Consider the following 72,089-nt stretch of genomic DNA (forward strand, 5'->3'; position numbering starts at 1 on the left):
CACTGGTGAGGGCATACCAGCCAACTGGTTTTACTTTTTCATTCTAGCTACATTTAGTGACCAAAAGTTTTTTTTACATGGTCCATAATTTGGTCCATAATTTCTCCGGATTTAGCGACCAATCTCTCCAGAATAAGCCAAATGAGTTTCTATGGGTTTAATATGAAGAGCTAAACTTCTTGCCTGCACTCCTGCCTGCCTGCCTTTGGGACAACGACTCCCATTGTTAGGGCGGAGACATGAGCATCCCGCCATTAAATACATATCTCTGATTAAAGTAACGCTGACATTTTAGTCATTTAGCAGACGCTCTTATCCAGAGCGACTTACAGTAGTGAATGCATACATTTCATACATTTTTTTTTTTGTACTGGCCCCCCGTGGGAATCGAACCCACAACGCTGGCATTGCAAACACCATGCTCTACCAACTGAGCCACAGGGAACCTGACATCTTTTAGGGAGCTGTAATGAGGTGACCAATAATGGTTGCAATTAAGATCAGCTGTGCTGGTGAATTTAGCGCATATTGATGGTTTAACGAGACACCAGCTGCCGATAATCTAGTGCCATCGATGGTTGCAATAGGCCCCTTGTTAATTTGATTATATTCAAATAAGCTAATGTATAGCCTACAAAATGTAGCCTATCATATTATTAGCCACATATTGAAAGGTGTGAGAAACGGTAATATGCTACAGTTTTTCCCCCCCTGGCTGAGTTGATGAGCTGATATGGACCATTAGTTGATTAACAGAAGTAGGCCTACGGTAGAATGATACATTTAACTCCAGTGTGGATGCTCGCCCACATGTTATAGTTAGGCTATGTATAATTTGCACAGATGGGTAGAGTACTGAAGATCTATACTTCAATAAAAGCTCTCTAAATAAGATGCTTATTTTTACTTGAGTAAATTACACTCTTGAGAAACTACTCAAATAAGACTAAAAAAGTATCCGGTGAGAAAACTACTTAAGTACTAGTTACAAATTTCTTTGGGGTATTTTTGTTGTAGACCTTATGGTAAACTGTGACAGCAAACAAAAAGAACAACAACTTAATGCAATTGATTTGACATTAATTTATTATTTAAGTCTGCCAGCACCATCTTGCAGATGTCCTCCAGCACAGGTAGTCTCCAATGACAAAAGACATCGAAACAAAGTCCGTAGGCTTTACAGTTTCAATTAAGGTCTTATTCAAAATTGCCTTAATATCTATCATTGTGCTCACTTTCATAAAAATGTAAATGTTACTCAAGCCATTGGAATCATTTTGCAATTTTAATAGCATTAAAAATGTATTTCAAGTACATGTGATGGTGAATGCGTACTAAAATAATTTAAACCAAGTGATGTTTCATTTTTCACTCAGACCGACGGATGAATCTGGGTTTGGTGGATGCCAGGAGAACGCTACCTGCCCGAATGGAATGCCGACTGCAAGCCAGGCCTAGTCGTCCAACATCAGTGCCCCCGACCTCACTAATGCTCTTGTGGCTGAATGGAAGCAAGTCCCAGCAGCAATGTTCCAAAGCCTTCCCAGAAGAGTGGAGGCTGTTATAGCAGCGAAGACGGGACCAACCTCATATTAATGCCCATGATTTTAGAATGAGATGTTTTGGTCACTTTTGGTCATGTAGTGTATCGTACTAAATGGATGACGAACATCCACAAATTAATACAAGCCATATGAAATGGGAAAATATAGCTATTTGGCCAAGCACACCAGTGTTGGGTTCGGTGTTAAAATGAGAATGCATGAGCAGAAAATAACCCCATACCATACCAACTGTAAAATACTGTGGATCTTTGACGTTATGGGGCTATTTTGCTTCCACTGGTCCTGGGATCCCTTGTTAAGGTCAACGGCATCATGAACTTTACCCAGTACCAGGACATTTTATCCAAAAACCTGGTTGCTTCTGCCAGGAGACTGAAACTTATCCTCAAGTGGATCTTCCAGCAAGACAATAACCCAACGCAGACATGAAAATCCACATTTCTGTTTTTTAATTGGCCACAAAATCAACATTTTGCAATGGCCATCTCATTCTCCAGACTTGAAACCCACTGAAAACGAACTAATTGCATTAGTATAAAATAATCTAATTTCCAAATGTTCTTAAGCGTACAATATAGCTCAGTATTTGAATTATTTATTTATTTTCATCTTTATCAAGGGTGTCAATAATTCCGGACCCCACTGTATATCGGATTTGTAGCAGGTCAGTCTCACTAGTCAACAGCCCATTCTTGTGCCTACTATGTTGTTGGATATGAAGTAGGAAGTCTCTGAAGCTTCTTATTTAAACAGGTTTCCTTTTTACACAGCAGTCTTAACTTTTGTCTCAAGACCATAAGGGTTTAGTCATTTAGACTATTCTCACACAATACACAGCCAGCAGGTGAGATACAAATGATATCTAAGGATGTGGGGAATATCCAGCTATTGTGAGATTATTGTGTATTGTATTAATTTTGTGAAAGGAGAATAACCTCTGTTTCATAAGCAAACATATTTTGTAAGGTCAGGAGCAAGGTCCTATGGGGGACCTAAGGGTTTAGCTACATTGTTAATTTAGAGTAACGTCACACAACAACGTTAGAATAAAATCTCACGATATGGCAGTAAATAAAATGAGTTACAGTAGGCTATATCTTGTCAAACATTTCCTCCTTCGTCCTTCGTCTCCCTGGTGTATTATAAATATGTATGACATGCCAAGACTGAGTGCAATCCCTTCTCATTAGGAGTATGAAAGTGTTGGCCTAATCAACGATAAGATGTTCATATGCTATCCCCATTAGCCCCCGTGTATCTATGTGAGCACGTAATCAGAGGGGCCGGAGACACCGCCAGGCATCCTGACCTGAATTCAGTCATTTCAAATACTTTAGTTGTGCTTGACTGAGTTTGGCGGATGCAATGGAACCAATGGGAAAAGTCCCAAAAGTGCAAACCCAGCCCACCTGGCACTCAAACACCCTAAAGCAAATGCTCTGCACTCAAAGGTGTCTCTCCTAGCCAGTGGCTTACTCTGTGGGGAAGGAGGCACCCCCTGTGTCCCCCAAGGATTTGATTGCCACGCATCCATTTTAGAAGGCCGTCATCTGAAGTTGATGTCGATGTTTTTGCAGATACGTAGCTAACCAACCAGGCATGGAGCAAGAGGCTTTGAAACCCGACACTCCAGTTCCGGAAGGCTGTGGGTTCCTGGGAATATCCTCTTCTGCATTCTACATTCTATCTCCTCGGCTCCCCTTCATGCTCTGTCCGAGAATGATTTCACTGCTTGATCATATCAAGCCCTTTTTTTAGTAGACAGCATTGGCGGACGGCAGCTTCCAATCCAAACATACCTGGGTTCAAAGAGTATTTGAAATAATTGAACATACTTTCTCTGTGCTTGATTGAGCTTACCTGGCTTTAATCGACCAACATAATACTCCCAAACTGCAAACGCTGCACGAACTTACACTCCAGGCAGGCAAAAGCAAACGCTTAAAGTGTTTGAAAGATTTCAAATGGTATTTGAACCCATGTGTGAATCCAAGCCCTGCCTGGCATCTATAGAGGGATCAGTTCCAAGACTGAGATGCTGTCCTCTTCACGGTTGTTAATCAGGGAAAGACATCAATGTTCTTCTGGAACATTCATTTTTATTTGAGTAATAACTCATGTTATGTATAGTATATAGCAGGGGCGCAACTTTCACTGGGGACGGGGGCGTTATGACCCCCCCCCACACACACATTCTGAAATTGCAGTTTTGGTCCCCCCAGTTTTATCATTGCACTGTGATACCAAAAATGGCATTGATGTGCTTTAGGACCATGCGGATGTCTCAGAGTGGTCGGACAGGCTGTGTGAAGGCAAAGCTTCTGAAAGATTGGCTGGACCAGCACAGGAGAGTTGAACTGAGGCAGCTGCTGTCAGTCTGTATGTGTTGCGCTCATTCTCCAAGTTGTAAAAGCAAGCAGAGCAGAAACTGGCTACACTTTAGATGACTGATGTAGCTGGTAAGGTAACTGCTGTTTAACTTAACAGAAAAAAAAGAAACTAGTGTTTATTCCCAGTGCTGAGCTAGTAGTGTAACTTACATGTAACGTTAGCTAATGTTTCATCCCCTCTTGACTGAGGTGAATGAATTAGCTAGCTAGTAGCTACCACAACCAGTTCAGCTCCAGCTTGTAGCTATCTGTCAGATAATGATATGAAGTGGCCATTATTACTATCTAACAGCTGTTGTTTGTAGCCTTTTTGTCCTGTTTCAGCAGAAGTAAATTAACTTAGCTAGCTTTCGTCAGTTGGTGTACCGTTTGAGAGAGAGCTGGCCAAAAGTAGGTATTCTTTTTGCCTCATTCACACTACACCTGAATCAAACGATTAAACCAGAGGCCAAATTAAGCGATAATTCAGATGGTTTTTTTGTGCATTGTGAGTTTTTATTAGAATCAGTATAGCAATGTAATGTTCTTGATTTGTCCGTTTTCCTAGCTAATTCCCTACTTTTCACACTGACACAGTGTTAAACAGCTCTACAGGCTTCACTGTCATGGTGCACCATCAGTACACAAATCAAATTTTATTGGTGACATACACATATTTAGCAGATGTTATTGCGGGTGTAGCGAAATGCTTGTGTTCCTAGCTCCGACAGTGCAGTAATATCTAACAACTCACAACAATACACACAAATCTAAAAGTAAAATAATGGAATTAAGAAATATAGAAATATTAGAACGAGCAATGTTGGAGTGGCATTGACTAAAATATACTGCTCAAAAAAATAAAAGGAACACTTAAACAACACAATGTAACTCCAAGTCAATCACACTTCTGTGAAATCAAACTGTCCACTTAGGAAGCAACACTGATTGACAATAAATTTCACATGCTGTTGTGCAAATGGAATAGACAACAGGTGGAAATTATAGGCAATTAGCAAGACACCCCCAATAAAGGAGTGGTTCTGCAGGTGGTGACCACAGACCACTTCTCAGTTCCTATGCTTCCTGGCTGATGTTTTGGTCACTTTTGAATGCTGGCGGTGCTTTCACTCTAGTGGTAGAATGAGACGGAGTCTACAACCCACACAAGTGGCTCAGGTAGTGCAGCTCATCCAGGATGGCACATCAATGCGAGCTGTGGCAAGAAGGTTTGCTGTGTCTGTCAGCATAGTGTCCAGAGCATGGAGGCACTACCAGGAGACAGGCCAGTACATCAGGAGACGTGGAGGAGGCCGTAGGAGGGCAACAACCCAGCAGCAGGACCGCTACCTCCGCCTTTGTGCAACGAGGAGCAGGAGGAGCACTGCCAGAGCCCTGCAAAATGACCTCCAGCAAGCCACAAATGTGCATGTGTCTGCTCAAACGGTCAGAAACAGACTCCATGAGGGTGGTATGAGGGCCCGACGTCCACAGGTGGGGGTTGTGCTTACAGCCCAACACCGTGCAGGACGTTTGGCATTTGCCAGAGAACACCAAGATTGGCAAATTCGCCACTGGCGCCCTGTGCTCTTCACAGATGAAAGCAGGTTCACACTGAGCACGTGACAGACGTGACAGAGTCTGGAGACGCCGTGGAGAACGTTCTGCTGCCTGCAACATCCTCCAGCATGACCGGTTTGGCGGTGGGTCAGTCATGGTGTGGGGTGGCATTTCTTTGGGGGGCCGCACAGCCCTCCATGTGCTCGCCAGAGGTAGCCTGACTGCCATTAGGTACCGAGATGAGATCCTCAGACCCCTTGTGAGACCATATGCTGGTGCGGTTGGCCCTGGGTTCCTCCTAATGCAAGACAATGCTAGACCTCATGTGGCTGGAGTGTGTCAGCAGTTCCTGCAAGAGGAAGGCATTGATGCTATGGACTGGCCCGCCCGTTCCCCAGACCTGAATCCAATTGAGCACATCTGGGACATCATGTCTCGCTCCATCCACCAACGCAACATTGCACCACAGACTGTCCAGGAGTTGGCGGATGCTTTATTCCAGGTCTGGGAGGAGATCCCTCAGGAGACCATCCGCCACCTCATCAGGAGCATGCCCAGGCGTTGTAGGGAGGTCATACAGGCACGTGGAGGCCACACACACTACTGAGCCTCATTTTGACTTGTTTTAAGGACATTACATCAAAGTTGGATCAGCCTGTAGTGTGGTTTTCCACTTTCATTTTGAGTGTGACTCCAAATCCAGACCTCCATGGGTTGATAAATTGGATTTCCATTGATTATTTTTGTGTGATTTTGTTGTCAGCACATTCAACTATGTAAAGAAAAAAGTATTTAATAAGATTATTTCATTCATTCAGATCTAGGATGTGTTATTTTAGTGTTCCCTTTATTTTTTTGAGCAGTGTACATTAGAATATAATACAGTATAAACAGTTGCAGTCGGAAGTTTACATACACCTTAGCCAAATACATTTAAACTCCTTTTTTCACAATTCCTGACATTTAATCCTAGTAAAAATTCCTTGTTTTTAGGTCAGTTAGGGTCACCACTTTATTTTAAGAATGTGAAATGTCAGAATAATAGTAGAGAGAATGATTTATTTCAGCTTTTATTTCTTTCATCACATTCCCAGTGGGAATGTGATGAAAAGTAATTTCCTCACCATCTTAAATAAGCATGCCCCTTTCAAAAAATGTATAACTAAGAACAGATGGTTCACTCCAGACCTGACTGCCCTTGACCAGCACAAAAACATCCTGTGGCGGACTGCAATAGCATGGAATAGTCCCCGCGATATGCAACTGTTCAGGGAAGTCAGGAACCAATACACACAGTCAGTCAGGAAAGCAAAGGCTAGCTTTTTCAAACAGAAATTTGCATCCTGTAGCTCTGACTCCCAAAAGTTTTGGGACACTGTAAAGTCCATGGAGAACAAGAGCACCTCCTCCCACCTGCCCTCTCCACTGAGGCTAGGCGACACAGTCACCGATAAATCCATGATAATTGAACATTTCAATAAGCATTTCTCTACGGCTGGCCATGCTTTCCTCCTGGCTACCCCAACCCCGGCCAACAGCTCCGCACCCCTCTCAGCTACTTGCCTGAGCCTCCCCAGCTTCCTCTTCACTCAAATCCAGATCGCAGATGTTCTGAAAGAGCTGCAAAACCTGGACTCGTACAAATCAGCTGGGCTAGACAATCTGGACCCTCTCTTTCAAAAATTATCCGCCGCCATTGTTGCAACCCCTATTACCAGTCTGTTCAACCTCTCTTTCATTTAGTCCGAGATCCCTAAAGATTGGAAAGCTGTCGCGGTCATCCCCCTCTTCAAAGGGGGTGACACTATAGACCCAAACTGTTACAGACCTATATCCATCCTGCCCTGCCTTTCTAAAGTCTTTGAAAGACAACTTAATAAACAGATCACTGACCATTTCGAATCCCACCGTACATTCTCCGCTGTGCAATCCGGTTTCCGAGCTGATCACGGGTGCACCTCAGCCACACTCAAGGTCCTAAACGATATCATAACTGCCATCGATAAAAGACAGTACTGTGCAGCCGTCTTCATCGACCTGGTCAAGGCTTTCGACTCTGTCAATCACCACATTCTTATTGGCAGACTCAATAGCCTTGGTTTCTCAAATGACTGCCTCGCCTGGTTCACCAACTACTTCGCAGATAGAGTTAAGTGTGTCAAATCGGAGGGCCTGTTGTCCGGACCTCTGGCAGTCTCTATGGGGGTACCACAGGGTTCAATTCTCCGGCCGACTCTTTTCTCTGTATATATCAACGATGTCGCTCTTGCTGCGGGTGATTCCCTGATCCACCTCTACGCAGACGACACCATTCTGTATACATCTGGCCCTTCTTTGGACACTGTGTTAACTAACCTCCAAACGAGCTTCAATGCCATACAACACTCCTTCCGTGGCCTCCAACTGCTCTTAAACGCTAGCAAAACCAAATGCATACTTTTCAACCGTTCGCTGCCCGCACCCGCCCGCCCGACTAGCATCACTACTCTGGATGGTTCTGACCTAGAATACGTGGACAACTACAAATGCCTAGGTGTCTGGCTAGACTGTAAACTCTCCTTCCAGACTCATATCAAACATCTCCAATCTAGAATCGGCTTTCTATTTCGCAACAAAGCCTCCTTCACTCACGCCGCCTAACTTACCCTAGTAAAACTGACTATCCTACTGATCCTCGACTTCGGTGATGTCATCTACAAAATAGCTTCCAATTCTCTACTCAGCAAATTGGATGCAGTCTATCACAGTGCCATTTGTTTTGTTACCAAAGCGCCTTATACCACCCACCACTGCGACCTGTATGCTCTAGTCGGCTGGCCCTCGCTACATATTCGTCGCCAGACCCACTGGCTCCAGGTCATCTACAAGTCTATGCTAGGTAAAGCTCCGCCTTATCTCAGCTCACTGGTCACGATAACAACACCCACCCGTAGCACGCACTCCAGCAGGTATATCTCACTGGTCATCCCCAAAGCCAACACCTGCTTTGGCCGCCTTTCCTTCCAGTTCTCTGCTGCCAGTAACTGGAACGAATTGCAAAAATCGCTGAAGCTGGAGACTTACATTTCCCTCACTAACTTTAAACATCAGCTATCTGAGCAGCTAACCGATCGCTGCAGCTGTACATAGTCCATCTGTAAATAGCCCACCCAATCTACCTACCTCATCCCCATATTGTTTTTTTTAACTTTGCTGCTCTTTTGCACACCAGTATCACTACTTACACACCATCATCTGCTCATCATCATCTGCTCATCTATCACTCCAGTGTTAATCTGCTAAATTGTAATTACTTTGCTACTATGGCCTATTTATTGCCATACCTCCTCATGCCATTTGCACACACTGTATATAGACTTTCTTTTTTTTCTATTGTGTTGACTGTACGCTTGTTTATTCCATGTAACTCTGTGTTGTTGTTTCTGTTGCACTGCTTTGCTTTATCTTGGCCAGGTCGCAGTTGTAAATGAGAACTTGTTCTCAACTAGCTTACCTGGTTAAATAAAGGTCGGGTTGCATCACTGCCTGGTATGACAACTGCTCGGCCTTCGACCGCAAGGCACTACAGAGGGTAGTGCGTATGGCCTAGTACATCACCGGGGCCAAACTACCTGCCATCCAGGACCTAAATACCAGGCAGTGTCAGAAGAAGGCGATAGAAATCGTCAAAGACTCCAGCCACCCTAGTCATATATGGTTCTATCTGCTACTGCACAGCAAGCGGTACCGGAGGACCAAGTCTAGGTCCAAGAGGCTTCTAAACAGCTTCTACCCCCAAGCCATAAGACTCCTGATCAGCTAATCAAATGGCCACCCAGAAAATTTGCAGGCGGTGCAGTTGCCGTACCAGGCGGTGATACAGTCTGACAGGATGTTCTTAATTGTGTATCTGTAAAAGTTTGTGAGTGTCTATGGGCCAAGCCAAATTTCTTCAGCCTCCTGAGGTAGAAGAGGTGCTGTTGCACCTTCTTCACCCCACTGTCTGTGTTGGTGGACCATTTCAGATCGTCAGCGATGTGTACTCCGAGGAACTTGAAGCTTTCTACCTTCTCCACTGCGGTCCTGTCAATGTGGATAGGGGCATGCTCCCTCTGCTTTTTCCTGAAGTCCACGATCAGCTCCTTTGTTTTGTTGACGTTGAAGTAGAGGTTATTTTCCTGGCACCAATCCCCCAGGACCCTCACCTCCTCCCTGTAGGGCTGTCTCGTCATTGTTGGTAATCAGGCCTATTTGTCACGATTGTCGTAAGGAGTGGACCAAAATGCAGTGGGAAAATGAATACTGGAGACACGCACCCCAAGGCTAGTGCGAGGAGCGGGAACAGGACGTACTGGACTGGGCTGATGCACTGGAGGCCTGGTGCGTGGTGCTGGCTTTGGAGGCGCCAGACTGGAAACACGCACCTCAAGGCTAGTGCGAGGAGCGGGAACTGGATACACTGGGTCATGAGTAGGCACCGGCGGTCTGGAGCGCACCGCCTGCTCAACGCGTCCTGGCTGGATGGTAACAGTAGCCCTGCACGAGCGGAGTGCTGGCACAGGGCGAACTGGGCTGTGCAGAGGCCTGATGGCTGCCGTGCGTAGAGCAAGCGTAGGGTAGCCTGGGCCTAGGAGGCGCACTGGTGGCCAGATGTGCTGTGCAGGCATACTCCTACCCGGCTGGATGCCCACTCTAGCACGGCACTTGCGAGGGGCTGGGATCACTCGCACCGGACTGTGCGTGCGCATGGGCGATATCGTGCGCACTTCCGCATACACCGGTGCTCTCATGATCCGTTGCTCCCCATAATAAGCACGGGGAGTTGGCTTAGGTCTATTACCTGACCTAGCCACTCTCCCCGTGTGCCCCCCAAAAAATGTTTCTTGGGGCTGCCTCTCGCACTTGCCAATCGGCGCGTATAACGCCTCGTAATGGCGCCTTTCTGCCTTGGCTGCCTCCAGCTCCTCCTTAGGGCGCTGGTACTCCCCAGCCTGGTGCCATGGTCCTGCCCCGTCCAGGATCTCCTCCAATGTCCATGAATCCTTATATTCCTCCTGCTGCTCCTTCCTCCGCTGCTTGGTCCGTTTGTGGTGGGTAGTTCTGTCATGATTGTCGTAAGGAGTGGACCAAAATGCAGCGTGAAAATGTATACTCATCTTCTTTTTTTATTTTGAAGAAGGAAAAACAAACTAAACACGTATACAAAACAAACGACTCCAAACAGTCCTGTCAGGTGCAACAAACACTAAACAGGAAACAACTACCCACAAACCCCCATAGAACAAACACCCCTATAAATAGGACCTTCAATCAGAGGCAACGAGAAGCAGGTGCCTCCAATTGAAGGTCAACCCAAAAAACACCACATAGAAATAGACCAACTAGAAATAACATAGAAATAGAACATAACCCAAACAACCCCGAAACACCCTAAACAAACACTCCCTGCCACGCCCTGACCAAACTACAATAACAAACAGCCCCTTTACTGGTCAGGACGTGACACTACTATAGTTGTGTCATCTGCAAACTTTATGATTGAGTTGGAGGTGTGTGTGGCCACGCAGTCATGGGTGAACAGGGATTACAGGAGGCGGCTGAGCACGCATCCTTGTGGGGCCCCTGTGTTGTGGATGAATAAAGTGGAGGTGTTGTTTCCTACCTTCACCACTTTGGGGTTGCCCATAAGGAAGTCCAGCACCCAGTTGCACAGGACAGGGTTCAGACCCAGTTCCCCGAGCTTGATGATGAGCTTGGAGGGTACTATGGTGTTGAAGGCTGAGCTATAGTCAATGAACAGCATTCTTACATTCCTCTTGTCCAGATGGGATAGGGCAGTGTGCAGTGTGATGGCGACTGCATCGTCTGTGGATCTATTGGGGCGGTAAGCAAATTTACTTCTGTTTTCAAACTTTTCCCTTGTGATTAAAAACAAATAAAAAGTTGGGGGAAATTTTGGGGGGGAGAGAGTTGTGGTATTGACTAGGCTGCAAGGTCTGGCTGAAATTTGAAATAGAGGATGTCTTAATAAACACAGTTTTAAGTATTGTTAGATTTGTTAGGCTATTGGTTAAAGGTGCAGCACAATATTGATTATTGAGTTACCTTTGATCTAGTTTTATCAATCACTTACCTAGCTTGATGACGGTGGGCAGTTTTGCTTACCCACCCACTTCTAAATCCAAAGTTGCACCCCTTGCATATAGTTCCGTTTTTAAGAAACTGAAAACGTATAATGTCGTAAAGGACATTTTGGTTGTGTCACTTTAATTAACTTTTATGGATCATGATCGGCGAGCAAGCCCATCTCATCTGGATGGTTCAGTAATGTACTATAAGTACTTGATCTCAAGTAACTATGGTAGGCGGGATGTACTTTATTCCACTATGTGGCTGATGTGACTCCAGAGTAACTGTATCGTTAGTAAGCCACAGAAGAACTTACAGAGCATTCGGAAAGTATTCAGACACCTCAACTTCTTCCACATTTTGTTATGTTACAGCCTTATTCTGAAATGTATTAAATAATTGTTATTCCTCATCAATCTACACACAATACCTCATAATGACAACGCGAAAACAGGTTTTTAGAGAGGTTTGCAAATTAATAAAATAAAAAACAGAAATACCTTATTTACTTAAGTATTCAGACCCTTTGCTATGAGACTTGAAATTGAGCTTAGGTGCATCCTGTTTCCATTGATCATCCTTAAGATGTTTCTACAACTTGATTGGAGTCTACTTGTGGTAAATTAAATTGATTGGACATGATTTGGAAAGGCACACACCTGTTTATAAAACCCAATCGAACATTTAAGGGCCTCCCGAGTGGTGCAGCGGTCTAAGGCACTGCAGTGCTAGAGGTGTAACTACACGCCCGGGTTCAATCCCGGGCTGTATCACAACCGGCCATGATCGGGAGTCCCATAGGGCCCAGCATCGTCCGGGTTAGGGGAGGGTTTGGCCGGGGTAGGCTGTCATTGTAAATAAGAATGTGTTCTTAAATGACTTGCCTAATTAAATAAAGGTTAAATATAAGGTTCCACAGTTGACAGTGCATGTCAGAGCAAAGACCAAGCCATGAGGTTGGAGGAATTGTCCGTAGAGCTCCGAGACAGGATTGTGTTGAGGCACAGATCTGGGGAACAGTACCAAAACATGTCTGCAGCATTGAAGGTCCCCAAGAACACAGTGGCCTCCATCATTCTTAAATGGAAGAAGTTTGGAACCACCAAGACTCTTCCTAGAGCTGGCCGCCAGGCCAAACTGAGCAATCGGGCAAGAAGGGCCTTGGTCAGGGAGGTGACCAAGAAGCCGATGGTCACTCTGAAAGAGTTCCTCTGTGGAGATGGGAGAACCTTCCAGAAGGGCAACCATCTCTGCAGCAGTCTACCAATCAGGCCTTTTTGGTAGAGTGGCCAGACGGAAGCCACTCCTCAGTAAAAGGCACATAACAGCCGGCTTGGAGTTTGCCAAAAGGCACCTAAAGGACTCTCAGACCATGAGAAACAAGATTCTCTGGTCTGATGAAACCAAGATTGAACTATTTGGCCTGAATGCCAAGCGTCACGTCTGGAGGAAACCTGGCACCACCCCTACGGTGAAGCATGGTGGTGGCAGCATCATGCTGTGGGGATGTTTTTCAGCGGCAGGTACTTGGAGACTAGTCAGGATCGAGAGAAAGATGAATGGAGCAAAGGAAATAGAGATCCTTGATGAAAACCTGCTCCAGAGCACTCAGGACCTCAGACTGGGGCAAAGGTTCACCTTCCAACAGGACATCGACCCTAAGCACACAGCCAAGACAACGCAGGAGTGGCTTCGGGACAAGTCTCTGAATGTCCTTGAGTGGCCCAGCCAGTGCGTTGACTGAAACCCAATCGAACATCTCTAGAGAGACCTGAAAATAGCTGTGCAGCGACGCTCCCCATCCAACCTGACAGAGCTTGAGAGGATCTGTAGAGAAGAATGGGAGAAACTCCACAAATACATGTGTGCCAAGCTTGTAAGCGTCTTACCCAAGAAGACTCGAGGCTGTAATCGCTGCCAAAGGTGTTTCAACAAAGTACTGAGGAAAGGGTCTGAATTCTTATGTAAATGTGATATTTGAAGTTTTTATTTGTAATACATTTGCAATTAAAAAAATGTATTAACTTTTTTGCATTGTTATTATGGGGTATTGTTTGTAGATTGATGAGGGAAAAAAACTATTTTATCCATTTTGGAATAAGGCTGTAAGGTCATTTTTGGGGGGGATAAAGTCTAGGGGTCTGAATACTTTCCGAATGCACTGTATACTGAATAGACAATATTGTCCTCGTGTAGCACCGACATTTACTCTGTGCTCTGCTGTACTCTACATTCCCTTATTCTAAACAATAAAAATAGAAGATACAATCCAATTCAAAATCTACTGAAATCAGTGGACACAACCATGGGTGTCACAAGCTGGCCTGTGTAATGAATGTGGTCAAGGGTTAACATCCAGGTCACGATTGACCTTTTATAACATTGCCACAGTCTGAGTAGCACCTATGCCTGTGGCTTCCACCATGTTGGTTCAATTATTTATATATGTCTAGTTTCTCCACTTGCAAACAGTCGGTTAATTGCACACTTTTTTGTAAGTGTACTGTTGTCTGGCAACACTATTTCTTGCCATGCATGCAGTCTGCATAGTAACACCACCTATACATGCGTCTACTGTCATGTCTATTACATGACATCAGTTACCATCATCTTATCTTAGAATATCGGGCACAGAAAGTCTTATGAAATCCCACCTATAGATCTCATGTTATAGTATGTCACATAGAGTCCTCTGTGTGTGTGTGTGTGTGTGTGTGTGTGTGTGTGTGTGTGTGTGTGTGTGTGTGTGTGTGTGTGTGTGTGAGAGAGAGAGAGAGATACATTTTCCAGAGCAGTAGGTTGTAACTGAAACCAGCTCAGAAAGCAAACCACTGCTAGGGAACTTTAGCGACACCTATAAATAAACAGACGCACATTCTAGTGGCTTTTATGGAACTCATGGAACACATGGAGTGATGAGCTCATGGCAACAGGCTTCTTCTGATCCTCCAGGATGTATCTATAGTCTGGATCCTAACAGAATTGTTCCGTTTCACTTCATCGTGAAGCAATTTAGTTTGGGTCCATACTATAATGTTAATGGTTGTAACTCTAAACGAAACAAAATGACAAGTAGCCTAATTCATAGGCTATAACTTTGTAATAAGCATTTTACCAGGTGCTGTACAAGTAAATACCTGGAAATATATGTCTCCAACCCTGGGTTTAGTGTTCCTAGAAGAGGTTGATCATGTTACAAATAAAATGAATAACATCAACCAATCAATCATTTAGAGTGGTGCAAGTTACATACAACACAGGTGTGGCGTGCGTGTGTCAAAGTCTCTTTATCTTCTCTTGGCTCAGGACCCCTGATAACAACCACCTCTTCCCTGTCACCTGGCAGGCCATTACAGACCATTACCAAATGAACACCGTGAGTGTAGCAGTGTCTGATGAACAGGAAGGCCTCACACCACAAGAGATAATGAATGTAAGAGATAAATGAAGATAATGATGATGGTATGAGAATTCTAACGTTACCCTTCTTTGTCTGTAGTAATTGACCTTATCTCTTTACCCTCATTGATACCTGACACTATCCTCCTGGTTCTCTGACAGTTTCAAGTAGGCCTATATCACTGGCTGGCCATGAGGCTCATTTTTATAGTGTGTTTGAGAATTGACCACAACTCCAGCAAATAACTTAATGAAAGTATGTTTTGGGAAAGGGAATCATCGCTATAGGCCTGCCCACCAGTAGAAATATATACTGTGAAGGCATACTATTCTGCAACAATGGTGGTTTTGGGTGGACAACCTCCCCAGGACTCGTTTAGTTCACTTGATTAATTCGACCATTTAAAAAAAAAACAAGCACACATAAAACTTGACAAAGACATAGATGTACATGAGTAAAATCATTGAAGATAACTCACAAAGGCTTGGACTTATTTCCATTGTGGTCCTCCTATCAAATTACTACTGCCAGATAATTAGTCATTTGTTGTCACCACAATACATGTTTAACATGAGATGACACCCAACACCTTCTTAATAAAAAAGAAACAGAAATAATGAATTTTCAACAACCATAAATAATATTGGAATTTAACAGAATGCTTTTCTTCACATATCAGTTTTTTTTTAAAGTTAGTGCGACTCATTCAGGAGGATTTTCGGTGCGGGGTTCAATACATTTTTAATGAGGCATTTGTATACATTAACAACAATTTGATACCTGTTGTTTTTATGTAACATACTGATTGATTGGTATACATGTGATACAGTGTAGCCGTTCGTCCTAAGAAAATATTGTATATTTCCACTAACAAGTAGAAGAATGTGTGGGATTTAGTTGTCACGGTGACCGTGTACAGTAAACCGTGTATTTTCCTCTCCGCTGTCTTCACCTGAAACAACACGCTGCGGATGATGCTGTGGCAGGCAACAAGCTTGAGTGAGGCATGATGCTTTTCTACTATGCGGTAGGTAGCTAATGCACTCACTTAATAATTGCATAGGAAGTATATTGATAACCTAGCTATTGTTAGTTTTACCCAAACCAAACGGTAACGAAGACGTTAACTAGCTAGCCTAGCTAACGTTAACGTGCCACTGGCTGGTGTGTGTTGTGTTTTGTTCTTTCACAGGGGACGATGTGTGTGTGTGTGTGTGTGTGTGTGTGTGTGTGTGTGAGCTGATCAAATCAAATGTGTCACATACACATATTTAGAAGATGTTTTTTTTGCGGGTGTAGCGAAATGCTTATGTTCCTGATGTTGATCAAATCCTGACCTGAATGAATAAAACGTCAGCATTATTTTTGCTATCTTGAATTGTTGGCTAAACCAATTAAACCTAGTTATCACGATATTAATGCATTTTAACGTTACCTGTTGTTGTTTTGTTTGTTTTGGATTTAATACACGTTTTTGTTGTAGAAGTTTATTTTTGCTTCGTTCATTGGTCAATGAAACCAAACCACGACGGGTGATGATGTCACAGGAAAACGTCTGTCAGATTGTAATTCATTTAGCTGGCCTCTGACTTTCTGGAGAGTGTGTCTCATCTTTTTGAATGTACAACGCTGCTAAATGAGATCAGGCCAGCAAGTTTTAAGTGACGGTGTGAATTTCTGTGCAGTCAGATTGAATTACAGTCTGGTTGACTGGCTGCAGCATTCCAAGGAGAGGTATTTTGGAAATCTGCCCTCAAACCACTATGGAAATTGATATTGCAACTGTAAAAAAAAAGTGTGTTCTGCTGGGTTTACCTGACTCATGTTTATTATGCTTTTTAGAAGCAGACTTCACAATCATAACCTATGTGTGACTATTTCAGAAAACTATATTCATGATACCAACAGTTCCATGGGCAACAATACGAAGACACAGACGTAGAAACCGTTCTAAAAGGACATGCATCTACGATGTATCCTCTCTACAACAGGCAATATGAGGGTTAGTATGATCTTGACACTGAGATTATGGCATGAGATTCATGCATGTTTATGAAAGCTTGCAGTGAGTGAGATTACCCTGATGTGCATTAAAAATTAGATCAATTATCCTGCCGTTCCACAGGATTTACAGGGGATGACAATGAGATGAGGGACAGCATTCATAGAAGAACATGTCACAGCTCTTTCAGCTACTCATCTTTTGATGATGAAGAGGAGGAGGAGTTGGAGGATGAAGAACAGGTGAAGGCACCTGTGGAGGAGGAGTGTTCCCACAAGAGTGAAGGTAAGATAGAATCCAAGTACAGGAAGGCACATAGCACCGACCATAGCTTGGTTGTTCATTTTCACTGTCAAAGGTAGAGCTGTAAGAAATGTTTAAGTCTATTGTATCATTAAAGTTTCAAAGAACAATGAAATCACTGAATTAACTACATGGTTTGGAAATTAGTTAAACTAAACCAATGGAACTTGTAGTTAAACTAGTCGTGAAGCTACAGGTATTGTAACTGCTTCCCAAACTGCTCACCATATTGGCTAAAACCCAAACCTCTTCCCACACAGATGTGTCACGTGTTTCTCCACTACCCAGAACCACCCAGGTGGTATTTGAGATCCAGTCGGGAAGGGCTGTGCCTCGCCTCAGGGAGCCCCGACACCTGTATGGTGTGTCTGGACATGTGTCCCAAACACTGCCACGCTGGCCCCACGAGTGGGAGGTCATCCCGGGGGAAATTCAGCATATTGGTGAGAGTACTACAGACTTAAGAAAAATGGGAGGTCTCAAGAGATGTATAATCATTTAGAGGAAAGCTAGACTTTAGACCAGAGTCCATATCACATTACAAGAGCACTTCTTGTACTGACAAGAGATTCAGGAAAAGCTCTCTTGTAACGGATGTCGTAAGGATGGGACCAAGGTGCAGCAGGAACGTGTATACTCATCTTCTTTATTTAATAAAAGAAGGAAAAACGTATACGAAACAACAAACGAAACTAAGACGGGAAACAACTACCCACCAACCCCCATAGCACAAACACCCCTATACATAGGACCTTCAAATCAGAGGCAACGAGGAACAGCTGCCTCCAATTGAAGGTCAATCAACAAACCGTAAACATAGAAGTAGAAAAACTAGACTGAACATAGAAAAACACTAACCTAGAACATAGACCAAAAACCCCGGAACACTCTAAACAAACACCCCTCTTACATAATAACATAGCCCAACAAACCCCCGAAACACTGTAAACAAACACCCCTCTTACATAATAACATAGCCCAACAAACCCCGAAACACTCTAAACAAACACCCCTCTTACATAATAACATAGCCCAACAAACCCCGAAACACTCTAAACAAACACCCCTCTTACATAAGAACATAGCCCAACAAACCCCGAAACACTCTAAACAAACACCCCCTGCCACGTCCTGACCAAACTACAATAACAAATAACCCCTATACTGGTCAGGACATGACATCTCTCAATCTTAGATCCAAAGAGCACGTTTTTTATTTATATTTTTTACAAGCAAAGCAGCACTCTCTATTTTGTCTTCTCTTTTCCCTCTATCTTTTGTCTGTTGTCAGAGTGGGTTCCTCCCTTCCCAGAGCCGCTGTGTGCTCAGATGAACACCAGCGAGTGGCTGAGACCGGAGTCTGAAGAGGAAGGCACCGTTGTGTATGACACACAGAGAGGTAACTCAAATAAAATAAAATGTCCACTCTGTCAATCACTGAGCTCTACCACAGACCTGCCTGGGTCCAAGTAGAAGGCTGTTTGTCTTGTTTGGAGCTCCAGATGGGCGGCGGTGGGGGGGTACTCTACTGATTCCATTTCTCCAGTCAATATAAATCAAGTGCACATGGAAAGAAACAAATGCTATTTGCACCCAGTTTTGCTCATCCCCAGGACACTTCATGTGTCTCTTTGTTTTAAATGTCTGTGCAGATAAAGATAACTACTTCCTGGGTTCTCGTGTGGGGGGCCGTCGCTCCTCCCTGACCGCTGCTGCTGTGTCTCTCTCTGGCCCTGATGACATCACTCTGCTGTTCGAGGGACGCTTCGAGAGTGGCAACCTGCTGAAAGCAACAAGGGTGTGAGTACAGAGCATCCATAAGTATTGTAAACCATTGAAAGTTACGAGTGAATGAATGTTCACTCACCAATAACTTATTTTCTGTGTTGTGTGATCCGATTTCAATCCTCGCATGTTGTCACACATCCTAGTTCTGAGTGAATGAATGTCCCCAGTCATTTTCATTCTGTATAATCTTATTTCATTTAATTCCAGTGGTGAATTTGATTATGAGCTCTCCCTGCGGACGGACCTGTACACAGAGAAGCACACTCAGTGGTTTTACTTCCGGGTGAGGAACACGAGGGCGGGGGTTCGTTACCGCTTCACCATCACCAACCTGCTGAAGGTAGGTAGTTACTACCATTTTTACTGGGACTCTTTTCCCTCACGTCTATTCTCTTCTCTTTTTCTGTAGTAAAGTATTTTACAATATTTTCATGTGACACACAGTAGCTTAACAATTAATAAATAATAATAATGAATAGATGTTGATTTGAAGGTGACCAGTCTGTATGAAGATGGGCAGCTGCCACTGCTCTATTCTGAGGAGGAGGCCCGGATCCAGGGGGTGGGCTGGCACCGCGTGGGCCAACAGGTCTCTTACCAACGTAACGGACGGCAGCATGCCAACCAGCCCTGCTACTCCCTCTCCTGGACCTTTTGCTTCCCTTATGACCAGGTAAAGGGCAAGAACCGCAGTGCTCAACTCTTATCCTCTTGTCTTGTGTAAATCAATGAAACGGTGCTTGGAGCCAACAATCAATCACATCATTAAATGAAAAGGGCCAGCACTGACTTTAATCCTTTGTCCACATTCTGATTGTACCCACAGTTTCAGAAATATGTCTACGCATGGTATTAAAATATGTCTCATATCCGTCCACTGTGTCCGCATTGTGAATACATTTCCTGCTCCGTCCCTGTATGCAAATGATTTGACAAGTATTATTTCAAAATAATATGGATGTATTTATTTACATTTTTCATATTGATGCCATAAGTCAATAGTGCCACCTGTCAATGATTTTAGAAGGAGGGATAATAACTATTTAAATGGTTTGTCCAGATCTGTTTACACTTGTAAGATATCCAGACATAATGCCTGTCTGACTACCTCCGGAGGTGGTCAGGAAGATCAGATCACAATCAGATCACAATGCATCTTTTAATCGTCTACACGTGTCTAAAAATGTGGGCACAATCAGAATGTGGACAAGATCAGAACAAAGGATGCATGTTAGAATCAGGTATAAATGGTGCTTTTGTTGTCATTTTCTTTGGCTTATTTAAGCAACATGTTACAATATATCAATATATATTACACTTCTTTTCAAATACACAATATAATGCGTTGTATTTACAATACAGTGAAGTTGTTATTATTGTTGTCTTGATCAGGACACCTGTTACCTGGCCCACTGCTTCCCTTACACCTACTCCAACCTGTGGGCCCACCTGTCCGAGATCGAGCGGGACCCCCACCGCTCGCGGTTCTGTAAGGTGCGGACTCTGTGCCGGTCGCTGGCGGGGAACCTGGTTCCGGTGCTGACGGTGACCAACCCATCCCACCGTGAGGACAGGATTCACAAGCCTGCTGTGGTGCTGACCGCCCGGATACACCCCGGGGAGACCAACAGGTAGAGACCAATGGGTAGAGACCCAACGGGTAGAGACCCAACGGGTAGAGACGGGTAGAGACCCAACGGGTAGAGACCCAACGGGTAGAGATGGGTAGAGACCCAACGGGTAGAGACCCAACGGGTAGAGACCAACGGGTAGAGACCCAACGGGTAGAGACCCAACGGGTAGAGACGGGTAGAGACCCAACGGGTAGAGACCAACGGGTAGAGACCCAACGGGTAGAGACGGGTAGAGACCCAACGGGTAGAGACCCAACGGGTAGAGACCAACAGGTAGAGACCCAACGGGTAGAGACCCAACGGGTAGAGACCAACAGGTAGAGACCCAACGGATAGAGACCCAACGGATAGAGACCCAACGGGTAGAGACGGGTAGAGACCCAACGGGTAGAGACGGGTAGAGACCCAACGGGTAGAGACCCAACGGGTAGAGATGGGTAGAGACCCAACGGGTAGAGACGGGTAGAGACCCAACGGGTAGAGACGGGTAGAGACCCAACGGGTAGAGACCCAATGGGTAGAGACCCAACGGGTAGAGACCAACGGGTAGAGAGCCAACGGGTAGAGACCAACGGGTAGAGACCCAACGGGTAGAGACCAACGGGTAGAGACCCAACGGGTAGAGACCCAACGGGTAGAGACCCAACGGGTAGAGACCAACAGGTAGAGACCCAACGGGTAGAGACCAACGGGTAGAGACCCAACGGGTAGAGACCAACGGGTAGAGACCCAACGGGTAGAGACCAACGGGTAGAGACCAAAGGGTAGAGACCAACGGGTAGAGACCACCAACAGGTAGAGACCCAACGGGTAGAGACCCAACGGGTAGAGACGGGTAGAGACCCAACGGGTAGAGACGGGTAGAGACCCAACGGGTAGAGACCAACGGGTAGAGACCAACGGGTAGAGACCCAACGGGTAGAGACCAACGGGTAGAGACCAAAGGGTAGAGACCAACGGGTAGAGACCACCAACAGGTAGAGACCCAACGGGTAGAGACCCAACGGGTAGAGACCAACGGGTAGAGACCCAACGGGTAGAGACCAACGGGTAGAGACCCAACGGGTAGAGACCAACGGGTAGAGACCCAACGGGTAGAGACCCAACGGGTAGAGACCAACGGGTAGAGACCCAACGGGTAGAGACCAACGGGTAGAGACCCAACGGGTAGAGCCCAACGGGTAGAGACCAAAGGGTAGAGACCAACGGGTAGAGACCACCAACAGGTAGAGACCCAACGGGTAGAGACCCAACGGGTAGAGACGGGTAGAGACCCAACGGGTAGAGACCAACGGGTAGAGACTCAACAGGTAGAGACCCAACGGGTAGAGACCCAACGGGTAGAGACGGGTAGAGACCCAACGGGTAGAGACCACCAACAGGTAGAGACCCAACGGGTAGAGACCCAACGGGTAGAGACGGGTAGAGACCCAACGGGTAGAGACGGGTAGAGACTAACGGGTAGAGACCAACGGGTAGAGACCCAACGGGTAGAGACCCAACAGGTAGAGACCCAACGGGTAGAGACCACCAACAGGTAGAGACCCAACGGGTAGAGACCCAACGGGTAGAGACGGGTAGAGACCCAACGGGTAGAGACGGGTAGAGACCAACGGGTAGAGACCAACGGGTAGAGACCCAACGGGTAGAGACCCAACGTGTAGAGACGGGTAGAGACCCAACGGGTAGAGACGGGTAGAGACCAACGGGTAGAGACCAACGGGTAGAGACCCAACGGGTAGAGACCAACGGGTAGAGACCACCAACAGGTAGAGACCCAACGGGTAGAGACCCAACGGGTAGAGACGGGTAGAGACCCAACGGGTAGAGACCAACGGGTAGAGACTCAACAGGTAGAGACCAACAGGTAGAGACCCAACGGGTAGAGACCAACGGGTAGAGACCCAACGGGTAGAGACCAACAGGTAGAGACCAAAGGGTAGAGACCAACGGGTAGAGACCACCAACAGGTAGAGACCCAACGGGTAGAGACGGGTAGAGACCCAACGGGTAGAGACGGGTAGAGACCCAACGGGTAGAGACCAACGGGTAGAGACCAACGGGTAGAGACGGGTAGAGACGGGTAGAGACCCAACGGGTAGAGACGGGTAGAGACCCAACGGGTAGAGACCAACGGGTAGAGACCAACGGGTAGAGACGGGTAGAGACGGGTAGAGACCCAACGGGTAGAGACGGGTAGAGACCCAACGGGTAGAGACCAACAGGTAGAGACCAGAGGAGAGACGGGTAGAGACGCAACGGGTAGAGACCCAACGGGTAGAGACCAACGGGTAGAGACCAACGGGTAGAGACCCAACGGGTAGAGACCCAACGGGTAGAGACCCAACGGGTAGAGACGGGTAGAGACCAACGGGTAGAGACCAACGGGTAGAGACCCAACGGGTAGAGACGGGAAACCAACGGGTAGAGACCACCAACAGGTAGAGACCCAACGGGTAGAGACCCAACGGGTAGAGACCCAACGGGTAGAGACGGGTAGAGACCAACGGGTAGAGACCAACGGGTAGAGACCCAACGGGTAGAGACCAACGGGTAGAGACCACCAACAGGTAGAGACCCAACGGGTAGAGACCCAACGGGTAGAGACGGGTAGAGACCCAACGGGTAGAGACCAACGGGTAGAGACTCAACAGGTAGAGACCAACGGGTAGAGACCCAACGGGTAGAGACCAACGGGTAGAGACCACCAACAGGTAGAGACCCAACGGGTAGAGACGGGTAGAGACCCAACGGGTAGAGACGGGTAGAGACCCAACGGGTAGAGACCAACGGGTAGAGACCAACGGGTAGAGACGGGTAGAGACGGGTAGAGACCCAACGGGTAGAGACGGGTAGCGACCCAACGGGTAGAGACCAACGGGTAGAGACCAACGGGTAGAGACGGGTAGAGACGGGTAGAGACCCAACGGGTAGAGACGGGTAGAGACCCAACGGGTAGAGACCAACAGGTAGAGACCAACGGGTAGAGACGGGTAGAGACGGGTAGAGACCCAACGGGTAGAGACCCAACGGGTAGAGACCAACGGGTAGAGACCAACGGGTAGAGACCCAACGGGTAGAGACCAACGGGTAGAGACCAACGGGTAGAGACCACCAACAGGTAGAGACCCAACGGGTAGAGACCCAACGGGTAGAGACGGGTAGAGACCCAGGACGGGTAGAGACCAACGGGTAGAGACCAACGGGTAGAGACCCAACGGGTAGACACCAACGGGTAGAGACCACCAACAGGTAGAGACCCAACGGGTAGAGACCCAACGGGTAGAGACCAACGGGTAGAGACCCAACGGGTAGAGACCAACAGGTAGAGACCAAAGGGTAGAGACCAACGGGTAGAGACCACCAACAGGTAGAGACCCAACGGGTAGAGACGGGTAGAGACCCAACGGGTAGAGACGGGTAGAGACCCAACGGGTAGAGACCAACGGGTAGAGACCAACGGGTAGAGACGGGTAGAGACGGGTAGAGACCCAACGGGTAGAGACGGGTAGAGACCCAACGGGTAGAGACCAACGGGTAGAGACCAACGGGTAGAGACGGGTAGAGACGGGTAGAGACCCAACGGGTAGAGACGGGTAGAGACCCAACGGGTAGAGACCAACAGGTAGAGACCAACGGGTAGAGACGGGTAGAGACCCAACGGGTAGAGACCAACGGGTAGAGACCAACGGGTAGAGACCCAACGGGTAGAGACCAACGGGTAGAGACCAACGGGTAGAGACCACCAACAGGTAGAGACCCAACGGGTAGAGACCCAACGGGTAGAGACGGGTAGAGACCCAACGGGTAGAGACGGGTAGAGACTAACGGGTAGAGACCAACGGGTAGAGACCCAACGGGTAGAGACCCAACGGGTAGACACCAACGGGTAGAGACCACCAACAGGTAGAGACCCAACGGGTAGAGACCCAACGGGTAGAGACCCAACGGGTAGAGACGGGTAGAGACCAACGGGTAGAGACCAACGGGTAGAGACCCAACGGGTAGAGACCAACGGGTAGAGACCACCAACAGGTAGAGACCCAACGGGTAGAGACCCAACGGGTAGAGACGGGTAGAGACCCAACGGGTAGAGACCAACGGGTAGAGACTCAACAGGTAGAGACCAACGGGTAGAGACCCAACGGGTAGAGACCAACGGGTAGAGACCACCAACAGGTAGAGACCCAACGGGTAGAGACGGGTAGAGACCCAACGGGTAGAGACGGGTAGAGACCCAACGGGTAGAGACCAACGGGTAGAGACCAACGGGTAGAGACGGGTAGAGACGGGTAGAGACCCAACGGGTAGAGACGGGTAGAGACCCAACGGGTAGAGACCAACGGGTAGAGACCAACGGGTAGAGACGGGTAGAGACGGGTAGAGACCCAACGGGTAGAGACGGGTAGAGACCCAACGGGTAGAGACCAACAGGTAGAGACCAACGGGTAGAGACGGGTAGAGACGGGTAGAGACCCAACGGGTAGAGACCCAACGGGTAGAGACCAACGGGTAGAGACCAACGGGTAGAGACCCAACGGGTAGAGACCAACGGGTAGAGACCAACGGGTAGAGACCACCAACAGGTAGAGACCCAACGGGTAGAGACCCAACGGGTAGAGACGGGTAGAGACCCAACGGGTAGAGACGGGTAGAGACTAACGGGTAGAGACCAACGGGTAGAGACCCAACGGGTAGAGACCCAACGGGTAGACACCAACGGGTAGAGACCACCAACAGGTAGAGACCCAACGGGTAGAGACCCAACGGGTAGAGACGGGTAGAGACCAACGGGTAGAGACCAACGGGTAGAGACCCAACGGGTAGAGACCAACGGGTAGAGACCACCAACAGGTAGAGACCCAACGGGTAGAGACCCAACGGGTAGAGACGGGTAGAGACCCAACGGGTAGAGACCAACGGGTAGAGACTCAACAGGTAGAGACCAACGGGTAGAGACCCAACGGGTAGAGACCAACGGGTAGAGACCCAACGGGTAGAGACCAACGGGTAGAGACCCAACGGGTAGAGACCAATGGGTAGAGACCCAACGGGTAGAGACCCAACGGGTAGAGACCAACGGGTAGAGACCCAACGGGTAGAGACCAACGGGTAGAGACCCAACGGGTAGAGACCCAACGGGTAGAGACCAACGGGTAGAGACCCAACGGGTAGAGACCAACGGGTAGAGACCAACGGGTAGAGACCCAACGGGTAGAGACCCAACGGGTAGAGACCAACAGGTAGAGACCAAAGGGTAGAGACCAACGGGTAGAGACCACCAACAGGTAGAGACCCAACGGGTAGAGACCCAACGGGTAGAGACGGGTAGAGACCCAACGGGTAGAGACGGGTAGAGACCAACGGGTAGAGACCAACGGGTAGAGACCCAACGGGTAGAGACCAACAGGTAGAGACCCAACGGGTAGAGACCAACGGGTAGAGACCACCAACAGGTAGAGACCCAACGGGTAGAGACCCAACGGGTAGAGACGGGTAGAGACCCAACGGGTAGAGACCAACGGGTAGAGACTCAACAGGTAGAGACCAACGGGTAGAGACCCAACGGGTAGAGACCAACGGGTAGAGACCCAACGGGTAGAGACCAACGGGTAGAGACCCAACGGGTAGAGACCAACAGGTAGAGACCCAACGGGTAGAGACCAACGGGTAGAGACCCAACGGGTAGAGACCAACGGGTAGAGACCCAACGGGTAGAGACCAACGGGTAGAGACCCAACGGGTAGAGACCAACAGGTAGAGACCCAACGGGTAGAGACCAACGGGTAGAGACCACCAACAGGTAGAGACCCAACGGGTAGAGACCCAACGGGTAGAGACGGGTAGAGACCCAACGGGTAGAGACCAACGGGTAGAGACTCAACAGGTAGAGACCCAACGGGTAGAGACCCAACGGGTAGAGACCAACGGGTAGAGACCCAACGGGTAGAGACCAACGGGTAGAGACCCAACGGGTAGAGACCCAACGGGTAGAGCATTGAATGTGTCTGAAATAGCACTCTATTCTGTATATCAGTGCTATTCAACTCTTACCCTATGAGGTCTGGAGCCTGCTGGTTTTCTGTTCTACCTGATAGTTAATTGCACCCACCTGGTCTCCCAGGTCTAATTCAGTCCCTGATTAGAGGGGAACAATGAAAATGCAGTGGAACTAGCTTCCAGGTCCAGAGTTGAGGTTGAGGTCTCTGTATAGTGCACTGCTTTTGACCAAATTCAGATTCCTGATTTCTTTATTGCCACACAATCTAAGTTGTGTTATTTTCATCCCATAAAGCATGGTAGGATAACTCTGATAGAGTGCCATACTATACATCAAATATACAACTGACCAACAGCTCCTGGGTGATGAGGGGTATCCTGAACTTCCTGCTGGGAGACTCTCCAGACGCGGCGCTGCTCCGAGATGCCTTCGTCTTCAAGCTGGTGCCCATGCTGAACCCGGACGGGGTTATAGTAGGTAACTACCGCTGCTCGCTGACCGGACGTGACCTCAACCGCAACTACAAGTCCATCCTCAGAGACTCCTTCCCTACCGTGTGGGCCACGCACACCATGGTCCAGAGGTACCAATCAACCAATCAATCAGTTAACCAATCAGTCAGACAATTTGATCAAACAATAATACCACATATGTTCTCCAGACTGTGTGAGGAACGAAAGGTGCTGCTGTACTGTGATCTCCATGGACACAGCCGTAAACACAATGTCTTCACCTACGGCTGTGAGAACCCCCGGTCCGCTGACAGACGCCCTCACGAACGAGTCTTCCCTCTGATGCTCAGCAAGAATTGCCCTGACATGGTTCATTACTCTTCCTCTCTCATTGTTTTCGTCAAGACGAGGTTCCGTATCCACAAAGTGTCTCAGAGTATGAGTGCTGATCTAGAATCAGGCCCCCCACTGTCCATGTAATCTTATTCATTCTGATCTAAATGGCTAATCTGATCATAGAGCTGCTGTCCTACTCTGAGACACTTTATGAATACAGCCCCAGTTCAGATGAAATGGCTGAGATAAGATCACACAGTTTAAACAGAATTTAGAATGTTGGCTGTTGGGGTTTTCCAAGATTCAGCTAATCTTCTGTGTCCTCAGTTCTCGTTCGGGAGCTGTAAGTTCAAGGTACAGCGCAGTAAAGAGGGAACAGGCAGAGTGTCTCTGTGGAGGCTGGGGGTCCTCAACTCCTTCACCCTGGAGACATCGTTCTGTGGCTCCAACATCGGTAAGGATATTCACATCGCTGCATCTCTACCATGTCTCTCTAGCAGAAGAGAGAGTGACAGAGACAGTGGAGCTAGATGTTTCTACCAAACGTTAGTTACATGAATGGAAAGGAAACATTTGATAGACGTATTATCACTAAAGTACTTTACTTCATTCAGAGTGAACTCCACCTGTCTCAGGGTTTACAAGTCAGATTCAGTCAGACCAAAGATGTTCACTTTTGGTTTAATTCCAGGTAAGAGGAAGGGGACCCATTTCAGCACTCAGGATCTAGAGATGTTGGGGGCTCAGTTCTGTGACACACTACTGGACTACTGTGACCCGGACCGGACAAAGGTAGGACCAGAACCGGACACAACTGTCTGTAGTCCTGCCGATATCTGCTTGTCCACAGTGTAAGCACAGTAGCTATACTGAAACAGACCTCACTGGTGTGTTGTTTCTGCAGTACAGCGCGTGTTTGAGAGAGCTACAGGAGATTATGAGACAGGAGGCAGGTCTGCCAATAGACAACGAGCCTACAGATACCTCGCTGACCGACCACGAGGCCAGCACCAGTGGATCCAACAGCTCCCAGACGGACGGACCTCCTACTCACCTCCAGGCCTTCAACAAGGTAGTAACAGTAGTAGTAACTGTTAGTAACAGTAGTATTACTGTATCTGGGTAGGAGTTTTGAGGTGACTAATAACCCACCGGTCTGTCTGTATTCTCTCTATAACACAGATGACGTCCCGTAAGAAGCTGAAGTCCAAGAAGGAGAGGAACAGATCTCCCCTGGTCAGAGCCAGGGAGAGAGAGGAAAATGGGGTGAGTATCATCATTGGGATGTTTGTGTCATTCTCTCTCTCAATATGGACTGTCAGATCTGTCCTTTAGAAGTGAGGATCCGTTTCCTTTGTTAGTTCATCTTAGTAAGCTTGATTTTTGCTGTCCTTTCACGTTACAGGATAATGGTGTCAAAAAGACGTTGAAGAAAAGCAAATATGTACTGAAGCCTGTAAGTCCCATGCTTTAAACATCATAGGCAATGAAAATGAAGAGGAACTCCCAAGTATAGTGCGTTTGGAAGTATTCACACCCCTTCCCTTTTTCCACATTTTGTTACGTTACAGCCTTATTCTAAACTTTCCTCATCAATCTGCACACAATACCCCATAATGACATCACAATACCCCATAATGACATCACAATACCCCATAATGACATCACAATACCCCATAATGACATCACAATACCCCACAATGACATCACAATACCCCATAATGACAAAGCAAAAACAGGTTTGTAGAAATTCCTTATTTACATAAGTATTCAGACCCTTTGCTATGAGACTAGAAATTGAGCTCAGGTGCATCCTGTTTCCATTGATCATCCTTGAGATGTTTCTACAACTGGACTGGAGTCCACCTGTGGTAAATTCAATTGATTGGACATGATTTGGAAAGGCACACACCTGTCTATATAAGGTCCCTCAGTTGACAGTGCATGCCAGAGCAAAAACCAAGCCATGAGGTTGAAGAAATTGTCAGTAGAGCTCTGAGACAGGCTTGTGTCGAGGCACAGATCTGGGGAAGGGTACCAAAAATGTCTGCAGCATCAGGCCTTTATGTTAGAGTGGCCAGACAGAAAGCCACTCCTCAGTAAAAAACACATGACAGCCCGCTTGGTTTGAAACAAGATTCTCTGATCTGATGAAACCAAGATTGAACTCTTTGGCCTGAATGCCAAGCGTCACGTCTGGAGGAAACCTTGCACAATCCCTACGGTGAAGCATGGTGGTGGCAGCATCATGCTGTGGGGATGTTTTTCAGAGGCAGGGACTGAGAGACTAGTCAGGATCGAGGGAAAGATAAACGGAGCAAAGTACAGAGAGATCCTTGATGAAAACCTGCTCCAGAGCGCTGAAGACCTCAGACCGGGACGAAGGTTCACCTTCCCGCAGGACAACGACCCCAAGCACACAGCCAAGACAATGCAGGGGTGACTTCGGGACAAGTCTCTGAATGTTCTTGAGTGACCCAGCCAAAGCCCGGACTTAAACCCGATCCAACATCTCTGGGGAGACCTGAAAATAGCTGTACAGCATCGCTCCCCATCCAACTTGACAGAGCTGAGAGGATCTCCAGAGAAGAATGGGAGAAACTCCCAAAATACAGGCATGCCAAGCTTGTAGCGTCATACCCAAGAAGACTCGAGGCTGTAATCGCTACCAAATGTGCTTCAACAAAGTACTGAGTAAAGGGTCTGAATACTTAAGTAAATGTGATATTTCAGTTTTGTATATTATTTTTTGCAAAAAAATCTAAAAAAAAACGTTTTTTGCTTTGTCATTATGGGGTGTTGTGTGTTCATTGATCAGGGAAAAAAACTATTTAATCAATTTTAGAATAAGGCTGTAACGTAAAAAAAATGTGGTAAAAGTCAAGGGGTTTGAATACTTCTGAATGCACTGTACATATTGATAAATCTGCACACCTGAACATGTGTATAGCATGGATGGAAAATGTTAGGACAAAAGCCGTAATCAGCTAACCACTTGGGACCATTAGCACCTGTTAGTGTGACTGACATGGAGCTAGCAAATCCTTCTCCTCTGCCAGCCTACACTTACCATGACCCTTACCCTGACCCTTACCCTTACCCTGACCCTTACCATGACCCTTACCCTGACCCTGACCCTGACCCTGACTCTTACCCTGACCCTTACCCTGACCCTTACCCTGACCCTGACCCTGACCCTTACCATGACGCTTACCCTGACCCTTACCCTGACCCTTACCCTGACCCTGACCCTGACCCTGCTCACCAATCTGATGAAAAGGAAAGCATGTCAGGTGAAACAGGAGCTGGTGGATAGAATTAAGAGAGAGGGCTACGCTCTTAGAAAAAAAGGTGCCATCTAGAACCCTTTGAAGAACCCTTTTTAGTTCCAGGTAGAACCCTTTTGGTTCCATATAGAACCCTTTTTAGTTCCAGGTAGAACCCTTTTGGTTCCATATAGAACCCTTTTTAGTTCCAGGTAGAACCCGTTTGGTTCCATGTAGAACCCTTTTTAGTTCCAGGTAGAACCCTTTTGGTTCCACGTAGAACTCTTTTTAGTTCCAGGTAGAACCCCTTTGGTTCCATGTAGAACCCTTTCCACAGAGGATTTTAGATGGAACTCAAAAGGGTTCTACCTGGAACCCCTCAAAATATCCTCCCACTGCCTTTTTTTCTAAGAGTGTAGAGAGTGTGGTGTCACGTTCACTCCCTCTCTTGCACAAAAATATTTACACAACCATTGACTGGTGTCTCCACTAAGGTTCTGTTAACATTTTTTGTGCAGTCAAGTTCATCAGAAATTATCTGTTGTATTAGCTATAACCATTGTGTCAAATGTGTTGTACATCAGTTGTAGAATTTGAGTGTGTATGGGGCCTCTGTTTGTGTTCCAGTTAAAGGCTCCTCCAGCAGTGCCCAGGAGGGAACCTCCAAAATGGAGGGAGAGACAGCTGGTCCCCCCTGAGCCCAGTCCTCCAGATAAGAAGGCAGTCTATCGTTCCTTCTGAACGGAGAGAAAGACTGTTACACTGGTTATATTTTTCATCATTCTCTTACCCCCCTCAAGTGGTGTAGGAGAATACTGCGTTCCCACATTCACACTCACAACATGATATTCATTTGAATCACTGAATGTCTGTTTTCTCCTGTTGTGCATGTAACTAAGCATTCCTCTTAAGCATGTGTTTATTTCTGCGTCCCTCAGTTATTCCTTTATCATGATGATACATGTTCAGAGCATGTATCACCGTCCTCCCTGCGTGTTTCCTCCAGGTATCTGTCCTATACCTTGTCTTTGACACCAAGAAGCCGGCCATGACATCGAAGGTAGAACTCTCATTGACAAGTCAAAGCCGACAACACTTTGTTTTACACTACAGTACGTAATTTGAAGGATTGGCTTGTCTTGGTTTCGATTTTACAGTCGGAGTACCTGCAGCACCTGATGGCTGATTATGTGAGGAGCAGGATGCAGTTGACCCTCAATGGTAGAGTAGGTCTTCTCAAGATCTTCTCTTCTGTTCTCTCTTCTCTTCTCTTCTGCTCTCTTCTCTTCTTCTGTTCTCCTCTCTTCTCCTCTCCTCTCCTCTCATCTCCTCTCTTCTCCTCTCATCTCCTCTCTTCTCCTCTCATCTCCTCTCTTCTCATCTCCTCTCTTCTTCTCTCTTTTCCTCTCTTCTTCTCTCTTTTCCTCTCTTCTTCTCTCTTTTCCTCTCTTCCTCTTTTTTTTGCTTCTCTTCTCTGCCTTCAATACTTCTCTCTGTAACACCACATACCTGCCTCTCATTACTAATCTGTATCCATCCATCCCATCTTGTCCATGTTGCACTGTAGGCTATGACTGGGGTCCTTGCCAGTGCCCCCAGGCCATCCGCCTGCCACACTCACAGCTGCCCCGGGACAACAGAGACGGGGGGCGACTACCCGGCCTGGCTAACCTGCCTGCAGGAGACAAGTCCATCAGAAGGCTCTCCCCAGTCCAGTGTAAGCAGAGAGTGGTAGACAGCATGTTGGTACTGTTAGTGTTAATGTCCCCAGTCCAGTGGAAGTAGAGAGTGGTAGACAGCATGTTGGTACTGTTAGTGTTAATGTCCCCAGTCCAGTGGAAGTAGAGGGTGGTAGACAGCATGTTGGTACTGTTAGTGTTAATGTCCCCAGTCCAGTGGAAGTAGAGAGTGGTAGACAGCATGTTGGTACTGGTACTGTTAGTGTTAATGTCCCCAGTCCAGTGGAAGTAGAGAGTGCTAGACAGCATGTTGGTACTGTTAGTGTTAATGTCCCCAGTCCAGTGGAAGTAGAGAGTGGTAGACAGCATGTTGGTACTGTTAGTGTTAATGTCCCCAGTCCAGTGGAAGTAGAGGGTGGTAGACAGCATGTTGGTACTGTTAGTGTTAATGTCCCCAGTCCAGTGGAAGTAGAGAGTGGTAGACAGCATGTTGTTACTGGTACTGTTAGTGTTAATGTCCCCAGTCCAGTGGAAGTAGAGAGTGGTAGACAGCATGTTGTTACTGGTACTGTTAGTGTTAATGTCCCCAGTCCAGTGGAAGTAGAGAGTGCTAGACAGCATGTTGTTACTGGTACTGTTAGTGTTAATGTCCCCAGTCCAGTGGAAGTAGAGGGTGGTAGACAGCATGTTGGTACTGTTAGTGTTAATGTCCCCAGTCCAGTGGAAGTAGAGGGTGGTAGACAGCATGTTGTTACTGGTACTGTTAGTGTTAATGTCCCCAGTCCAGTGGAAGTAGAGAGTGGTAGACAGCATGTTGGTACTGTTAGTGTTAATGTCCCCAGTCCAGTGGAAGTAGAGGGTGGTAGACAGCATGTTGGTACTGGTACTGTTAGTGTTAATGTCCCCAGTCCAGTGGAAGTAGAGAGTGGTAGACAGCATGTTGGTACTGTTAGTGTTAATGTCCCCAGTCCAGTGGAAGTAGAGAGTGGTAGACAGCATGTTGGTACTGTTAGTGTTAATGTCCCCAGTCCAGTGGAAGTAGAGGGTGGTAGACAGCATGTTGGTACTGTTAGTGTTAATGTCCCCAGTCCAGTGGAAGTAGAGAGTGGTAGACAGCATGTTGGTACTGTTAGTGTTAATGTCCCCAGTACAGTGGAAGTAGAGAGTGGTAGACAGCATGTTGGTACTGGTACTGTTAGTGTTAATGTCCCCAGTCCAGTGGAAGTAGAGGGTGGTAGACAGCATGTTGTTACTGGTACTGTTAGTGTTAATGTCCCCAGTCCAGTGGAAGTAGAGGGTGGTAGACAGCATGTTGTTACTGGTACTGTTAGTGTTAATGTCCCCAGTCCAGTGGAAGTAGAGAGTGGTAGACAGCATGTTGGTACTGTTAGTGTTAATGTCCCCAGTCCAGTGGAAGTAGAGAGTGGTAGACAGCATGTTGGTACTGTTAGTGTTAATGTCCCCAGTCCAGTGGAAGTAGAGGGTGGTAGACAGCATGTTGGTACTGTTAGTGTTAATGTCCCCAGTCCAGTGGAAGTAGAGAGTGGTAGACAGCATGTTGGTACTGTTAGTGTTAATGTCCCCAGTCCAGTGGAAGTAGAGAGTGGTAGACAGCATGTTGGTACTGTTAGTGTTAATGTCCCCAGTCCAGTGTAAGTAGAGGGTGGTAGACAGCATGTTGGTACTGTTAGTGTTAATGTCCCCAGTCCAGTGGAAGTAGAGAGTGGTAGACAGCATGTTGGTACTGTTAGTGTTAATGTCCCCAGTCCAGTGGAAGTAGAGGGTGGTAGACAGCATGTTGGTACTGTTAGTGTTAATGTCCCCAGTCCAGTGGAAGTAGAGAGTGGTAGACAGCATGTTGTTACTGGTACTGTTAGTGTTAATGTCCCCAGTCCAGTGGAAGTAGAGAGTGGTAGACAGCATGTTGGTACTGTTAGTGTTAATGTCCCCAGTCCAGTGGAAGTAGAGAGTGGTAGACAGCATGTTGGTACTGTTAGTGTTAATGTCCCCAGTCCAGTGTAAGTAGAGGGTGGTAGACAGCATGTTGGTACTGTTAGTGTTAATGTCCCCAGTCCAGTGGAAGTAGAGAGTGGTAGACAGCATGTTGGTACTGTTAGTGTTAATGTCCCCAGTCCAGTGGAAGTAGAGAGTGGTAGACAGCATGTTGTTACTGGTACTGTTAGTGTTAATGTCCCCAGTCCAGTGGAAGTAGAGAGTGGTAGACAGCATGTTGGTACTGTTAGTGTTAATGTCCCCAGTCCAGTGGAAGTAGAGAGTGGTAGATGGAACTGTTACAGCCATTGAATCAAAATGACTAGAAAGGGCATTGCAATTGAATTCGAAGCGTACCAGTCAAATTGCCATTGTCTGAGATGTTGTTGTCGTTTTTAGGAATTGTCATTTCTGCTCTCTTTGACATACTGTATGTGAAAAGCATTCTATTTCTTCTAAATTCATATCTCTCTCTCAACAGGGAGAGGATCCACATCCTACACTGCCCCATCCAGCCTGCAACTCCCACCCAACAGGTAAAGACACATAGTTACCCACTGATATACATAAATATGGATTCGTAGATGCACAAATGGTGACGTACCTACAGTAAACTTACAATAGTAGACATTATAGATGTGTGTGTGTGTGTGTGTGTGTGTGTGTGTGTGTGTGTGTGTGTGTGTGTGTGTGTGTGTGTGTGTGTGTGTGTGTGTGTATGTGTAGTCAGGGGAAGTGCAGCACAGCTCAGGGACACCAGTGTAAGTGCCGGCTGTGGTACGGTCTAGGTCTGAAGGAGGACAGAGCTGGGAGGACAACAACAGGACTCAGGAAGACCAAGGATATCAGTGACAGCCACTAGAAAATACATGGCCTTTATTCTCCACAGACAGACCTCACACAGTAACCCTAGCTCTACCTGTCCAAGATCACTCATTAAACGTGCTGTCATTTGTGTGTTGTAATCATGTTTACAAGCTTTATCTGTTGTTGTCTTGTTTAATTTCACCCAGTTTAGTATCTTAAAGGATTACCTCAAATAGACAGTCAAATATCCACCAACAAACGCCTGTTTGATATGTTACTCCTCTCACATTAAGATACTCTTAGAGTACTCTAGTACAATACACTCTCCAAGAGTCAGTCGTACAAAGAGGTAAACCTACAGTTGGACAGACACCAGATTGTCCCCATAGTCCTAACAAAAACGGCTAACACAACAAAGGCTGTTATCCGTACACACATTGTCACACAAGATAAAACATAGATGGCGGTTGTCCAAGGTGAGTGAAGAGTTAGGAGGTACAGGTACATTACAGGAGGCTGAGGATGAAACAAACTGACATTTATTAACACAGCTGTACACATTTCATCAACAGTATATTCACTACCATGTTGTGACATGCAGGGTTGGGGTCAATTCCATTTCAATTGAGGAAATAAGCATGAAAATCCGATTCCAATTCTCCCTTTGTTTTTCACTTAATTTTACTTCCTGAATATTTCCTAAATTAAAATTGAATTGATCCCAACCCTGGTGACATGCCAAACCATTTTTCCTTAGGATGGATGTATTGAATCTCTGTTCGTAGATTCCCTCCACTGCCTCCGGTTCCTGTAAGGGAGTTTGTCTCTGAGCCCGAGGAGCTACCCAGCATGTCAGCAGGGATGGAATGGCTGTTTCTGCGACCACCCTGCCCCATATTCACCCACCTGGGGACCGACTCAGACTCAGGAGCCTGTTTCCAAAGGTGAGTGGCATTTCATTAGCCTGATCCCAGATCTGTTTGTGTTCCAAAAGTAACTTCAGCATACAAAACAACTGACTCAAACGAAAAGTTTAAATTGATTAATCAAATTAATGTAATGAAATTTCAATCAAATTCCTGTCTGAACACAACAGAATTTTAATTCCAGTTTACAATATATAAATAGTCAGTACAGAATACTGTTAGTGCCTGACAATTGTCACGCCCTGACCTGAGAGAGCCTTTTCTATGTCTCTATTTAGGTTGGTCAAGGTGTGATTTGGGTGGGCATTCTATGTCCTTTTTTCTATGCTTTGTATTTCTTTGTTTTGGCCTGGTGTGGCTCTCAATCAGGGACAGCTGTACATCGTTGTCGCTGATTGGGAGTCATACTTAGGCAGCCTGTTTTCCTTTGGGGTTTGTGGGTAGTTAATATCTGTTTAGTGTGTTAGGATACCTGACAGGACTGTTTGGCTGTCATTTGTTTTTTCTTTGTGAAGTGTCTTTTTCATCCAAAATAAAAGATGAACAAATTCCACGCTGCACCTTGGTCCTCTTCTTCCAAAGACAGTCGTTACAACAATAAAACAAGTTTAACATTAAAACAATAAAATGTTACCCCCTTTTTATCCTATATACAGCACATGTCATTCTGATCCGGCAAGAATGAAACACAAAAAGAAGAAGCGGAAAGTAACTGAAGAAATTAAAAGAAACAGATCGGTACATCATCAACACAACAAGACCACATCAGGAACCTCACCGATGAATGTGAGCTAATGTACTGCATTGCAATGTAATACTATGTACTGTATCAATATTCATATTCAGACCGTATGAAGTTATTTTAATTAAGTGTTAAAAACATCACACAATAATTACAGTTGAAGTTGGAAGTTTACATACACTTAGGTTGAAGTCATTAAAACTAGTTGACTGTGCCTTTAAACAGCTTGGGAAATTACAGAAAATTGTGTTATGGCTTTAGAAGCTTCTGATAGGCTAATTGACATCATTTGAGTCAATTGGAGGTGTACCTGTGGATTTATTTCAAGGCCTACCTTCAAACTCAGTGCCTCTTTGCTTGACATCATGGGAAAATCAAAAGAAATCAGCCAAGACCTCCACAAGTCTGGTTCATCCATGGGAGCAATTTCCAAACTCCTGAAAGTACCACATTCATCTGTACAAACAATAGTACGCAAGTATAAACACCATGGGATCACGCAGCCGTCATACCGCTCAGGAAGGAGACACGTTCTGTCTCCTTGAGATGAATGTACTTTGGTGCGAAAAGTGCAAATCAATCCCAGAACAACAGCAAAGGACCTTGTGAAGATGCTGGAGGATACAGGTACAAAAGTATCTATATCCACAGTAAAACGAGTCCAATATCGATATAACCTGAAAGGCCGCTCAGCAAGGAAGAAGCCACTGCTCCAAAACCGCCATAAAATAAGCCAGTTACGGTTGGTAACTACACATTGGGACAAAGATCGTACTTTTTGGCAAAATGTCCTCTGGTCTGATGAAACAAAAATGGAACTCTTTGGCCATAATGACCATTGTTGTGTTTGGGGGAACAAGGGGAGGCTTGCAAGCCGAAGAACACCATCCCAACCGTGAAGCACGGCAGCATCATGTTGTAGGGGTGCTTTGCTGCAGGAGGGACTGGTGCACTTCACAAAATAGATGGCATCATGAGGCAGGAAAATTATGTGGATATATTGAAGCAACATCTCAAGACATCAGTCAGGTTAAAGCTTGGTAGTAAAGCTTGGTAGCAAATGGGTCTTCCAAATGGACAATGACCTCAAGCATACTTCCAAAGTTGTGGCAAAATGGCTTAAGGACAACAAAGTCAAGGTATTGGAGTGGCCATCACAAAGCCCTGACCTCAATCCCATAGACAATTTGTGGGCAAAACTGAAAAAGTGTGTGCGAGCAAGGAGGCCTACAAACCTGACTCAGTTACACCAGCTCTATCAGGAGGAATGGGCCAAAATTCACCCAACTTATTGTGGGAAGCTTGTGGAAGGCTACCTGAAACATTTGACCGAAGTTAAACAATTTAAAGGCAATACTACCAAATACTAATTGAGTGTATGTAAACTTCTGACCCACTGGGAATGTGATGAAAGAAGTAAAAGCTAAAATAAATCCTTCTCCCTACTCTTATTCTGACATTTCACATTCTTAAAATAAAGTTGTGATCTTCCCTGACAGGGAACTTTTATTAGGATTAAATGTCAGGAATTGTGAACAATGGAGTTTAAATGTATTTGGCTAAGGTGTATGTAAACTTCAACTGTATATGATACCAAGTTTTCTTATTGATCAATTGTTATTACTGGACTACGATATAAAGCTCATGATAGGATTTTCACATACAGTGAAGTAGAAACATACTGTAGACGCAAAGATCCTCTGTTGTCCACAAAAAAAGCACTCAATTCACAAGAGTAGAAAGAAAGGTTTTTAACAAGATTCCCCTACCCCTAAATAGCAACCAGGCTGTTGTCTATTCTCTTGTGACAGATGATACATAAATATACCATACGTTATTTGTGTAGCTGGCCAGCACACACACAATATTTATTTACAGAATATTCCACTGCTTGGTCTATCATTTATTTACCATTATTTTACCAGGTAAGTTGATTGAGAACACATTCTCATTTACAGCAACAACCTGGGGAATAGTTACAGGGGATGAATGATCAAATTGTGAGCTGGGGATGATTAAGTGGCCATGATGGTATGAGGGACAGGTTGGGAATTTATCCAGGACACCAGGGTTAACATCTCTACTCTTACAATATGTGCCATGGGATCTTTAGTGACCACAGAGAGTCAGGACACCTGTTTAACGTCCCCTCCGAAAGACAGCACCCTACACAGGGCAGTGTCACTGCCTTGGGGCATTGGGATATTTTCTTAGACCTGAGGAAAGAGTGCTTCCTACTGGCCCTCCAACACCACTTCCAGAAGCATCTGGTCTCCCATCCAGCGACCAACCAGGACCAACCCTGCTTAGCTTCTGAAGTAAGCCAGCAGTGGTATGCAGGGTGGCATGCTGGTATCCTGAGTACCAGTCAGTTTAGAGAACATTCCACTGCTTGGTTTATCCTGAGTACCAGTCTGTTTAGAGAACATTCCACTGCTTGGTCTTTCCTGGGTACCAGTCTGTTTAGAGAACATTCCACTGCTTGGTCTATCCTGAGTACCAGTCTGTTTAGAGAACATTCCACTGCTTGGTCTATCCTGAGTACCAGTCTGTTTAGAGAACATTCCACTGCTTGGTCTATCCTGAGTACCAGTCAGTTTAGAGAACATTCCACTGCTTGGTCTATCCTGAGTACCAGTCTGTTTAGAGAACATTCCACTGCTTGGTCTATCCTGAGTACCAGTCTGTTTAGAGAACATTCCACTGCTTGGTCTATCCTGAGTACCAGTCTGTTTAGAGAACATTCCACTGCTTGGTCGATCCTGGGTACCAGTCTGTTTAGAGAACATTCCACTGCTTGGTCTATCCTGAGTACCAGTCTGTTTAGAGAACATTCCACTGCTTGGTCTATCCTGGGTACCAGTCTGTTTAGAGAACATTCCACTGCTTGTACTCAGTGTCATATGCCAACAAGTTTAGCGTGACAGGAGTGGTAAGGAGTGGAATGATAGCTAAACAGACTGGTACCCAGACTAGAGATTAGCCTTAGCCCCATGCCAAAGCAAAGCCAGCTCCCCTGGTGGCCAGTGTGTGAGGTCTACATGGTCTCTGTGGTGACGCTGACGACCTGCGGCTGCACTCTGTTCCTGTTGCAGTTAAACAGCCAGGCACCCCTGTAGTGGCGGTTCCTCTCAGACAGCAGCACGTGCAGCACCGTGTTAACACAGGGGTGGAGGTACTGAAGCATGCTGCAGACGAAGTGTAAATCTCCCAGGACTGGCCGTGGCGATGGAGACGTACACACACAGCTCCAAGATGTGCCTAATGAAGAAGTGTCATCAGAATAGTTATTCACTATTTAGGGCCCTATGGGCCCTGGTCAAATGTAGTGCACTATATTGGGAATAAGATGCCATTTAAGAAAAGGATGCAAAAATAATTTCCTAATGGAAAAATGAAGTCATCATCATCATCATCATCATCATCATACCCGTGCAGCCAGAAGACAAGAGAAGGCTCCGGCTGCCAGGAAGACCATGAGGGAGGCTCGCCGCATGCTGTTGGGTGCTAGCTACAGACATAACAGGGCTCTTATGGAGGAAGCAGGCCAGGCGGGTGTAGTTGAAAGCGATCAACAGCATGGGGACAAAGAAGTAGAGAATGTACTGGCTCAGGACCACCTGTTGGATTGTAATGTTTGAGGGTTTTCATTCATTGGGCACCATTTTGTTTTAGAAAATTAAATAACAGTACAATGCAATTTTTTTTATTATACACTGCTCAAAAAAATAAAGGGAACACTTAAACAACACAATGTAACTCCAAGTCAATCACACTTCTGTGAAATCAAACTGTCCACTTAGGAAGCAACACTGATTGACAATAAATTTCACATGCTGTTGTGCAAATGGAATAGACAACAGGTGGAAATTACAGGCAATTAGCAAGACACCCCCAATAAAGGAGTGGTTCTGCAGGTGGGGACCACAGACCACTTCTCAGTTCCAATGCTTCCTGGCTGATGTTTTGGTCACTTTTGAATGCTGGCGGTGCTTTCACTACAGTGGTAGCATGAGACGGAGTCTACAACCCACACAAGTGGCTCAGGTACTGCAGCTCATCCAGGATGGCACATCAATGCGAACTGTGGCAAGAACGTTTGCTGTGTCTGTCAGCGTAGTGTCCAGAGCATGGAGGCGCTACCAGGAGACAGGCCAGTACATCAGGAGACGTGGAGGAGGCCGTAGGAGGGCAACAACCCAGCAGCAGGACCGCTACCTCCGCCTTTGTGCAAGGAGGAGCAGGAGGAGCACTGCCAGAGCCCTACAAAATGACCTCCAGCAGGCCACAAATGTGCATGTGTCTGCTCAAACGGTCAGAAACAGACTCCATGAGGGTGGTATGAGGGCCCGACGTCCACAGGTGGGGGTTGTGCTTACAGCCCAACACCGTGCAGGACGTTTGGCATTTGCCAGAGAACACCAAGATTGGCAAATTCGCCACTGGCGCCCTGTGCTCTTCACAGATGAAAGCAGGTTCACACTGAGCACGTGACAGACGTGACAGAGTCTGGAGACGCCGTGGAGAACGTTCTGCTGCCTGCAACATCCTCCAGCATGACCGGTTTGGCGGTGGGTCAGTCATGGTGTGGGGTGGCATTTCTTTGGGGGGCCGCACAGCCCTCCATGTGCTCGCCAGAGGTAGCCTTACTGCCATTAGGTACCGAGATGAGATCCTCAGACCCCTTGTGAGACCATATGCTGGTGCGGTTGGCCCTGGGTTCCTCCTAATGCAAGACGATGCTAGACCTCATGTGGCTGGAGTGTGTCAGCAGTTCCTGCAAGAGGAAGGCATTGATGCTATGGACTGGCCCGCCCGTTCCCCAGACCTGAATCCAATTGAGCACATCTGGGACTGTAACGGTTGACGTCGGATTTAGACCAAAATGCAGCGGGGAAATGTGCACTCATCTTCTTTATTATAAACGGACAAGAAGGAGAACCAAAACAAACACGTACACAAAGAAAACACAACGACTAATCACAGGCTGGTCAGGCACAAGGCTATACACAGAACAATCTCCCACAAAGTACTCGACAAACACATACCTATATATAGGACTCTCAATCAGAGGCAACTAGAAAACACCTGCCTCCAATTAAGAGTCCAACCCCAATTAACAAAACATAGAAATACAAAAGACTAGACAGAACATAGAAATACACTAACATAGAACAGTGCCCAAAACCCCCCGGAATACATAAATCAAAGACCCTACTAAACAAACCACCACCCCGAACCACATAAAACAAATACCCTCTGCCACGTCCTGACCAAACTACAATAACAAATAACCCCTATACTGGTCAGGACGTGACAGTGACATCATGTCTCGCTCCATCCACCAACGCCACGTTGCACCACAGACTGTCCAGGAGTTGGCGGATGCTTTAGTCCAGGTCTGGGAGGAGATCCCTCAGGAGACCATCCGCCACCTCATCAGGAGCATGCCCAGGCGTTGTAGGGAGGTCATACAGGAAGGTGGAGGCCACACACACTACTGAGCCTCATTTTGACTTGTTTTAAGGACATTACATCAAAGTTGGATCAGCCTGTAGTGTGGTTTTCCACTTTCATTTTGAGTGTGACTCCAAATCCAGACCTCCATGGGTTGATAAATTGGATTTCCATTGATTATTTTTGTGTGATTTTGTTGTCAGCACATTCAACTATGTAAAGAAAAAAGTATTTCATAAGATTATTTCATTCATTCAGATCTAGGATGTGTTTAAGTGTTCCCTTTATTTTTTTGAGCAGTGTATATATATTTTTTTAAACAGACCCGGTTACTACCAGTGACATTCTTTGAAGTAAACATAAGGCCTCTTGTTACTCATTGTGTGCATCTGAAATGGCACTCTATTCCCTATAAACCTGGGGCAGCAGGTAGCCTAGTGGTTACCAATGTTGGGCCAGTAACGGAAAGGTTGCTAGATTGAATCCCCGAGCTGACAAGGTAAAAATCTGTCGTTCTGCCCCTGAACAAGGCAGTTAACCCACTGTTCCTAGGCCGTCATTGTAAATAAGAATTTGTTCTTAACTGACTTGCCTAGTTAAGTAAAGGTTAAATAAAAATGAAGTGGATCAGGTAAAAAGTTGGGCACTATATAACAAATAGGGTACAGTATCAAGCCATTGTTGGTAGTGGTTCTCTTGCATGGTGGACAGATAGATAGTAAAATCAGCCAGACCAAACCCCAAAGCTATCCTTAGTGGCAAAGATCCTGAGAGGCAGACTGATAAAGATGTCTGTTGCCCAGACCAAGACTAACATCAGGACCACCAGGTCCATGGTAGTAGGGGTTGATCATGGCCTGTTGTCATGGACACAGCTCACAGGCTTTAGGGGCTGTTACACCTTGCAGTAGGTGTTTCCCAGCGGCCATGCGTAGCTGAAGAAGAAGAAGAGGTATTGTTAATTCATTGTCACAGGGGAATGGAAGTCCTCAGTGTTTGTGTTTTTGAATCCAGCAACCCTCCAGTATAGTAACTGGCCCACATCCCCATCCCAACCCTCCAGTATAGTAACTGGCCCACATCCCCATCCCAACCCTCCAGTATAGTAACTGGCCCACATCCCCATCCCAACCCTCCAGTATAGTAACTGGCTAACATCCCCATCTCAACCCTCCAGTATAGTAACTGGTTCACATCCCAACCCTCCAGTATAGTAACTGGCTCACATCCCCATCCCTCCAGTATAGTAACTGGCTCACATCCCCATCTCAACCCTCCAGTATAGTAACTGGCTCACATCCCAACCCTCCAGTATAGTAACTGGCTCACATCCCAACTCTCCAGTATAGTAACTGGCTCACATCTCAACCCTCCAGTATAGTAACTGGCTCACATCTCAACCCTCCAGTATAGTAACTGGCTCACATCCCCATCTCAACCCTCCAGTATAGTAACTGGCTCACATCCCCATCTCAACCCTCCAGTATAGTAACTGGCTAACATCCCCATCTCAACCCTCCAGTATAGTAACTGGTTCACATCTCAACCCTCCAGTATAGTAACTGGCACACATCCCCATCCCAACCCTCCAGTATAGTAACTGGCTCACATCCCCATCTCAACCCTCCAGTATAGTAACTGGTTCACATCCCAACCCTCCAGTATAGTAACTGGCTCGCATCCCCATCCCAACCCTCCAGTATAGTAACTGGTTCACATCTCAACCCTCCAGTATAGTAACTGGCTAACATCCCAACCCTCCAGTATAGTAACTGGCACACATCCCCATCCCAACCCTCCAGTATAGTAACTGGCTCACATCCCCATCTCAACCCTCCAGTATAGTAACTGGTTCACATCCCAACCCTCCAGTATAGTAACTGGCTCGCATCCCCATCCCAACCCTCCAGTATAGTAACTGGTTCACATCTCAACCCTCCAGTATAGTAACTGGCTAACATCTCAACCCTCCAGTATAGTAACTGGCTAACATCCCAACCCTCCAGTATAGTAACTGGCTCACATCCCCATCCCAACCCTCCAGTATAGTAACTGGCTCACATCCCCATCTCAACCCTCCAGTATAGTAACTGGTTCACATCCCAACCCTCCAGTATAGTAACTGGCTAACATCTCAATCCTCCAGTATAGTAACTGGCTAACATCTCAACCCTCCAGTATAGTAACTGGCTAACATCTCAACCCTCCAGTATAGTAACTGGCTAACATCTCAACCCTCCAGTATAGTAACTGGCTAACATCTCAACCCTCCAGTATAGTAACTGGCTAACATCTCAACCCTCCAGTATAGTAACTGGCTAACATCTCAACCCTCCAGTATAGTAACTGGCTAACATCTCAACCCTCCAGTATAGTAACTGGCTAACATCTCAACCCTCCAGTATAGTAACTGGCTAACATCTCAACCCTCCAGTATAGTAACTGGCTAACATCTCAACCCTCCAGTATAGTAACTGGCTAACATCTCAACCCTCCAGTATAGTAACTGGCTAACATCTCAACCCTCCAGTATAGTAACTGGCTAACATCTCAACCCTCCAGTATAGTAACTGGCTAACATCTCAACCCTCCAGTATAGTAACTGGCTAACATCTCAACCCTCCAGTATAGTAACTGGCTAACATCTCAACCCTCCAGTATAGTAACTGGCTAACATCTCAACCCTCCAGTATAGTAACTGGCTAACATCTCAACCCTCCAGTATAGTAACTGGCTAACATCTCAACCCTCCAGTATAGTAACTGGCTAACATCTCAACCCTCCAGTATTGTAACTGGCTAACATCTCAACCCTCCAGTATTGTAACTGGCTAACATCTCAACCCTCCAGTATAGTAACTGGCTAACATCTCAACCCTCCAGTATAGTAACTGGCTAACATCCCAACCCTCCAGTATAGTAACTGGCTAACATCCCAACCCTCCAGTATAGTAACTGGCTAACATCCCAACTCTCCAGTATAGTAACTGGCTAACATCTCAATCCTCCAGTATAGTAACTGGCTAACATCTCAACCCTCCAGTATAGTAACTGGCTAACATCCCAACCATCCAGTATAGTAACTGGCTAACATCCCAACCATCCAGTATAGTAACTGGCTAACATCCCAACCATCCAGTATAGTAACTGGCTAACATCTCAACCCTCCAGTATAGTAACTGGCTAACATCTCAACCCTCCAGTATAGTAACTGGCTAACATCTCAACCCTCCAGTATCGTAACTGGCTAACATCTCAACCCTCCAGTATAGTAACTGGCTAACATCTCAACCCTCCAGTATAGTAACTGGCTAACATCTCAACCCTCCAGTATAGTAACTGGCTAACATCTCAACCCTCCAGTATAGTAACTGGCTAACATCTCAACCCTCCAGTATAGTAACTGGCTAACATCTCAACCCTCCAGTATAGTAACTGGCTAACATCTCAACCCTCCAGTATAGTAACTGGCTAACATCCCAACCCTCCAGTATAGTAACTGGCTAACATCTCAACCCTCCAGTATAGTAACTGGCTAACATCTCAACCCTCCAGTATAGTAACTGGCTAACATCTCAACCCTCCAGTATTGTAACTGGCTAACATCCCAACCCTCCAGTATTGTAACTGGCTCACATCCCCCATGTCAACAGTTTTTTATGTTTTTTTTTTCCTGGATTCAAACTGGCAACCCTGAGGTTGTTGGCCCACCAGAATTTTTCAGTCAGACCTGGGATTCGAACCGGCAACCTACCTGACTGCAGGGTGAAGGGGATGAGCAGCAAGGTGAGGAGGTCTGCCAGAGTCATGCTCTCTGACCTCTAACAGCCAGAAGCATACCACCCTGCATCCCACTTCTGGCTTTCCTCTGAAGCTACGCAGGGTTGGTCCTGGATGGGAGACCAGATGCTGCTGGAAGTAGTGTTGGAGGGCCAGTAGGAGGCACTCTTTCCTCTTGTCTAAAAAAATAGCACCCTTTGTAGGGTGCTGTCTTTTCGGAAGGGATGTTAAATGGGTGTCCTGACTCTCTGTGGTCACTGAAGATCCCATGGCACTCACTGTAAGAGTAGGGGTGTTAATCCTGGTGCCCTGACTTTTTTGATTTTCAATTTTATTTCACCTTTATTTAACCAGGTAGGCTAGTTGAGAACAAGTTGTCATTTACAACTGCGACCTGGCCAAGATAAAACAAAGCAGTGCGAAGGAAACAACAACACAGAGTTACACATGGAATAAACAAGCGTACAGTCAATAACACAATAGAAAAAAAAGTATATATACAGTGTGTGCAAATGGCATGAGGAGGTATGGCAATAAATAGGCCATAGTAACAAAGTAATTACAATTTAGCAGATGAGCAGATGATGGTGTAAGTAGTGATACTGGTGTGCAAAAGAGCAGCAAAGTAAATAAAAACAATATGGGGATGAGGTAGGTAGTTTGGGTGGGTTATTTACAGATGGACTATGTACAGCTGCAGCGATCGGTTAGCTGCTCAGATAGCTGATGTTTAAAGTTAGGGATGGAAATGTAAGTCTCAAGCTTAAGCGATTTTTGCAATTCTTTCCAGTCACTGGCAGCAGAGAACTGGAAGGAAAGGCGGCCAAAGGAGATGTTGGCTTTGGGGATGACTAGTGAGATATACCTGTTGGAGCGCGTGCTACGGGTGCCAAGTGAGCTGAGATAAGGCGAAGCTTTATCTAGCATAGACTTATAGATGACCTGGAGCCAGTGGGTCTGGCGACGAATATGTAGCGAGGGCCAGCCGACTAGAGCATACAGGTCGCAGTGGTGGGTGGTATAAGGCGCTTTGGTAACAAAACGGATGGCACTGTGATAGACTGCATCCAATTTGCTGAGTAGAGAATTGGAAGCTATTTTGTAGATGACATCGTCGAGGATCGGTAAGATAGATAGGAAGTTTTACTAGGGTAAGTTTGGCGGCGTGAGTGAAGGAGGCTTTGTTGCGAAATAGAAAGTCGATTCTAGATTTGATTTTGGATTGGAGATGTTTGATATGAGTCTGAAAGGAGAGTTTACAGTCTAGCCAGACACCTAGGTATTTGTAGTTGTCCACGTATTCTAGGTCAGAACCGTCCAGAGTAGTGATGCTAGTCGGGCGGGCGGGAGCGGGCAGCGAACGGTTGAAAAGCATGCATTTGGTTTTGCTAGCGTTTAAGAGCAGTTGGAGGCCACAGAAGGAGTGTTGTATGGCATTGAAGCTCGTTTGGAGGTGTCCAAAGACTAAATTCCCAATTTGTCCATCATGGCCACCTAATCATCCCCAGCTTCCAATTGGCTCATTCACCCCCCCCTCCCCTTTAACTGTTCCCCAGGTCGTGTCTGTAAATGAGAAGTTCTTCTCAGTCATGTTACCTGGTAAAATAAGGGATAAATAACCTGCCTGAGTGCATTGTGAAGGGGATGAGCAGCATGCTGAGGAAGTCTGCCAAGGCCATGCTGAGCAGCACGATCTCCAGCTGGTTCTTCCTCGGGGTGTTTTACTTGGCAAAAAGAGAGAACACCATCAGGTTGGCATAGAAACCGATGCCCAGGATCACCCCGCAGCTACGGGAGAAGATCAGGGAAGTGTCACGACTGTCTTCTGACGATATTGCGAAATCGTCATCTGAAAGGTAGACCAATACGCAGCGGATGTCGTGTTCATTTTTGAATTTCATTAATTGCTCACGTGAACACTATACAAAAAATAATAAACAATGACAGTGCAACAGTTTTGCAGGCTATCCTAACGCAGTGCAAAAGCAATCTCCCACAAATCCCAAACACAAACACACCCTAATATATGGGACTCTCAATCAAAGGCAAAGAGAAAACACCTGCCTTCAATTGAGAGTCCCAACCCCAATTAATCAAACATAGAAACACAGACTACCTAGACTAGACATAGAATTACCTAAACATAGATCATAACCCAAAAACCCGGAAATACTAAATCAAACGCCCTTTTCCCAAAACACCACCCTGAACCACATAAAACAAATACCCTCTGCCACGTCCTGACCAAACTACAATACCAATTAACCCTTATACTGGCCAGGACGTGACAGGAAGACATGTTGGGGACAGCCTGTTGTGAGATACAGGGAAGGCTTAGTTAATGTTTGGGATAATTCCATTTCACCCTGCAAAAGCAGGCCTCTTTTTTGGTGAAGACGAAATACACTTTATATACTTGGAACATAATTAGCTTGATTTAGGTTTTATAACCACAATTACTGAAAAAAACGGACTAAATCACTATTATTATAGTATTTAAAACTACATTGACATGTTCTGTTTCTGAAATAATAGTTTGGATGACTCTGTTCTGCTCTTGTGGTGTACTCACCACACTGTTAGTTTATTGAGTGAAGTTCATGTGTACCAAGATAAATTGCAGTTCTCCGACATGGGTGAATTCTGCAGCCATTCCGTGAATTGAGTTTAGAAGGCCCCCATGATGATGAAAATTGTTTAAGAAAACGGTATTGCATGTGAGAATAAAAATGTGATTTGATTTGATCCTTGACTCTCTGTATTAAACTTTGATTGCGGACTATGGAGCAAAGAAAGGTGAACATCACTCACAGGTCAAATTGATTCTGATCCACTGAGTTTAAAGATACAGACGCACACTCCAGTGTTTTGAATTCCACAGAGGTTTACGACTGTATGAATGTATATTTTCAGATTTTTTTGGGGACATTGCCAGTTTCTATGGCAATTACTGTAGGCTATTATAGTGGCTGAATGGCAGTGATAAATTGAGAGATCTTATAACAAGAAGGAAAACACCTACAGTATCACAGACCTCCGACCTTTCATAGAACAAGGATCCTTCCTGTTCTCTTTGTCTGTTCTGTTGTGTGTTCTCTCTCTCCCTCTCTCACTCCCTCCTTCTCTCCCTCTTCTCTCCCTCCCTCTCTTCCTCCTCCCTCCCTCCCTCCCTCTCTCCCTCCTCTCTCCCTCTCTTCCTCCTCCCTCCTCTCTCCCTCCTCTCTCCTCTCTCCCTCTCAGTGAGTGAGTTATTAATGCCGCTGTCCATTCTTACATTGATTTCTTCATAGCTGTGGAGCTCCAATCTTCTGACGGAGTCTTTATCAGGACATTCTACTATGTTTATGACTGTCTCGCTAATGGCCTGAGCCCAAGGCTCTTAGGACAGGATGTAGCTAGTCTACTAACTCTGCTGCCTGGTACTCTCTCTCCTCTCCTCCATTACCAGCAGATCCATGTCTGTGTCCCAAATGGCCCCCTACTTCCTATACAGTGCACTACCTTTGACCTGGGCCCAGCACTATACAAGGAATAGGATGCCATTTGGGATGCAAGCCCATAATATACAGTCCATTTAGTCAGAGAGAGGCTGTTAAAATACATCATATGGTTCTCTAGTGTGACATGAACAACCTTGTAAGGTACTTTGTTCTCACTGAACAGTCAACAAATACATAGATTCATTTCTCTTTGATAACTCCACGTTCAATGAGAGAGAATAATAAGATAGAGTATTTGATTGTAGTACATCACATAAAGAGAGAACACAATGTTTTCATGAAGATTTTAATCTTTGGTTTGATTATTATTATTTATTTTTTTGTTAATGATTGTGCTCTCAGTCCAAATGCTAAACATGACATGAATCTTAACAAGGCTGTAATCATACCAACAGTTTCAATTCTGGCTTATTTGTATTTTTTTTAAATTACTTTAAAACTAGAGAGAATTTGATGGACGATCCAATAACTTACTGGTCAATGAGATGATTGGGTAATATTAGAAACCAAGAAGAAAATAAAATTAAGGGGTTTATCAACAAAGGAACATTTTCTTTCTTAATTAAAATCAACCACAAATAAGAACACTTATAATAATGTAACTTAACAAAACATATGGATATCATCATCATATCTAAAGTGCATTTTATGTTATTATAAAATATGAAACAATCAGCAGCACGGTAAAACATTCCCAAAATAAATACACAGTTCAAATGAAATAAATTATGGATCTAATAATACTAACTACAGATAACAAATGATGGATTCACAATATCGACTATCTAAAAAGCTACCGAGCAGTAAAACAAAAAGAATGATCCTCCCTCATTTTGTGAATTTTTAAATATGTACAGACAATAAATATTTTACTGCGTAACATTTACTGTGTTGCCTATGTTCTACTTTACACATGGACATGTGATTGAAGTTGATTTAAAGGGTATTAGGGACATATTGCTCCTGAAGGGCACATATCTTACATTGTTATCTAACTAGGGATGAGTTAAAGATTCATTTAACATTGCTGATGATCTTCATATTATTTACCTAATAAATATGCATACAGAAGTTATGTGTTATAATAAAAGTAGCAACATATTACTGTATATCACGGCACAAGGAAAAAGCATCAGATTAAAACAATACAAGCAAAGACCAATGGCCATGGTATGGAGAGACCAGTTGTTTCAACCGAGTCTTTGAGACATTAGGCTGAGTCCCAGTCAGTGATGCTGGAATCTTTGTCAGTCAGAGTTCTTAGTGCAGCTTCACCCCCAAAGGCTACATCATGAAGTATGTTTGTCACCCAGTGTCTTGTGTCCTCTGTAACTCCTCTCTTTGTGTCGTAAGACTTGTGACTACAGAGCGAGCCCTCCGCCTCCTCTTCTCGCTCTCCTTCCGTCTCCCTCTCTCCCCCTTCACCTTCTTTTTCCTCTTGGTGACCACCTTCAGAGGTTGGTGTTTGTAGGCCACAGATTTGTTGGTCTCCTGGGGGAGGTTGCTCCCCTCCCCTCCCAGCCGGAAGCTGAGGGGGAGGTTCTTGGTCCCTCCAGAGGGTTTGGGGGGGGACAGAGCACTTCCGCTGAAGGTGCTGTGACACTCATTGGTCCTGCTCTGGGGAGCCGGGGCTCGCTCGCTGTCGGACGTGTGGACTTGGTCTAGTAGTTCCTGGATCCAGTGGCGTCTCTTGAACTCATGCAGGGAACGGCCCTTATCGTGCATCAGCTGGGCGTGGCTCACTGACCTCCTCCTGAATGGAGAGGGGAGAAGGAGATTGTTTCAACTGGACTCACTCTCTTTTTTAAGAGTAGATGGCAATGGAAAACAGTTCCATTTCAATTAAGTCAATTAAATGGAATTGGTCTCTTTGCAATACCCCTTCAGGAGCTCCATAGTGAGCTGACAATAACTTACTAATTGAGTCTCAGTAGGAGACTGACTCTTTGCAGAGATAGTATTTACATCCTTACCTATCAACCTATCCCTTTCTCTTACAGCTGTCTTGTGTACAGTGGTACCTACGTACTGTACAGTATAGTGATTCTAAACAACCTACTTGTGAGGTGTTGATTGTTGAATGACAGTCAAGGTCATGTTCCAGTAGACCTCAATAGGTGGCAGCATAAACAAGACATGTACAGTGGAAGCTGGGAGCTGTTCTATGTGAACACTATAACGTAAGAAAAGACCATGCTATGAGGCATATATTTAAAACTTTTTCGGGATCGGTGAATGTCCACGGGATGGTTGCGCTAATGTAGGCTAATGCGATTAGCATGAGGTTGTAAGTAACAAGAACATTTCCCAGGACATAGACATATCTGATATTTGCAGAAAAATGTAATTGTTGTTAATCTAACTGCACTGTCCAATTTACAGTAGCTATTACAGTGAAAGAGTACCATGCTAATGTTTGAGGAGATTGCACAATTTTGAACATGAAAAGTTATTAATAAACAAATTAGGCACATTTGGGCAGTCTTGATACAACATTTTGAACAGAAATGCAATGGTTCATTGGATCAGTCTAAAACTTTGCACATACACTACTGCCATTTAGTGGCCAAAATCAAAATTGCTCCTGGGCTGGAATAATACATTATGGCCTTTCTCTTGCATTTCAAAGATGATGGTACAAAAAAAAATACAAAAGAACGGTTGTTTTTTTCATGGTATTATCTTTTACCAGATCTATTGTGTTGTATTGTCCTACATTCCTTTCACATTTCCACAAACTTCAAAGTGTTTCCTTTCAAATGGTACCAAGAATATGCATATCCTTGCTTCGGGGCCTGAGCTACAGGTAGTTAGTTAGATTTGGGGATGTCATTTTCGGCGAAAATTGAAGAAAAGGGGCGGATCCTGTTAACCACAAAACATGTCACCCTCACCAACAATGTCAATCCAAACTTTAATGCAGGGAGTTAGGATTCATGTAGGCGTGAATTCATGAAAACTTTTGTTTTTACATGAGACAACTCAAATACGGTACATGCAGGTCTAATATACAGACAGTTGACCAATAATTTAATATATTCCATAAACATATTATATTCCATAAAATATATTCCATAAAATATATAATATAATGTATTGAATAAAAATATATTTGCATGTTCCATTTATTTTCAAGTTGTACCACTTAACTGTAGTATGTCATTTGATGTTCTTCTGTAACATACAGTAGCTCTATTCTTGTCTGCATATCTAGACCTCTTATCTCAAATCAACAAACAATGGATGGAGTAAAGCAGTCCTCTGTTTGATCAAACTTAGATGCGATTCCAGTGATTTGTTTAAAAGATGTAATTTATCGATCTACCTCTTCTTGTACCATTTCATATTCGAAAAGGAGGTAATATGATAATGAATAGACAGTGAAACGGAAATAATCTACAGTTTGTAAACTACTGATTAACAGAGACTTACATTCTGTTAGTGAGAGCATCGATGGGTCTCCCGTAGAGAGGGACAGAGGAGTACAGCAGGAACACAGCTAGACTCCACTGCTGGAGCATGCCTCTGGAACACAGCATTCTGGAATCGGAAGTCTGGAACTCTAGAACACGCAACAGACAATGTTCCATCCTTCATTGTATCGCTATTCACCAGGAACTAAAGTATGTACAGTATCAACTATGTAAATAGCATGGTTTATTAAGGTGTTGTAAAATATGTAATACCAATCATTTATTTGAGATGGCCCCCTGCAAACATGAATTGAAAACAACAATAAAAACATTTAAATGGAACACGTAATGCCCATTTCATTTGTTGAGTATGATATGTGTTGAGAAATGATATTTTATGCAGTACTGTAAGTGGTACAGAAAACCCCCTCAGAAGTTTGCAGCTTACCTTACTGCTACTTATCAGGTGGTTTTTACTTGGCAGCATGAATCTAGTTGCTGACCAACTCAACAACTTTCTGAGCCACCTTTGATTCCCGTGCTCGACATCAATTCTGTCTACTAAACAAGACCACCTGGTAATACTGAAATACCTAGAAAAATACTGAAATACCTAGACTAATACTGAAATACCTAGACTAATACTGAAATACCTAGACTAATACTGAAATACCTAGAATAGTACTGATATACCTAGAATAGTACTGATATACCTAGAATAGTACTGATATAATACTGATATACCTAGACTAATACTGAAATACCTAGAATAGTACTGATATACCTAGACTAATACTGAAATACCTAGACTAATACTGAAATACCTAGAATAGTACTGAAATACCTAGACTAATACTGAAATACCTAGAATAGTACTGATATACCTAGACTAATACTGAAATACCTAGAATAGTACTGATATACCTAGAGTAATACTGAAATACCTAGACTAATACTGAAATACCTAGAATAGTACTGAAATACCTAGTAAAGAATTTATCAAAGCAGAGAGGGGCTTTTCTGGTACTTCCAAATAAATATCAAATAAACCAAATGAAAAATACTCACATGGAGTAGATTTCCAAAGCAAGTTATCCACAAAAAGGTTTTCTCCAGTCTGCAAATTCCTCAAAAATAGATATCTTTGCAAACTTTCCAAAGATCCCAAATAGAGATTTCTTTCCAAACGTTCTAAGATCCAAAATAGAGATATCTTCACAAAAAATTAGAAACTCGTATTTATTCTGCCCAATTCTATATGGTTCAGAGTAAGACCTTCAGCGAGAGGGTACCATGGGGAAACCCTGTTGAGACTGGTCTAGCCAGCTACCTCCCAATACCTCCTGTATATTTAGGTAATTATTTATCTCAAATCCCAATGAAAAAGGAGCGATAAAATGAGGGAAAAAAGTGAGTCACATCAGACTGAGGCACATCAGCTTCTGTTACGCCGATAGGTCCGGTAACAGTCCTGTGAAGTGCTCTCCTGTAGCATCATGTCTGTATGGCTGGAGCAAGAGCAGGGGGAGGTGAGAGAGTGTGATGCATGCTGCTGCCTTGCCTGACCACTCCAAGCGACCATATGTTTATGTGTGTTAGCATGTGTGAGTAAGTGAGAGTACAGCCCCTCCCTAGTTAGTGGGTGAAGCTGCAACCCCCCCCCCTCCTCCCACCCCTCCTCCCACCCCTCCCCCTGCCCATCTCAGTCCAGTCCTGATGACACACACACAGACACACACACAGACCAGCACTAACAAGAAGGTGGCGCCCAAGCAACACTGTAACAAAGAATAGGCGATAGTACAGAAGATAATATAATTGTGTTATATGACAGCATTATGACTACAAAGCCCTGTCATCGTTGTCCCTTGACATCTAAACAGGTACAGTATGTAAACAGTATGAAATATTATGGATTCTGATGACACCTTTGCATTAGTTTATAGTGACATAATCATCTCAAGGACAAGTGTCCGGCCCACCAACAAAAGCCCCCATGCAGGAGTTCCCCTTGGCCTCCAAGGTAAACAGGTCTCAGGGCCTGACCACCGTCCCCTGGGAATGTGACCGAAACCTCAGAGAAACCCAACCACACACAACCCACACTACAGGCCTTACAGTAACCTTGACCACCTCAGTCAACCAGGCTGCCATGTAATGGTCACAGTGGCCAGAGAAGAATCTAGTCTTTATTCAATAGAGTAAAGTTAGACCACAGGGTTGGAGTCAATTCCATTTCAATTCACAGAATTTCAGTTTGCTTTCTAAAACGACTGAATTGAAATGGAATTGACCCCATCCCTGGTCAATAATACAGCCAGTAGACGGCCATGAGAGATTCTCAGAGAGTTTGAAGATTTGGATTCATGTAAAAATGTAGGACGGTATACAGTTTTCTCTTGTCAGAGATGTTTTGAACTACAATTTAAATATGTTTTTATGGAGCCGATAGGGGATAACAAGTCTCTTTCAAAGACAGCATTAATCAGAAGCTTAATAAGGCTTCCGCTGCATCGCTGCATCGAAATATTGCAACAGTGTAATAATCAATACATGTTTTATTACTGCATAAACATGAGTATATGATTATATTATCTAAATGTATAGATCTAAATATACAGACCTTAGTTAAAAATAGATAGTATATTTTACCAGATAAAAATAGAATGATCATGTGATGATTTAGAACAGTATACATTTAAGGTCAGAAAGTCCCAAATACACTACATGACCAAAAGTATGTGGACACCTGCTCATCGAACATCTCATTCCAAAATCATGGGCATTAATATGGAGTTGGTCCCCCTTTTGCTGTTATAACATCCTCCACTCTTCTGGGAAGGCTTTCCACTAGACGTTGGAATTGCTTCCATTCAGCTACAAGAGCATTAGTGAGGTCGGACACTGATGTTGGGTGATTAGGCCTGGCTCACAGTCGGCGTTCCAATTCATCCCAAAGGTGTTCAATGGGGTTGAAGTCGGGGCTCTGTGCAGGCCAGTCAAGTTCTTCCACACCGGTCTCGACAAACCATTTTTGTATGGACCTCGCTTTGTGCACGGGGGCATTGTCATGCTGAAACAGGAAAGGGCCTTCCCCAAACTGTTGCCACAAAGTTGGAAGCACAGAATCGTCTAGAATGTCATTGTATGCTGTAGCGTTAAGAATTCCCTTCACTGGAACTAAGGGGTCTAGCCCGAACCATGGAAAACAGCCCCAGACCATTATTCCGCCTCCACCAAACTTTACAGTTGGTACTATGCATTTTCGTCAGGTAGCGTTCTCCTGCCATCCGCCAAACACAAATTTGTCCGTTGGACTGTTTCCACTGCCGGTGAGCTTTATACCACTCCAGCCAACGCTTAGCATTGCGTATGGTAATCTTAGGCTTGTATGCGGCTACTCAGCCATGGAAACCCATTTCATGAAGCTCCAGACGAACAGTTCTTGTGCTGACGTTGCTTCCAAAGGCAGTTTGGAACTCAGTAGTGAGGGTTGCAACGGCGGATAGACAATTTTTACACGCAAAGGACTTCAGCACTGGGCTCCCGAGTGGCGCAGCGGTCTAAGGCACTGCACCTCAGTGCTTGAGGTGTCACTACAGACACCCTGTTTTAATCCAGGCTGCATCACAACCGGCTGAGATTGGGAGTCCCATAGGTCGGCGCACAATTGGCCCAGCATCGTCTGGGTTTGGCCGGTGTAGGCCGTCATTGTAAATAAGAATTTGTTCTTAACTGACTTGCTTAGTTAAATATATATATATTTAATTTTAAAGCACTCTGTGGTCCCGTTCTGTGAGCTTGTGTGGCCTAACACTTCATGGCTGAGCCGTTGTTGCTCCTAGACATTTCCACTTCACAGTAGACCGGGACGGCTCTAGCAGGGCAAACATTTTACGAACTGACTTGTTGGAAAGGTGGCATCCTATGACGGTGCCACATTGAAAGCCACTGAGCTTTTCAGTAAGGCCATTCTACTGCCAATGTTTGTCTATGGAGATTGCAGCAACGGGTGTTGCTGAAGTAGCCAAATCCACTAATTTGAAGGGGTGTCCACATACTTTTGTATATACAGTGCATTCGTAAGGTATTCAGACCCCTTCACTTTTTCACATTTTGTTACAGACAGGTTTTTAGAAATGTTTGCAAATGTATTAAAAATAAATACCTGACATATCACATTTACATTCAGAACCTTTACTCAGTACTTTGTTGAAGCACCTTTAACAGCGAATACAGCCTTGAGTCTTCTTTGGTATGAAGCTACAAGCTTGGCACACATGTATTTGGGGAGTTTCTCCCATTCTTATCTGCAGAGCCTCTTAATAAGCTCTGTCAGGTTGGATGGGGAGCGTTGCTGCATAGCTATTTTCAGGTCTCTCCAGAGATATTTGCTAGAATTAAAGTCTGGGCTATGGCTGTTCCACTCAAGGATATTCAGAGACTTGTCCCGAAGCCACTCTTGCATTGTCTTGGCTGTGTGCTTAGGGTCATTGTCCTGTTGGAAGGTGAACCTTAGCTGCAGTCTGAGGTCTTCAGTGCTGTGGAGCAGGTTTTCATCAAGGATCTGTCTGTACATTCATCTTTCCCTCGATCTTGACAAGTCTCGCAGTCCCTGATGCTGAAAAACATCCCCACAGCATGATGCTGTATCATGACACAAGGCGAGACCCAGATGCAGACAAAGGAGGCAGATGGTTGGAGTTTAAGATGTTTAATAATCCAAAAGGCGTAGGCAAGAGAATGGTCATGGACAGGCAAAAGGTCAAAACCAGATCAGAGTCCAGGAGGGACAGAGTGGCAGACAGTCTCAAGGTCAAGACTGGCAGAATGGTCAGGCAGGCGGGTACAGAGTCCAGAAACAGGCAAGGGTCAAAACCGGGAGAACTAGAAAAATGAGAATAGCAAAGGCAGGAGAACGGGGAAAAAACGCTGGTTGACTTGGAAACATGCAAGAGGAACTAGCACAGAGAGACAGGAAACACAGGGATAAATACACTGGGGGAAACAAGCGACACCTGGAGGGGGTGGAGACAATAACAAGAACAGGTGAAACAGATCAGGGTGTGACATACTGCCTCTACCACGCTTCACCGTAGGGATGGTATTGGCCAGGTGATAAGTAATGCCTGGTTTCCTCCAGACATGACGCTTGGCATTCAGGCCAAATAGTTCAATATTGGTTTCATCAGATCAGAGAATCTTGTTTCTGATGGTCTGAGAGTCATTTGGGTGCCTTTTGGCAAACTCCAAGTGGGCTGTCATGTGCCTTTTACTGAGGAGTGACTTCCATCTGGCCACTCTACCGTAAAGGCCTGATTCGTGGAGTCCTGCAGAGATGGTTGTCCTTCTGGAAGGTTCTCGCATCTTCACAGAGGAACTCTGGAACTCTGTCAGAGTGACCATCAGGTTCTTGGTCACCTCCCTGACCAAGGCCCTTCTCACCCGATTGCTCATTTTGGCCGGGCGGCCAGCTCTAGGAAGAGTCTTGGTGGTTCCAAACGTCTTCTATTTAAGAATGATGGAGGCCACTGTGTTCTTGGGGACCTTCAATGCTGTAGAAATGTTTTGGTACCCTTCCCCAGATCTGTGCCTCGACACAATCCTGTCTCTGAGCTCTGCGGACAATTCCTTCGACCTCATGGCATGGTTTTGCTCTGACATGCACTGTCAACTGTGAGACCTTATATAGACAGGTGTGTGCCTTTCCAAATCATGTCCAATCAATTGAATTTACCACAGGTGGACTCCAGTCCAGTTGTAGAAACATTTCAAGGTTGATCAATGGAAACAGGATGCACCTGAGCTCAATTTCTAGTCTCATAGCAAAAGGTCTGAATACTTATATAAATAAGGTATTTCATTTTTTTATTTTTATAAATTTGCACACATTTCAAAAAACCTGTTTTAGCTTTGTTATTATGGTTTATTGTGTGTAGATTGATGAGGAAAACATTTAATTGAATCAATTTTAGAATAAGGCTGTAATGTAACAAAATGTGGAAAAAGTGAAAAGGTCTGAATACTTTCCGAAGGCACTGTTTGGTGTATATTACTAGTCGGCCATATAAAACACAGCATGAAATATGTCAATGTGCAACCTGATAGTACGCAAAATCTGGATTTAATAACATGCATCTCTCTTCATGAATAAAAGTCAGAAACCAGATTTTTCTAAGTGCTGTAGCTTAGCAGACCTTAGTAAAAGGAACACAGGAGGGTATGTACCTGGTGGGTGGTGGAGTTCTTAATGCAGTTTACAAGCAACCAATTCAGCAAGGGGTCCTACTGTAAAGTACCTTAAGTTTGGGAGTAGGTCCCCCCCTCTCATCGTCCCCAAAATCTGCTTGCTATAGTTTCCAACTGGTTTGCATCCCCAACGCTAACTAATAACACGTTCACGTTCGGTAGGAAAAAAATACCTAATTTAATTCCATTCTGTAAATTCTGACTTTTACCTGCAAAAAGAAAAAAATCCCCCCATTTTCTGGCAGGCTCAGACCAGCATGCAGAATCCGAGCCAGGAAAGCTGCTTTTGATTCATGCTAAATTGCTCTCTCAACACAGAACAACGTTAGCTAGTTGTCCGTTTTTCATCCTACCTACAGTTGTTGAACGTCACACACTTAGGCCTACAGACTGTGCTCTTCCAAAACAGCTCATACCCCATGTTGAAGCCAAAGTAACACCCTCGTTTTATTCAGCACTAATCCAGACTCCCCCATGTTTTGATTTTAGGACCTGTTCTAATCTGGAATATATTTCTATACTTGTATACTTCCCCTGCACAGTCCTATATTTGGAACACCCATCGTGTCATCCTTCAGTAAATCCAGGCTTTGCTCATTACAACCGTTCTATATTCCACATTTCTTCTTCTTCTTCTTCTTCTTCTTCTTCTTCTTCTTCTTCTTCTTCTTCTTATTCTTATTATTATTATTATTATTATTATTATTATTATTATTATTATTATTATCACATACCTGTACAGTTGGCTTGCAAGTAAAACATGACTGTCAGTCTGTCTATGAAAAAGCAAAAGATTACCATTCACCGTATTTAAACCATGTTTAATCTAACCACTGTGTACATAGCCTATACTGTGAAAAACAACATAAAGGGCTTATGATGTGTTTGATTAAGGTTTCTTTATGGTTTAGCCAGTGCTTGGATAGCTTGGCCATTTCTAAGCATATTAATTCTTGGTTTGTTAGTTTAGAAAACCTTAAAGGTGATAAATGGGTTTTAGCAGAGTTTTACTTTCCCTCTCTGTGGTCTCTCAGAAGTAAATTACAGGCAACTGCACTTAGTTCATTTGAGGTATGCTGCTGTACTGTACAACGTCTCACTATAGGCAGTAAGAATATCGTTTGCTGCTGTTGTTCTACAAATCATTCACACCCATCAATCTTAGTCTCCAAACAGCAAAAAAAAAAATTGGGGTTGAAATATAAAATAATTGCCTGTACTGTATTCCCCCTGGCCTCTCCTAACAGCCTGTTCTCTATCCTAACCCTTTGAACGATGTTGTCACCATTTCTCCACAGGTTTATGCAGATATATTGGCATTGTGGTACTTAATCTATGTTATAAACTGGGTAGTTTGAGCCCTGAATGCTGATTGGCTGACAGCCGTGGTATATCAGACAATATATCACGAGTATGACAAAAGATTTACTGTGGTACTTAATCTATAGTATATGTTCTAAAGTATGGATTAAATCTGAAGTGGATAGCAAAATGTGAATACAAATCCTACTTTGACATGTTTTAACTTTCCCCGGCAGCGTTTTAGGGGAAATAGCAAAGTCATTGAACACCCAGATTTTTTTCTTTTTATTATCGAGAATACGATTGTTTAGTAACTTTTAATTTTCTCAGCAAAGAAAGGAAATACTCATCATTGTTTACTAGTACAGTATATATATATTTTTTAAAACATTTAACTTTATTGAACTAGGCAACTCAGTTAAGAACAAACTCTTATTTACAATGACAGCCTACACCGGCCAAACCCGGACGACATTGGGCGCCGCCCTATGGGACTCCCCAATCACGGCCAGATGTGATACACCCTGGATTCGAACGGGACTGTAGTGACGCCTCTTGCACTGAGATGCAGTGCCTTAGACCGCTGTGCCACTCGGGAGTAGATTATGCAGTGTGCTAAACCTTTCTCATTATGTATTTGATAGACCACTTTTTCAAATGTTTGTCTTTGTTTAAACTAGATGGGGAGTTGTAGAATGAGAAAACCTGGGTATATTTCAGTTTTTTCTCTTCCTTTTCTAAGAAAACCACCTTAAAAAACAATCTGTTAAACAATGCATTTTACTCACTGTAATTGGAAAAACTATTCTGTCCTTACGTTTGCTGTTTAATGACAAGAGTTTATCAGAATTTTAAGGAAGACCATTCGAAGATATTCCAAGATACTGTAGCACTTTGAAAATACTGCAGTCTTTCTCGATCACCAACACACACACACACACACACACACACACACACACACACACACACACACACACACACACACACACACACACACACACACACACACACATGACAGACAATCTTAATTAATTGCTTTTGGTACGATGTATATAACTTCCACAGAATGTCATTGATTTCAGTGTGTTTTACCTAAGACTCCAACAAGGTACAATACACAATGGGTTGGCTTGGCAGACCAGGATTTAAAAAACAGGTCACTCTTCAAGTCTCACTCTGAAACTCTGAAAACCGTACATCCTGAACATTACCTAATGCCTGTTCAGGGTTACCATAACATGGGCTGCATACCAAATGGCACCCTATTCCCTATATAGTGCACTACTTTTGACCAAGACCCTCTGTAAAGTAGTGCACTATGCATGGAATAGGTTGCCATTTGAGACATATCCATGCACTCCTCTGTAACTCATTCTACTGATCTGCGGTAGCTGAGAATGGGTTTTGCGGTTTCTCCATTTCTGTCTTTGCCATTTGATGTATAAATGATCAGTTGTATGTAAGTCAATCCTCGAAGGCCAATCCCTCATGTCTAACTTGTAGATGAATTTATTTTAAATTGTCATAAATGTCAGGCTATTGGAGACAGTGATCCAACGAGGTTTTAGTGGGACAAAAGCATGTTGTTCAGAGTCAGAACCAGTCCAGAACCCAGGAAACCCAGGCAGGTACATTATATCATTATTTTCTATGCTGGAAATATCTGACATGGGACATTTTGCCTGTAAAACATTTGGTTATGAATGAATAGGCTATAGTTAAGATAAAAGTATTCCTGCCTAGAATACTCCTCCTTTCTCCTCTGATTCCTACAAGTAGTCTAAAATGTTTTGTTATTAACTCTATTTAGCTGGTATTAAGTATTATCAATGTTATAAGATTAGAATATTTAAATTTGCACCTGTACGGTCAAAAACACCCATCCACCCATGCATTTTTGCAAGGTCAACCATTTGTTGGAGAAAAAAAAATCACCAACAACATGGCTTGGATTGGAAAATTATGCCAGCCGTTCAATGAGTCCAAGCTTGTCATCAGACAAGATCATTTTAAAAAGTAGCCTGTTTTGACTAATGCTTAATGTAGCCTCCACCCAGTCAGTGGCGGTTCACACTGTACTGTGCAGTGAACTGGGACATGGCACAGAGAGGAAGGAAGCCGTACAGTCAGTCAGTCGGTTAGTCAGACCGTAGCTCATCTCAGCAGGCTATCAGGCTGTTGCCACTGAAGGATGCACAGCACAGGAGCTGAAAGCCTTCCTGAGCTAAACCCTCCCTGCTGCTTTATGGGGAACAGTAAAAGGACTGGTGTTTCTTCTGGTCGTTCTCTTTCCTTTTCTTCTCTCTCAATCCAATCTCTCTCTTTCTCAGTTGAACTGAAATCCATGGGCATTGTTGTTTTTTTATAGCAATTTGCTCACTCACTGCAAGTAACCCTAACCCAATCGCCAATCCACCATCCATCCATTTTTCCAATCACCATCCATCCATTCTTCCAATCACCATCCATCCATTCTTCCAATCACCATCTATCCATTCTTCCATTCCACAATTAATTAATTCTTCCAATCCACCATCCATCCATTCTTTCAGTACACCATCCATCCATTCTTCCATTCCACAATTCATTAATTCTTCCAATCCACCATCCATCCATTCTTCCAACTAGGGATAGTAGCTGACTCTATAGCCCCTCCTATCTGTCATATCTTTAATTTGAGCATAGAGGAAAGTCTATGTCCTCAGGCTTGGAGGGAAGCCAAAGTCATTCCGCTACCCAAGAGTGGTAAAGCGGCCTTTACTGGTTCTAACAGCAGACCTATCATGCCATTTCTCGGTAAACAAATTAACAACAGACTTCCAGCATGCTTACAGAGAAGGGCACTCAACATGTACTGCACTGACACAAATGACTGATGATTGGTTGAAAGAAATTGATAATAAGAAGATTGTGGGAGCTGTACTGTTAGATTTCAGTGCAGCCTTTGATATTATTGACCATAAACCTATGCATTATGGCTTTTCAACCTCTGCCATATCATGGATTCAAAGCTATCTAAGAGAACTCAGGGGGGTTTCTTTAATGGAAGCTTCTCTAATGTCAAACATGTTAAGTGTGGTGTACCGCAGGGCAGCTCTCTAGGTCCTCTACTATTTTCTATTTTTACCAATAACCTGCCACTGGCATTAAACAAAGCATGTGTGTCCATGTATGCAGATGATTCAACCATATTGTCACGGTCTTGGAAATGAGCGGACCAAGGCGCAGCGTGACTATAGTTCCACATATTTATTTAAGTGAAACTAACAAAACAAAATAACAAAACTTATAAAGACCATGAGGACGTAGTGCCCAAACACACTAACAAACAATTAATATCCCACAAAACACAAGTGGGGAAATAGCTACCTAAATATGGTTCCCAATCAGAGGCAACGATAAACAGCTGCCTCTAATTGGGAACCACATTAGCACCAACATAGAAATAGATATACTAGATCACCCCCTAGTCACACCCTGACCTACTACATCATAGAGAACCAAGGGCTCTCTATGGTCAGGGCATGACAGTACCCCCCCAAAGGTGGGACTCCGGCCGCAAAACCTGAAACCAAATGGGGAGGGTGGGGGGTGATTAGTGTTGGTGGCGGCTCCGGCCATGGAGCTGGACTGGACGCAGTGCCTGGACTGGCCACCGGTGCAGAGGAAGGCTCCTGCCCTGGAGCTGGACTGGACGGACCGGACTGGGATGGCGCACTGGAGGCCTGATGCGTGGAGCCGGCACAGGTTGCACCGGACTGGTGACACGCTCTTCAGGGCGAGTGCGGGGAGCAGGCACAGGACGTACCGGACTGGGGACACGCACTTCAGGGCGAATGCGAGGAGTAGACACAGGATGTACCGGACTGGGGAGGCGCACTGGAGGCCAGATGCATGGAGCCGGCCCAGGTTGCACCAGTCTGCTAACCGGATCCTCTGGTCGGATGTTGAGCAGAACACACTTTCTCATCTCCCACTCCCAACTTCTCCATTGCCTCCCTGACGGTCTCTGGCTCTTCAGGTCGAGTACAGGGAGCAGGCACAGGATGTACCGGGCTTGGGAGGCGCACTGGTGGCCTGGTGCGTGGAGCCGGCACAGATAGTACCGGGCTGAGAAGGCGCTCTTCAGCGCGCCTGCGCTGCAGCATACTCCTCGCCAAAACCTCTCTCCGCTATCCCTCGTTGAACTCCTCCAGAGTTTGCCATTCGGGCTCTGTCACTCCCCGCTGCTCCGCCGACCGCTCCATGTGCCCCCCCAAAAACTCTTGGGGTTTCTGTGGCCGCGACCCCCGGCGTCGTCGCTGTCCCCCTATGCTCCTTGGCGACTCCAGCCAAGGAAGGGTCTCGTGTCCTCTCATGTCCTCCCAAGTCCAAAACTCCTTTACCTAATTTTCACGCAGCTTGGTCCTGCGTGGGTGGGATATTCTGTCACGGTCTTGGAAATGAGCGGACCAAGGCGCAGCATTAGTATAGTTCCACATATTTATTTAAGTGAAACTAACAAAACAAAATAACTAAACTTACAAAGACCGTGAGGACGTAGTGCCCAAACACACTAACAAACAATCAATATCCCACAAAACACAGGTGGGGAAATAGCTACCTAAATATGGTTCCCAATCAGAGGCAACGATAAACAGCTGCCTCTAATTGGGAACCACATTAGCACCAACATAGAAATAGATATGATAGATCACCCCCTAGTCACGCCCTGACCTACTACACCATAGAGAACCAAGGGCTCTCTATGGTCAGGGCGTGACACATATACGCATCAGCAACCACAGCTAATGAAGTTAACAAAGAGTTGCAGTCTGTTTTGGAATGGGTGGCAAGTAATAAACTGGTCCTGAACATCTCTAAAACTAAGAGCATTGTATTTGGTACAAATCATAACCCAAGTTCTAGACCTCAGCTGAATCTGGAAATGAATGGTGTGAATGTTGAACAAGTTGAGAAGACTAAATTGAAAGAACGGCGTTGGACTGGGGATGACTGCCGTTTTACGGGCTCCTTATGGGCTATTGTGTGTTTTTTTGCATTATTTGGAACTTATTTTGTGCATAATGTTGATGCTACCGTTTCTTATGACCGAAATAGCTTTTGGATATCAGAACAGCGATTACTCACTTCGAACTGGACAAATATATTTTCTTTAATGAGTCTGACGCAAATTATATAATGTTGCTCCCAGAGAAGGCCCAAATCCCTGTCATTCGCATTAAGAAAATAAGGAAATACAGGGGGCGGAGATCAAGGTGCCTTGTGAGAATTTTCGGCGAGTGGGTAACAGACCTCTACCATCTGTTCTATTGACCAACATGCAATCACTGGAGAATAAACTGGATGAGCTCCGTTCAAGACTATCCTACCAACGGGACATTAAAAACTGTAATATCTTATGTTTCACTGCGTCGTGTCCGAACAACGACACAGATAATATACAGTTGGCTGGGTTTTCCGTGCATCGGCAGAACAGAACAGCTACATCTGGTAAGAGGAGGGGTGGGTTTGTGTGTCTATTTGTCAATAACAGCTGGTACACAATGTCCAATATTAAGGTAGTCTCGAGGTATTGCTCGTCTGAGGTAGAGTACCTCATGATAAGCTGTAGACCACACTATCTACCAAGAGAGTTTTCATCTATATTTTTCATAGCCGTCTATTTACCACCACAAACCGCCGCCGGCACTAAGACCGCACTCAGCCAGCTTTATAAGGCCATAAAGAAACAAGAAAATGTTCATCCAGAAGCGACCCTCCTACTGGCCAGGGACTTTAATGCAGGTAAACTTCAATCCGTTTTACATCATTTCTACCAACATGTCACATGTGCAACCAGAGGGAAAAAAACTCTAGACCACCTTAACTCCAAAACACTGAGACGCGTACAAAGCTCTCCCTTGCCATCCATTTGGATGCTGGAGTGAGTAGTCATGCTGTACTTCGCTCTGCGGGTAATATTACATTTCATTACATTACAACGGAACGATTTGATTTGATTAGCTAGCTAGCTAGCTACATAGTTGTCTTTGTTGTCTTTGTATCAAGGATAAAGGTGTAGTTTTGAGAAGCTAACAAGGTTAGCTAGCCAGCTATACTCATTCGCAGCGACGCCGTTTTCCAAACGGCGTGAACACCACAACCCCACAGCCACTGCTAGCTAGCCAACTTTACCAACTAGCAGTACTGTAGAAACGAAATACATTACAACGGAACGTTTTGATTAGTGTAATGTTAGCTAGCTACATAGTTGTCTTTGTATTAAAGATAAAGGTAAACGCAGCCATTGCTAGCTAGCCAACTCTACGAGCTAGCAGTAGTGTATCATTTCTAGTCAATAAGATTTTTGCAACGTAAGCTTAACTTTCTGAACTTTCGAGATGGGTAGCCCACTTGTGTAGCTAGCAGGACTGACTTTGTGTCAGCTAGCCAACATTTAATTACTTCTGCGTGAAAGGAACTAGAACTAGACACAGACACGAATGATCCATTGGTAGTTTGTTGTAACCAAGTATTGGTAACCGTGTGTTATTGGATGCTAGCATGCTAGTTAGCTACGGCGTCATAGGATACTGTACCAAGTTATCTATCTGAATAAACTAAGTTTGAGCCTATTCCTGGAAACATTGAACCACTGTAGTTTACATAAATTATAATTTCTAAAGTGGAAGTTGGAAAAGTTATATTTGAGTGTTTCAGTGAATGGTTAGTGAGGGAGGCCCTGCTCTCTCGCTTCACCAGTTGTTTAGTTAATTTTCATTCCAATCTCCTTGCATTAGCGTAGCCTCTCCTGTAGCCTGTCAACTATGTGTCTGTCTATCCCTGTTCTCTCCTCTCTGCACAGGCCACACAAACGCTTCACACCACGTGGCCACTGCCACTCTAACGTGGTGGTCCCAACGTGCACGACCCACGTGGAGTTCCAGATCTCCGGCAGCCTCTGGAACTGCCGGTCTGCAGCCAACAAGGCAGAGTTCATCTCAGCCTATGCTACCCTCCAGTCCCTCGACTTCTTGGCGCTGACGGAAACATGGATTACCACAGAAAACACTGCTACTCCTACTGCTCTCTCCTCGTCTGACCACGTGTTCTCGCCTACCCCGAGAGCATCTGGTCAGCGGGGTGGTGGCACTGGAATCCTCATCTCTCCCAAGTGGACATTCTCTCTTTCTCCCCTGACCCATCTGTCTATCTCCTCCTTTGAATTCCATGCTGTCACAGTCACTAGCCCATTCAAGCTTAACATCCTTATCATTTATCACCCTCCATGTTCCCTTGGAGAGTTCATCAATGAGCTTGATGCCTTGATAAGTTCCTTTCCTGAGGATGGCTCACCCCTCACAGTTCTGGGTGACTTTAACCTCCCTACGTCTAACTTTGACTCATTTCTCTCTGCCTCCTTCTTTCCACTCCTCTCCTCTTTTGACCTCACCCTCTCACTATCCCCCCCTACTCACAAGGCAGGCAATACGCTTGACTTCATCTTTACTAGATGCTGTTCTTCTACTAATCTCACTGCAACTCCCCTCCAAGTCTCCGACCACTACCTTGTATCCTTTTCCCTCTTGCTCTCCTCCAACACTACTCACTCTGCCCCTACTCAGATGGTATTGCGCCGTCGCAACCTTCGCTCTCTCTCTCCTGCTACTCTCTCCTCTTCCATCCTATCATCTCTTCCCTCTGCTCAATCCTTCTCCAACCAATCTCCTGATTCTGCTTCCTCAACCCTCCTCTCCTCCCTTTCTGCATCCTTTGACTCTCTATGTCCCCTATCCTCCCGACCGGCTCGGTCCTCCCCTCCTGCTCCGTGGCTTGACGACTCATTGCGAGCTCACAGAACAGGGCTCCGGGCAGCTGACCAGAAATGGAGGAAAACTAGCCTCCCTGCGGACCTGGCATCTTTTCACTCCCTCCTCTCTACATTTTCTTCCTCTGTTTCTGCTGCTAAAGCCACTTTCTACCACTCTAAAGTCCAAGCATCTGCCTCTAACCCTAGGAAGCTCTTTGCCACCTTCTCCTCCCTCCTGAATCCCCCCTCCTCTCCTCCCTCTCTGCGGATGACTTCGTCAACCATTTTGGAAAGAAGGTTGACGACATCCAATCCTCGTTTGTTAACCTGTTTAGGATAGGGGGCAGTATTGACACGGCTGGATAAAAAACGTACCCAATTTAATCTGGTTACCACTCCTACCCAGTAACTAGAATATGCATATACTTATTACACATGGATAGAAAACACCCTAAAGTTTCTAAAACTGTTTGAATGGTGTCTGTGAGTATAACAGAACTCATTTGGCAGGCAAAAACCTGACAAGGTTTCAGGCAGGAAGTGGCCTGTCTGACAAGGTGTCGTTCTTCTTGTCTCTGTTTATTGAAGAGTGAGGATCTTAGCTGTCCCGTGACACTTTCTACGGCTGCCATAGGGTCTCAGAAGGCGGCAAAAAGCTGAATCGTGGCTTTGCAGGCTCTGGCTGAAAAAAAGTAGCGCGTTTGGGTAGTGGCTGGTTACAGTACTGTGAGACTCAGGCGCATGCCCGCGTCGACCGAAAGCTTTGTTTACTTTCCTCAGTTTAGCTAAATGGACATTCCCGGTCGGAATATTATCGCTTTTCTACGAGAAAAATGGCATAAAAATTGATTTTAAACAGCGGTTGACATGCTTCGAAGTACGGTAATGGAATATTTAGATTTTTTTTGTCACGAATTGCGCCATGCGCACGACCCTGATTTACCATTTCAGATAGTGTCTGGGATGCACGAACAAAACGCCGCTATTCGGATATAACGATGGATTATTTTGGACCAAACCAACATTTGTTATTGAAGTAGCAGTCCTGGGAGTGCATTCTGACGAAAACAACAAAAGGTAATCAAACTTTTATAATAGTAAAGCTGATATTGGTGAGTGCTAAACTTGCCGGGTGTCTAAATAGCTAGCCCGTGATGCCTGGGCTATGTACTTAGAATATTGCAAAATGTGCTTTCACCAAAAAGCTATTTTAAAATCGGACATATCGAGTGCATAGAGGAGTTCTGTATCTATAATTCTTAAAATAATTGTTATGCTTTTTGTGAACGTTTATCGTGAGTAATTTAGTAAAATGTTAGCGAATTCCCCGGAAGTTTGCGGGGGGTATGCTAGTTCTGAACGTCACATGCTAATGTAAAAAGCTGGTTTTTGATATAAATATGAACTTGATTGAACAAAACATGCATGTATTGTATAACATAATGTCCTAGGGTTGTCATCTGATGAAGATCATCAAAGGTGAGTGCTGCATTTAGCTGTCTTCTGGGTTTTTGTGACATTATATGCTAGCTTGAAAAATGGGTGTCTGATTATTTCTGGCTTGGTACTCTGCTGACATAATCTACATTTTTGCTTTCGTTGTAAAGCCTTTTTGAAATCGGACAGTGTGGTTAGATTAACGAGAGTCTTGTCTTTAAATAGCTGTAAAATAGTCATATGTTTGAGAAATTGAAGTAATAGGATTTTTAAGGTTTTGAAAATTGCGCCACAGGCTGCAAGTGGCTGTTACATAGGTGGGACGAATTCGTCCCGCCTAGCCCATAGAGGATAAGTCAAACGACACCGCTGGTCCTGCTCACATTGCCCTACCCTATGCTTTGACCTCTTTCTCCCCTCTGTCTCCAGATGAAATTTTGCAACTTGTGACGGCCGGCCGCCCAACAACCTGCCCGCTTGACCCTATCCCCTCCTCTCTTCTCCAGACCATTTCCGGAGACCTTCTCCAATACCTCACCTCGCTCATCAACTCATCCTTGACCACTGGCTACGTCCCTTCCATCTTCAAGAGAGCAAGAGTTGCACCCCTTCTCAAAAAACCTACACTCGATCCCTCCGATGTCAACAACTACAGACCAGTATCCCTTCTTTCTTTTCTCTCCAAAACTCTTGAGCGTGTCGTCCTTGGCCAGCTCTCTTGCTATCTCTCTCAGAATGACCTTCTTGATCCAAATCAAGTCAGGTTTCAAGACTGGTCATTCAACTGAGACTGCTCTTCTCTGTGTCACGGAGGCTCTCCGCACTGGTAAAGCTAACTCTCTCTCCTCTGCTCTCATCCTTCTAGACCTATCTGCTGCCTTTGATACTGTGAACCATCAGATCCTCCTCTCCACCCTCTCCGAGTTGGGTATCTCCGGCGCGGCTCACTCTTGGATTGCGTCCTACCTGACAGGTCGCTCCTACCAGGTGGCGTGGCGAGAATCCGTCTCCGCACCATGTGCTCTCACCACTGGTGTCCCCCGGGGCTCAGTTCTAGGCCCTCTCCTATTCTCGCTATACACCAAGTCACTTGGCTCTGTCATATCCTTACATGGTCTCTCCTATCATTGCTACGCAGACGACACACAATTAATCTTCTCCTTTCCCCCTTCTGATAACCAGGTGGCGAATCGCATCTCTGCATGTCTGGCAGACATATCAGTGTGGATGACGGATCACCACCTCAAGCTGAACCTCGGCAAGACGGAGCTGCTCTTCCTCCCGGGGAAGGACTGCCCGTTCCATGATCTCGCCATCACGGTTGACAACTCCATTGTGTCCTCCTCCCAGAGTGCTAAGAGCCTTGACGTGACCCTGGACAACACCCTGTCGTTCTTCGCTAACATCAAGGCGGTGACCCGATCCTGTAGGTTCATGCTCTACATCAAGGCGGTGACCCGATCCTGTAGGTTCATGCTCTACAACATTCGCAGAGTACGACCCTGCCTTACACAGGAAGCGGCGCAGGTCCTAATCCAGGCACTTGTCATCTCCCGTCTGGATTACTGCAACTCGCTGCTGGCGGGGCTCCCTGCCTGTGCCATTAAACCCCTACAACTCATCCAGAACGCCGCAGCCCGTCTGGTGTTCAACCTTCCCAAGTTCTCTCACGTCACCCCGCTCCTCCGCACACTCCACTGGCTTCCAGTTGAAGCTCGCATCTGCTACAACACCATGGTGCTTGCCTACGGAGCTGTGAGTGGAACGGCACGTACCTTCAGGCTCTGATCAGTCCCTACACCCAAAGAAGGGCACTGCGTTCATCCACCTCTGGCCTGCTCGCCTCCCTACCACTGTGGAAGCACAGTTCCCGCTCAGCCCAGTCAAAACTGTTCGCTGCTCTGGCACCCCAATGGTGGAACAAGCTCCCTCACGACGCCAGGACAGCGGAGTCAATCACCACCTTCCGGAGACACCTGAAACCCCACATCTTTAAGGAATACCTGGGATAGGATAAAGTAATCCTTCTAACCCCCCCCCAAAAGATATAGATGTACTATTGTAAAGTGGTTGTTCCACTGGATATCATAAGGTGAATGCACCAATTTGTAAGTCGTTCTGGATAAGAGCGTCTGCTAAATGACGTAAATGTAAAATGTAAATGTAAAATCTGTTAATAATGCTATCCTCCTGATTCCTGCTTACAAGCAAAATCTAAAGCAGGAAGTAC

The 72,089-nt window shown here is 45.2% G+C and overlaps 2 protein-coding genes across 5 annotated transcripts; one reads left to right on the forward strand and one right to left on the reverse strand.

The window, feature by feature from the left end:
* The first annotated feature begins 15,851 nt into the window (after positions 1 to 15,851).
* Positions 15,852 to 53,188, forward strand: LOC106561672 (cytosolic carboxypeptidase 2). 3 transcript variants are annotated; one of them, XM_014125854.2, is made up of 24 exons: positions 15,852 to 16,029; positions 16,886 to 17,004; positions 17,128 to 17,289; positions 17,568 to 17,750; positions 18,599 to 18,706; positions 18,960 to 19,107; positions 19,303 to 19,435; positions 19,589 to 19,768; positions 20,488 to 20,726; positions 27,086 to 27,313; positions 27,392 to 27,551; positions 27,846 to 27,972; positions 28,210 to 28,310; positions 28,423 to 28,590; positions 28,701 to 28,784; positions 28,924 to 28,974; positions 31,412 to 31,504; positions 31,791 to 31,844; positions 31,942 to 32,005; positions 32,352 to 32,501; positions 34,937 to 34,991; positions 36,048 to 36,206; positions 36,845 to 36,974; positions 53,109 to 53,188. In XM_014125854.2, the coding sequence occupies exons 2-24, from the start codon at positions 16,974 to 16,976 to the stop codon at positions 53,109 to 53,111; spliced, it is 2,811 nt and encodes a 936-aa protein (XP_013981329.2). In that variant the 5' UTR covers positions 15,852 to 16,029; positions 16,886 to 16,973; the 3' UTR covers positions 53,112 to 53,188. The 3 variants fall into 3 exon arrangements, 2 of the variants coding, with proteins under 2 accessions (XP_013981329.2, XP_013981328.2); XM_014125853.2 differs by lacking the exon at positions 53,109 to 53,188 and having other exon boundaries at positions 36,845 to 37,155; XR_006757104.1 differs by lacking the exon at positions 53,109 to 53,188 and having other exon boundaries at positions 15,853 to 16,029; positions 35,182 to 36,206; positions 36,845 to 36,973.
* LOC106561673 (parathyroid hormone-related protein-like) lies at positions 50,004 to 54,645 on the reverse strand. 2 transcript variants are annotated; one of them, XM_014125856.2, is made up of 3 exons: positions 54,148 to 54,645; positions 53,099 to 53,228; positions 50,004 to 51,419 (listed from the first exon to the last, which is right to left on the reverse strand). In XM_014125856.2, exons 2-3 carry the CDS (start codon positions 53,203 to 53,205, stop codon positions 50,972 to 50,974), a joined length of 555 nt encoding a protein of 184 aa, XP_013981331.1. In that variant the 5' UTR covers positions 53,206 to 53,228; positions 54,148 to 54,645; the 3' UTR covers positions 50,004 to 50,971. The 2 variants fall into 2 exon arrangements, with proteins under 2 accessions (XP_013981331.1, XP_013981330.1); XM_014125855.2 differs by lacking the exon at positions 54,148 to 54,645 and having other exon boundaries at positions 53,099 to 53,256.
* Positions 54,646 to 72,089: the final 17,444 nt, after the last annotated feature.

This window comes from Salmo salar, chromosome ssa10 (assembly GCF_905237065.1).
Source record: "Salmo salar chromosome ssa10, Ssal_v3.1, whole genome shotgun sequence".
In the NCBI taxonomy this organism is placed as follows: Eukaryota; Metazoa; Chordata; class Actinopteri; order Salmoniformes; family Salmonidae; genus Salmo; species Salmo salar.

Coding starts and splice junctions, on each gene's coding strand:
- LOC106561673 (XM_014125855.2), bottom strand. CDS start 53,256: ATGGAACATTGTCTGTTGCGTGTTCTAGAGTTCCAGACTTCCGATTCC. Junction 51,420..53,098: donor GATGCTCTCACTAACAGAAT/GTAAGTCTCTGT, acceptor CTCTCCATTCAG/GAGGAGGTCAGTGAGCCACG.
- LOC106561672 (XM_014125853.2), top strand. CDS start 16,974: ATGTATCCTCTCTACAACAGGCAATATGAGG. Junction 19,108..19,302: donor CTGCTGAAAGCAACAAGGGT/GTGAGTACAGAG, acceptor ATTTAATTCCAG/TGGTGAATTTGATTATGAGC. Junction 27,552..27,845: donor GCAAGAATTGCCCTGACATG/GTTCATTACTCT, acceptor CTGTGTCCTCAG/TTCTCGTTCGGGAGCTGTAA.